Genomic DNA, 64,141 nt, shown 5'->3' on the forward strand with positions numbered 1-64,141 from the left:
CGCCGCACTTCTGCTCCCATTGTCCCTACTTAGCCTAACTCCGTCTAACTTCGCCGTACTTCTGCTCCCATTGTCCCTACTTCGCCTAACTCCGTCTAACTTCGCCGTACTTCTGCTCCCATTGTCCCTACTTAGCCTAACTCCGTCTAACTTCGCCGCACTTCTGCTCCCATTGTCCCTACCTAGCCTAACTCCGTCTAACTTCGCCGTACTTCTGCTCCCATTGTCCCTACCTAGCCTAACTCCGTCTAACTTCGCCGTACTTGGTCTCAGAAGTCCTGAGTTACGTGTAGAGTAAAGAGGTTAAGGCGTGATGGGGGTTTTGATGGCCAAAGGAGGGTCATTGTTGGTGGAATAATCGAGGTGTCACGACGTAGTTCGTGACATTAGCCTAACTCCGTCTAACTTCGCCGTACTTCTGCTCCCATTGTCCCTACTTAGCCTAACTCCGTCTAACTTCGCCGTACTTGGTGTCAGAAGTCCTGAGTTACGTGTAGAGTAAAGAGGTTAAGGCGTGATGGGGTTTTGATGGCCAAAGGAGGGTCATTGTTGGTGGAGTAATCGAGGTGTCGCGACGTAGTTCGTGACAGCTTCTTCATTGGTGATATCCACTTTATCCATTCTTCTGTCCCACTATCTCAACTAGACCTGTTCTTACCTGCATAGGGGTGCTAGAGAGGCTACTGGCACTCATTTAAAAACGTGCTGCATGCTGCATGCTGCTGATGAGGGGTGTACCTATGAAAAATTCACCTCCTAGACTTTGCTAAGTATATTCAACTGGATAGTTCGTGACACAGCCTATCTAACCTCGTCTCAAATCTAGATCAACCGGAGAACTGAGAGAACATTCTAGTAGAAGGAAAGTACTAGAAAATGATAGAAAGTTCCAGAGAAGGGTGGAAGGTACCAGACGGAAGTATGTAGAAGTGACTACAACAAAGAAGGTAAGTTATGAGAAATTTCGATGTTACCGCCGGCCGCCAACCCCCCATTGCCTCACCCCTTTCTTCTTCCCCTGCTATCTCCATCATTTCTTCACCTATAAAGGAGATCTCTTCTGTAGATTAGGCAGGAGACACTCCTCTATCTCATGCAAGTTTTCGATGCATAGATTAAACTGGTCCTGAGCCGCAAGCTTTGAATTTCTCTCTGATTCATGCCAAAACACCACTTGGTGTCAGTTTTTGAACCAGCCATGATAGCTACATGCATGAAACTCGCCTACATGGGTCCAAGGGACGTTTTCTATTGTATCCAGGTGTTTCTAGAGCTCTCAGTGAGCTATGGGGTGCAAGATCAGTGATTTTTGAGAAATGGAGGTTGGGAAAAGGAGTTGCCGGAGGGGAAAATCCGACCTGGGACTTCCTGTACACTGTAAAAGGGAGGGGATTGGTGTGACCTCTGAATCAAACCCTCTTCTCATCTACATTACATTATCCCTCCAAGTCTCCAGTACAACAGGGTATATGACTTGTTTACGTAGCCCGAAACTGTCCATTTTCCTTTCCCTTCGTTTGAGCTGTGATCTTTCTCATGCTGCTTGTCATCTACTCTTCAATTGTGTCTCTAAAGTCATAATGTATTTGTATATCTTTCGACCTTGTTCAGCAAATAAGCAGATGATTCCTCTCACGGCTGGAGTCATTGACTAAAAGGTTTGACAGTGAACATAGGTTTTTATACATTTGACCATTTCGTCAAAAATATCAAGATCATCATGATCAGTCTTCACTCCAGGATTATATTGTCGACAGTTGTTTTATTCTTTCCCAAAGTATGACACCGCGATCGCCATGCTTGTTTGAATGAGAAATCATTTCTTGGTCGTTCATTCTGTCCATGAGTCTTGATGAAGACATTGCTATTCGTCTGTCACGAACTACGTCGTAACATCCCTGACAACCACCATCACCGACCCTCCTTTCACCATCACCAACCTCCACTCGAACCACTGAGACCAACTACGGCGAAGTTACAAGAACCAAGGGGGGATTTGTCACGATAACCCCGCCTAGCGGAGAACTACGGCGAAGTTAGGGGAAGGGAACCGAGGGAGAGCAGAACAGGGGAAATAGGCGAAGTTAGTCAAAGTGAGCGGAGTAGGATATCGGGGATATGGCAAGGTACGGCGAAGTTGAACGAAGAGGACTGAGCGTGGGGCAGTGCAGGAGTTGAGGGACGTTCTATGAGGAGAGAGGAGTAGTATAGATAGTTTACAGATCGCTGAACTTCTTCAGCGATCCTTGATTGTTGTCAGTAGCGAGAGATATATTCAGTAGCTACAACCTTCGAGTTAAGGAGAGCTACCACCGAGCAGTTCAACGTACTACGGCGAAGTTAGCCGCAGTTCATTGACGATCATCTTATCATTCACCACTCGACGTATTACTACGGCGAAGTTAGCCGTAGTTCCTCGACGAGTACCCTGTCTTAGTGAGACATCGACGCCCCACTACGACGTAGTTAGCCGAGGTTTGTCGACCGTCGGTCAGTAGAGAAGAAGAAACGACGATTGTGACATCGTCCAGTCAGGTATGTGCCGTGAAAGGTCGAGAGTAGGAGTGATGAGCTAAATGATAATTTTTAACTTGCATCTCTTGAATCTTAGAGAAGCTAATGAGGTGGGAGGCTACGATACCATAGTCAGCTGTTAGTCAGAAGCATCAATATTCCCGCAGATGGAGGAAACAACTGGGTGAATACGTGATCTTAGTGAACGTAAGGTCAACGACGCTGTTGGGCCAAATTACATCAGGGACGTTCGCCAGCAGTACATACCTTCCATACCGTACCGAGTGGTTCCGTCATTCCACCACATTACTTATGTTCCGGAGCACGACTCTTCAAAATCTTCTTGCCAATCCGCAGTGACTGTCTCCGTTCTGATTTCATGTCGGAAGACGAGATGATAGTCTATTTCATTAGTTTCATTCAAGCTAGAGAAGGACATACGAGTAGCACAATACGGTTCTTTGTTCACCACAGGATTCTTGCAAGCTTCCCAAGAATCGGTCGGGTCGGTGGAACCTTCAGTGGCGACCGCGACAATACAGCCCATTTCAGCTTTCCAATTTGAACAATCGTAGATTGATATACTGAGTTTCAGTTTACTCCACATCAAACACCACATTCTGTATTGTGCATCCGAAGAGAGGAAGGGAGGAAGGAGGAAGGACTCACTATATCTCTTCTACATCCTCGTCCAGACATATACAGCTCAACAATCTGACAAATTTATTGATGAAATGGTTCGAATCGGATCCTAGACATATCTTGCAGTTTTGTATCAATCCCCACAATTTCTCACCCCTAGCTCCTTGTTCTTGTACTTGAGAAGGAATCATATCGTCTCGAGTTCACTCCTTGTTAAATTATCAGTACTTATGAGTGAAGAACACTGAAACACGAGTTGAGCGAACACGTTAAATTGATTGTAAGCAACCTGGTGAAATGGTAAATCGCCCATATGGTATCCGTCGCCTCGTGGCCAAAATCAAATGATTGATGTACTCGTACCTGCCGCCAAGATAGATCGTCATGATCAATGATAAGTACATACACAAATACATGATCCAAAAATGACATTCAACAAATAACCCACCTCATCTTTTCGACAAACGTAATAAATGTATACCTGCCTGTGCTCGAATCCCCGCCCATACTTCAGTCCACCATTCCAACACCCATTTCATCTGTTTGGTATGATTTGATTTCTGCCAATCTGCATAGAACCGAGCTAGACAATCTTCTCTCCTTTGGATATCTCGTTCAGTAGAAGGATCAGATGGTGGAGGAAGGAAAGACAATCGTCTTGCGAGTTGAGCCTGGAATTGTATGTTATTTGCGGCCTGAACCTGTCAGCCTCTCACATATCCACATCTCACATTTCAAGCTCTGAACACTCGGACAGGTGTTTGCCCGATATACGAGTTGATATGGGGCAGATGATGTCACAGAATGGGTAAACTCACCCAAAAACGATGATTCATCATATCGACCCTCTCTCTCCTCATCCTCCACTCTAACTCTTTAGTCTGTAGCTTAGTATCAGACTCTGAGGGAAATTCATCTGCCGAGTAAGGCGAGTTTGACGATTGATGCCATGAAGGACGAGAGGCATAGATGATAGGACGAAGATTAGATTCTGGATCTGGACTATTGGGTTCAGCTTGGTCTCGTTCATCACAGAAGGACAGAAGCTCACGGAGCGACGAGGTCCACACGGTCGGTAGGGATTTCGACCCGTCTTCTACTACGGGGCTTGGGGGAGGACGTTGATGATGATAATTGAGCACCTTGAACAGTATTTAAGAATCTTATTCTTGGTCTGGATAGCCTTTGAACGTTGAGAGTACGCAACATGGTGGTCAAGTACTTAGTGAAACGGATGGGACAGCACCAATTCTTGCTTTCCACACTTGGAGGAAGGACGGAGATGTGATCAATCTCCGACTTCCAGAATTTCACTTGCAACGTTGTGATACTTAGTCGTAAGTGACGGTGCATACATCGACGAATCGAAGGGCATGGACAGCATACAAGACTCCCTCACAGTGGCTTCGGGAAGTAAGAAACGTAAGAGGACGGGAAAAGAACGTGCAGCTAAAAAAGCTTTAGCTATCGAGGTGAGTCTTGCTTGCTCCACTCCCAGGCTGTTCACTCATTTCAGGCGGAGAAAAATACCCAAGCGATTTTAGCCAACCCGTCTTCTTCACCCAACGAGGAAGAAGCAGTCACGCATGGTCCGAAAGAGCTAGAAGTGGTGTCAGCTGAGGCTACCGTCGATCTGGAAAGGGTGGCCACACGTATCGTAAGTATACCTCACAATCTCCGTTCCTATCCCTGTGTATCAGTGGTCGGACGCCAAGGCATGTTGAGGTGTAGATGGAAGAGCTGATGAGTTTAGCCCACGGCATTGAAACATCTTCGTCCGACATTTAAACAAGCTAGAACGTTCGAAGTTCGACGTCTAGTCAAAAAAGTCAAATTTTTGCGGTATGTCTTTCACCAACTCTTTCAGATCAACCATCCATCCTCAATACTAATCATCACCTCCCGCTCACCTGCTTGTCACTCGGCTATAATCCCAACATCATCATTCGCATACTTGTACAGCAGTCCTCTTTCAGCTTTCCTCGTCTTTCATTAGCTGATCAGTAGTACCAAACCTGACACACCCTCCACAAACAAAGATCTAGAAGCTCAACTTGCCCTCCTGACAGTCAGTCATCCTCCCTTCAACCTCTTCACTTCCGTCCGACTGACTTATAGCATCTCACCTTAGATCCCATCATTCAATCACACCTTCTATTGAAACTTCATAAGCATCGTTCACTCCGACACCTAATTCTCCCTACTTCCATCACTGATCTTCTTCACTCCGATCCCAGCGACCTCGGCAGCTCCAGCGATGAATTGAAAACCAAGGTCGAGAATAGGATATGTAGTTCTAAGATCGTTTCGGAGTCTGTTAAATCTACTGTGGAGTGGGTGGTAGGTGATGAGAATGCTCGATTGATTTCAAAATCCAAATCGTCGCAACAGGGACCAGTCGGCCATACGGGTCGAAATGTTTCGTCAGTGCAGGAGAATACGAGTCTAGACCACCCAGTGGGGGAGATGGATGAGGACGAGGAGCAGATGGAGATCAATCCGGAGGTTATCGTTCGAGACGAGGAGGAAACCGAAGAGGAGAATGACATAGAGGAAGATATGATTGATGATGGATGGGAATCAGGTTCAATCTCTGTTGCCTCCGAAGACTACTCTACGTCGAAAATCCCCGACATTCCTTCAATCCCCAAGAATCGCAAAGAAAAAACACCAAAGATTTCATCAGAAATGAACACTACTCAATCTCGTCAAATAAATGAAGGAAAACCCAAACAATCTACTAGTTCCAAGACCAAAGAAACCATAAAATCATCGACTTTCCTCCCTTCTCTAGCTACAGGTTTCATCAGTGGAGATTCCTCAGATCCTGATCTTGATTCTGATATAGATGATTCTGGTTTGGTAGGGAAGAGAGGTAAAGTTGAAAGAAAGAATAGACGTGGACAACGAGCTAGACAAGCGTCAGTATCTCTTCTCTTCTCTTCCTTTCCCCATTTCCCTCCTCTTGTAACACCTGAGTAAACTGTTCCTCTCCATTTCCTTTTCTTTGTGTAACATCGTCCGATGAGATTTGTTCTTCCATTCGAGGGGCAGAGAGGGTGAGTATGGGTGTTCACAGCTTGGGAACACTTCAGTGTTGTACGAGAGAGAGAGATATTGGAGAGCTGATGAGACAGTATCTGGGAGAAAAAATATGGTAAAGGTGCCAAACATGTAGTCCGAGCTAGAGAAGAAGAACAGGCTATTGAAGCTGTCAAAATCGCTCGGAGACAAGAACGTGAGCAACGTCGAAATCCCACTACCACCGGCTGGGGTGGAGCCGTAAGAACTACAACGCATAATACGAGTATCTCAAGAGGTAGAGAAGAGGGGAACGCTAATCTCACTCCTATGGGAGTTGCCGTCAGAGGAGAGAAAGAAAAGAGTTTACATCCTTCTTGGGAAGCTGCAAAGTTACGTAGACAAAAAGAAGTGATGGCTGCTCCTAAAGCCACGAAAATTGTTTTCGATTAGATATCCGGTATAGATAGGTGAGAGGAATGATGATGTTTAACGAAATAATGCATGTTCATCAATGCTAAGAAATCCATGTCCGACATTGATTTGGCAGAGAAACGTTTTCAGACCAAGTTGGAAGGATAGTGGTATTCTGTAGGGTCGATAAAGTTTTCTTTGATCGATCTGGGAGACTATGAATTAACATCATCTTTCACCATGTTCTACCTTCTTCGTAGCTGGTAATGAGTTGCTCGAGGTCTCCAAGACCAATGAAATCTAGGCGATGTATTCAAATGTCATTGTTCGAGGCCGAGGGATAGAGATTGAGTCACTCACAGTAAATCGATAGAAAATGTTGACAGAACCAGACTTATCGTTGGTTCCACTTCCTCTAGCACCCCCAAAAGGTTGTTGACCCACTACTGCTCCTGTACATTTATCATTTATATAAAAGTTTCCAGCTGCGTTTCTCAACTTTCTCGAAGCTAGTGTGAGAGCGGCTCGATCGGTGGAGAAGATAGATCCGGTCAGGGCGTAGTCAGTGGTTTGATCTATCAAATCGCAAGTGGTTTCGAAATCAGAGTCTTCGTAGACGTATACCTGGGATCAGATTCGTCCTCTGCACATCTCCTCCATCTCCGAAGAAATACAGTAGCTGGGCCAGGTCAGAGTGACGGAGGGCGGTGATAACAATGTACGGATCGTGATGTGGAGTTGGTGCAGATAGACAAATTGCGAAGAAAAGCAAGGTCAGAACTGAGGAAGACGACTCACCGTAAGAACAGGTCCGAAAATCTCTTCCGTCATAGTGACAGATTTCGGATCTTTCGTCACTACAACAGTAGGTTTCACAAACCATCCTTTACTATCATCTCCCGTTCCACCAGCCAAAATCTCCCCTCCAGCCTCTTTTGCCTTTTTCAAAACGCCCATAATCCTGTCAAAAGCAGGTTTACCAATGACAGGTCCTGTAAAGTGTCCGAATTCTGTACATGGTCCAACGGTGATTTTCGACGTTTCCGAAGCTAAGAGATCACGGAAACCTCCTTCCCACAAAGAACGAGCTACGTAACATCTTGCTAATGCTGAACATTTTTGCCCTAACTCGTCAGCTTGTCGCTCGCGAAGTATTGGTGGTGAAAGCTGACCTGAATATTCAAATGCCGCGCGGATGGCTTGAATAACACCCGATTGGATGTCGGCAGAAGGATGATAAAGATGGAAGTTCTTTCCCCCTATTCGTCAGCTTCTCCCTGATCATGAAATAGGCTCTTTGGAGATGTGAATGCTCTGCAAGCATGTGAAGAATCAGTAATGGCGAAGACTCACCAGTCTCCCCGACCACTCGTGGATATCCACGGTATCTGTCCAAATTCGCCCCAATCTTCTTCCACAGATCTTTGAAGACGGCGGTGCTTCCTGTGAAATGCAAGCCACCAAAAGCACGATGATCTATACATTGTTGTACCACCTCGGGAGGGGAGCCAGGGACGAATTGAATTACGCTGGGTGGGAGACCAGCTTCCAACAGGATTTTATGGACGAGATAATTGGAGTAGGTGGCCATTGGTGAAGGTTTCCATATGCATACGTTGCCGACGAGTGCTGGGGCGCAGACTAGATTGACTCCGATGGCAGTCTGGGATCAGCTTCCTCGCAGGATTACTGAGGGCAGTGCGGAGTACAACAAGTTCGCGTATGCCTGTAGTAAAGCTGGGTACTGAGGGGACAACTGAGCGCTGATGACTGAGATATACCGGCAGCAAAGCGGGGAGAGGGGGGGGGGGGGGGGGGTTGGTGGAAGAAAGAAAGTGAAAGGCAAAGTGGGTTTCAGCTCACAAAGTTGAAAGGCGTAACAGCCAAAACGAACCCCTCCAGCGGTCTCCATTCCGTTCGGCTACGATATCAGCTCAAATACATCTTCACACAGACCACTCACTTCCACACACCTGCAGCATTACGCGGCGGTTGTTGAGCATACAAGTCTTCCACATACTTGACCCCAAACCTCAAAAAGTCGCAAGCCTCGAGGTCAGAAATCATTCAAGGAGGAGCAAAGAGGAAAGTACCTCAGCAGCCGCATCAATCTCAGCTTGCCATGCGTTCTTCCCTTGACCTAACATGGTCGCGGCCATAACCTCATATCTGTACTTCCCGGCTAAGAGATCTGCCGCTTTGAGGAAGATCGCGGCTCGATCAGCCCACGGTAAGTCTTCCCATTCTGATTTAGCGGAGAGGGCCCCATCGATGGCATCGGAGACGATTTGAGGGGTGGCAGCGTGGTAGGTGCATAGGTTGGTAGCGTGAGCATGGGGCATGGGTTGCGGTTTGAGATCGCCTGATTTGACCTATGAGATCAGCTCTGCCACTTCCCATGTCCGTCGTGAACGCAACTGAAGTAATGTTCTCTAAGTAATTAAAGATAAATGATCTAACAGATACTCCCGGTATACGTGACGGGTCTGCCAGAAGGAAGTTTAACAAGGGAGAAGGACGCTTGGAGAGCGTTCACTCACATGCTTTCCATTGATGACGCAAGGAACCTCGAAAGGTAGTTCCTGCTGCAGCTTCTTCAAGGCAGCTTCCAAAGCTTTTCTCTCCACTGAACCAGGTGCATAACTTCTCTTGTACGTCAGCTCAAATTGTCTCCCACTGCTCCCATTGCCACATCATTACCCATACTCCCATCAAGCCAGTTTTTCTAATCCCTTTCTCTGCCAACTTCCATTTGGAATGAACCCTTCCTTGTTCGACCGCCTTTGATCACTGAAAGATTGACCAGAAAGCATGTTGACACACGAGTCTCTACTACGTCTTGAAGGTGATCTCTTGTCCACATATCAATATCTTGGCAGAGGTCATATCGAGAGGGGTTCTTGGAGGGGTGTAAAGGACGTACCATAGGTTCATTATGCACCTCGGGCACACGATAAGTTGCCAATGTAGCCATGTTCACTTTACTCTCCTGGTGAATCAGTAAGGATATTCGTGTCTTTGATCCCGTGTATGTGATGAGAGGTTGTGGAGAGATGAAAAGAAGTGAAATAGATGGAAGGAATGTGTTCGCTTGAATCGCTTGATGTAGGGGAGGGGAACCGGTTACTCGGCTTTGCCGGTTCGATAAGCTTCAATACCCTCCGCATCATCCGACTGGTACAAAGTAAACCATCGCATGGCCAGTTCGACAACCTCTTCATGCAAGAGGAGCAATGCTTCAGATGACTGATACGAGATATGAAGCGCTGGAAACGTAATCTGCTACCTGCATACCTGCTTTGTATGAACCAACGTATGTCTGCGACCAGAGTAAGTTGATCGATCAATACTCCGATTCCTTCCTCCTCTGTCAATAATCCTGTCATCTTCATGGTCGTGTGGGAGCCAGATCCACGGAGTCAGCCGCCAGAGGCCAGAGGGGATCTCTGCTAGTAGGTGATGCACCCTGGTTGTCGCAAAGCTGATACTCTTCCAAACCCTCTCATGGACAGCCAAGTTACCGTAGTGATGGTTTAGGCCACGACATGATGACGCGGTGTAAAGATGTAGATCATGATATCTCTTCAATACTATACTACTCCAGCCGTAGCTATTAGGTAGTTGTTCAGCGATCTGTGAGTCAAACCTCATGCTTTTTGACATCCCGAAACCATACATCGCCCGCCAACTGCCACATGCCACAGTGATTTGCCACGCGGCTTGATGAGCGCTTGTGCCACATCAGACCTTACCCGCGGCGTTATCTTCTCCAACGAAATTGCGACACCTCAATCCACCTTTTTGCTGTAACTTAGTTGCATCTCGTATCGAAACCCACCCACATCACTCGCCATGTCCGCCAAAAGTAAGTCCTATCTGTCCATATGACGAAGGAGGCCAGACCTTGGAAACTTCTCAAAACCATGGTATCTTTCAACGTCCACGGAAAATTGAAAGATTCGAGGATCACGGAGGCTTCATGGAAAAGTAAGACAGCATCGCTGACAATGTAGCTGCCGCCGCCGGTACCAAATTCCGCATGTCCCTTGGTCTTCCCGTTGGTGCAGTCATGAACTGCGCTGATAACTCTGGGGCCAAGAGTAAGTGTCAACTCGCATTCTCCTCCAACGGCTTCTTCTCCCAGGCCCCTCCCTCTCGCTCTGCTAAATGTCAAGGAAACCCTCAAATGTGTCCAGCGCTAATTGTCAGATCTGTATATCATCTCCGTGGTTGGCTTTGGTGCACGATTGAACAGACTACCCGCTGCTGCTCCTGGTGATATGGTCATGGCGTCCGTGAAGAAAGGAAAGCCTGAATTGAGGAAGAAGGGTTAGTTATGTTTTCGTCATCCAATCATGTCAGCACGAGGGATGATAGCTCTGATCATATGAATCTAGCTAACCGCTAGTCATGCCTGCTGTCATCTGCCGACAACGGAAAATCTGGCGTCGTAAAGATGGTGTCTTCTTATATTTCGAGGATAACGCTGGTGTCATTGTCAACCCCAAGGGAGAGATGAAGGGTAGTGCTATCAACGGACCGTGAGTGTTTCATTCCTTTCATCCACTCCGATGCTCTATTTCAGAACCATGAGCTACGATGCACGATAGCTGGTGCACTGCTTACACTCCAGGGTTGCCAAAGAATGCGCCGACCTGTGGCCACGTATAGCGTCCAATGCTGGGACTGTCGTCTGAGTGTTCGTGGAGGGTGCGTGGACTTGATGATATTAATCATCGACCGCAACGCCTCATGAACCTGTATATGGATGGTATTTCCCCCGCTTGCACGGCGGTCATGTCTGATCGAGTGCGGTTTGCATCTTACCATTGCAAATATTGCCCTATAGGCACCTTCGCCGATACCTCATCCTGCTTCTACACTCCATGAACGTGTCCCAAATCCTTCGAAGGCTTCATTCATGTCCCCATGCGCTGTGACTTCCTTGAGCTCTCGCCGAGATCACCTGATACTGATCGCAGCTAACCCCGCTGCCGACGTCTGCTTCTCGACGAAAAGACTGACGCATCTCACCCTAAGCGCTCATAAGCTGCTGGGGAGTATACATTGCCACCAGTGCAATTCGGCGAGGTGTCGGGCGAGCTTCCAAGGGAATGTGGTGCATGAAGGACGACTCCGATGCGTGAGACAGACAACGAAGTAGCCGTATTTCACAGACAACCCAATGGGCATGATGGCATTCACTCCTCTACGGCTATAGCGCTTGCCAAAGTCAAGTACAAATCGATGGAAGCTAGGTTGTTCAGAGATAGCGAATAGTCCAAGCGAATCCAGCAATGCCGATAAGATATGAGGTCCAAATGGCTCTTGATCAGCGAGATGTTACACAAAGTCAAAGGAGACGCTTACAAAGTTTTCGTTTAGGATGTCGTTCAACGGCAGTGGTAGGTAGGTAGATGCTCATGATGTTGCAGAATATATGTGAAGCCAAAGGGGGCAAGATGGATCCTATATGTATCAGCCTATTTCGTCTCACCAGGATTTGACCAGGGCAAGTGCAGAAAACAAACCGGTGCGGATAAAAGAATAACTAGCGAACCAGCCAAATAATGTCGTGTAACCAATTTGGAACACTGGGGTTAGCTATCCGACCTTCAGTGATAGAAATAAGTTTGTCCGAGGGGAGGTCGAAGGTGAAGGAAAACTTACAACAACCCATTGTAGCTTGTATAGCCGCTCTTCTCGTACTTCCGTTCCGTCTATAACTCTCCCATGCATGATGAGCATGAGCCAATGAGAACCAAAGAGGAGTACCGAAGACCAATGTTGATGAGGACAGACCACCTAGGATAGAGACGGATAAGATACAAGAACGAAAAACTAGTTCTTCAGTCATTGGGCCCTGTATATCAGTCAATCTCATTTTATCTCCACACCAAGTATACTTCTTTCCCGCGCCCGATTTCTCTTCGTGTTGATCAAAAGTCCACAGACTGTCAATCAAAGGGGAAAGTTAAACTCACCACAACATAATTTCGTAAAGCTATAAGATCGAAATCCTCACACGTCTCTTGGACCAGTTGTGAGAAAGATCGTCTGGGTTGAGGTTGATCTTTTGAATCCAACCATTTTGCATATATAGGTCCCACGAATAAGATCGGTGTCAATACGTATGGTATCACATTGGACCAAATAGAACCTCCCCTGTTCAAGATCAAACTTGGATCAAGACCTAAAAGTCGTAATGTTGGAAGTAACTGTCATAGTCAGTGAGTGTTGATATGAGATACTCAGAATGAGAGAGAAAATTCACTGAAGAAGTCCAAGTATATTTCCCATGACTTGTATCTTTTACGATAATCCAAATCGACCCTAAAGATATTAAAGTGGTTATACTAATCGCTTTCATACGTCTTTTGATAGTATCCGGATGATCACGAGATTTGATAGGGGGAACAAGAGGATATCCATCTTTATCCGTTGCTGTCATAGGTGGGATAGAAGAAGTAGGATTATTTTCCGATTGTGATGAAAGTGAAGGAAAGGATGGAAATGTTATATGAGTAGCTAAATAGATACATCCCACGTAAGATGAAGCGAATATGAAACTCAATGTATGTGAGGTTGATGGGGATATACCAAGGATTAGAGGTGTTGGAAGTGTTAATGTCGGATTGAGTGGAATCATGTCAATTTGTCGAGGTATAGTTCGTTCGAGTTAAGAGTTGAAGAAGGTTGAATCATGAGGAATGCAAACTGCTTTATGCTTCACCCCCTGCATGGCCCTGCAGGACCTAAAAGACTCAAGGCTCGAGGGTAAAAGGCAAGCAAGGGACAATAGGCAATTCAATAAACGTTATAGCCGGCGGTAAGTATAAGTAGTGGACCTAAATCCGATAACTACTTGGATGACTCTCCACCTCTCTTTCAACATCTTCCACACGTTTATCAACTTCGACGTCTCTGACATCTTTCACATATCTGTTGGTATGTATCGTGACCTGTTTCGTACCTATGAAGAAGGATGAGCGAGCAAAATCCCTTATACAAGGTAAGTCCTTCCCCCTTCTTTCCTTCCCTTCCTCCTCTTGCTCTTGTTCATGTGGCTGACTTCATTCAGGCTCATATGCTCTCAGCTCAAGCTTCCCTACTTGTCAAACCCCTCAAAGTACCTCTCCAATCTCTCGAACAGGCTCTCAGTCTATACAAACAAGCAGAAGAATTATACTCCTCCTCGTCCGATACTGTCAAAGATGAAGGGGCGAAGAAAACTCTGGTCCTTTTGACGGCGCAACATCGGAATTTCATCAAAGATGTAGAAAGACGTATCTCCAACATTCCGAAATCACCAACCGTCCCTGCTGAAGTACAATACGTTGATAAGGGTGAAAAGAATGGTGTATTGCCACTCGAAAACACACAAATATCAAATGCGAATATACAGAGAACCTTTGATTCGACCATTTCAGGTAAGATTTCGTCATCGACTTCGCAAAAGTGTGATGTTGATAGTAAAGAACGAACGCTATCCCCCACAAGAGGGATACCTCCATTCTCAATTCGTCCCACTTCTTTCACTTCGACAGCCGTACCTGGGCAGGGACAATCCATACGTCGCCCGACAGATATGGCAACGTCAACTTTACAATCTTCCTCTTCTTCTTCCAGTACAGACGAATCTTTTGTCCATTTTGGGATTCCAGATTCTTCGGATCCGTTCTTACGTTTCTGGGGAATGTTAGAGAACGCTTTGACGGAAGTTAGCAAACCTGTGGCTTTCGCTTCTATGCCTTTGGACGTTCCTAGGGTTCCTCGTCCTGCGGGATATAGAGAGAGGAAGAAATCGATCAAGAAGAAGGGCAAGGAGAAGGGGAAAGATAGAGAGACTGCTTCGCCGAATGATAGTTATTATGTTGTTTCAGCACCGGAATCGGAGGACAAATCGTGTGTTTCTATCCGCTATCATGCCATTATCATGTCCCGCCGCTTAATGCGATTCGCTTGGGTTCACTTTGGGTTCTGGATATTTGGTGGTATCCCACAGAAAGTGCAAGCCCCTGGGTTAACATACAGCACGTCACAGGGAAAGACGCCAGAAGAGTTGGAATTGGAGAATGTCTCCTTGCGAGCTTCTCTGGACGCACTCGCTTCTCACGCTCATACGTTGGAACAGACTAACAAGATGTTTCGAGCCCAAGCGGAAGAGAGGGAAAGGAATATGAGGAATGTGATGCTTGGTGTTCGTCGAGAGGTAAGCTAACTTCAATTTCTCGTCATTTCCACGTCTCATAATATCTCGTATAATCAATCCCAGTCAGTGCCACCCTGACCTGTCACAGATCTCTCTTCTATGAGTGCGATTATAAATTCTGACTGATCCCAGGCTGTCAAGGTGAAACAAGACCAAGATCTCATGCGGTCACAATTGTTCGCATCAACTACTCAGCCGCCCCGACAACCCCGTCTTTCAACCCTAGCGGAAACCGACGGATCGGAAAACAGCGCTTCTTCCTGTTCGTCTTCCTTCTTCCTCGTCAATAGATCGGTGCTCATTGATTAGCGCTCCAAAAACGGATACGTGATTTGGAAGAAGAGGTCAAAGGGCTGAGAATAGAGAACGAGAAGCAGGTCAGTTGACTTTTCCTTTCCAAATCAGACTTAACAGCTGACCTGGTAGAAAGGGCAAATTGACAAGTACAAGGAAAGAGTGAGTTTTGTTTTTTTTCCACATTCAAGCAGGAAGTCTGACGGTCAGTTCGAAAAGATCAAGTCGAACGCTCGTGAAAAGCGAGATGCAAAGTTGGCCAAAGAAGGTCGGAGTTGAAGGTTTGTATCGGTACCTATCATTACATCTACAATGCTGTCGAGTGTGTAAGGTTGTTGTATAAGATATAAGAGGTGTACCAATATGGAATATGTAATGTACTATGCAAGCATGTCGTTTCGCTGTACTTTATCGAGGTCGTCAGCAAATTACCTTAGCCAATGATTTCGACTTGGCGTTTGTGCGCTTTCGGATCGCGCACGTCGGCAACCATTTTAACCTTAACCTCCCAGCAAGGTTACCTTTTGCCTTTTGACCGTCATCATGGAACCTCTAACATTGAGCGTGTGAGTCATTCTTCTTCTCAGAAACAGGATTCTTACCCTTCTTGATCACCGCTTGCTTCTTGCAGCTAGCAGCTAGCAGCTTCCCACACATCTGCTCGAACAGTATTGAACTTACTGACATCTCAGTCTACATCTGGCCCCTCTGACCCTCCTATCCTCAACCAACGATGACTCCCCATCTTTTGACCCTGTACCTTCAGCCGACTCACCCTCCATCCCCATCCCTCCTCCTCCAACAACCTTCCCCTTTTCCCAATCCCCTCAACTCGCTCATCCTAACGGTGTCGTCTCTCTCGGTTCTCCACTTTCCCTCGGACTTCAACTGCGCAACTCCCATGTGCAGAAACATGACGTACTCGGAGTCAGAATGATGGTTGAGATTCAATCTCCTTCTATCAAAACTCGACTTGGTGAGGTTATCCATCGAACTTCTTCCCCAGTGGACAAATCGGATTTGGAGAATGTTACAGAGTCGGAGGAAAGTACAGGTTTCTCGGTTTTGAAATATGACGAAGCGGTCAATTTAGATTCAGTATGCGAGATGAAAGAATTAGGGAATCATATGATTATTTGTTCGGTAGCTTGGGAAACTTTAGATGGGAGGAAAACTTTTCAACGGTTTTATAGGTTTACAGTGAGTACAGATTCATAACTTTTACTTCCTTTGTTCTCGAATAGAAAACGCATCTAATCTCCACTCTCAATAATGATTACGAATATCCAACTATTCTGAAGCCCCCCCCCCTCCCTCTCTTCTTTCTTCTTCCTCGCTTCTTTCCCTGTACCCTTATTCATGTTTACTAAAGGGGTAAACGATCAAGTGGTGATGAGCATCGGAACTCTTTCTGATCACAAAACATGACGAAACGGAGTGTATTCGGGTTCATCATGATGCTAAATGAAAGGTCAACCCTCCATTAGCTATGAAAACTCGTGTCAAACCTCCTCAATCATCAAATCTCCTTTTGAACCCTCTTCGACGTGAAGACGTTTATCTGGAAATACTAATGCAAAACGTTTCTAAAGAAGGTATCCTTTTCGATAAAGTTTTACTTGAAGCTGTTCAAGGATTGACTGCTAAATCTATCATCTCTCAAACAACTGGAAATGGTCTTACGTCAGAAACCATGGTTGGAGCTTGTATAAAAGGAGAAGGGGAAACACTTTTTCCTGGTGATACTAGACAATATCTATTTCTTATCACTCCGGATTTTCCTTCTTCTTTCGACATGTCAGATTCTGTGATTTCGAAAACTTCTCAAACGACCATTACCGATCATACAGAACAACAAGTCATTCCAGCAGATCGGCAGAATGAAGATTTCGACCACGAAGTAGAGAAGGAGACGGACGTGGAGAAGAAGACGGAGACGGAGACGGAGGCAGAAGGAGAAGAAGAAGGAGAAGGGATAATTGAGGAAACGATCAAGAAAAAGAAAATCTCAAATTTCCCACCTAATCATCCTAATGGAACTGTCCTTCCTTTAGGTAGATTAGATTTATCTTGGCATTCTGGACCATACAGACACCCAGGAAGATTACAAACATCAACTTTGAATCAACGTTTTACTCTTAATTCATCCCCAACATCTTTTCCTCTACCGACACGTACGACTCCCGCTTCACCTCGACCTGTATCACGAAATTCCATTTCTACCAACCAAACTTCTATACCTCCCATTCAAACGAAAGATGATCAAATGACGGAATGGGAATTTGATCTCATCTCCATCCCCACTTCACCCTCTTCTTCCTCCTCGTCGTCCACACTCAAAGTGAACTCATCATCCTTGGATACGACCACCATACAAAGCGTGGATGTCGAACATATTATAACGACACGTTGGCGAATTAGTTTTCGTCATACCACTCATTCCTCAATATCAGATCCTCCATCTTTACCTCAAATAGCTATCCAACGTCTCTCCATAACCCCTCAAAACGTTCCTTCTCAGGATATAAAATCTACTCAAGGTATGAGTGGTATACCAGATTTATCAATTCAACCACCTAGTAGAACTTCCACACCTATGTCATCTCGGGATTCAAGATCAAGACCTTTTTCTCCTCCTACAACACCTTCTACACCTGGTACACCATCAAGACCTTTCACTCCTTTGAGTGCTCAATTGAGACAAGCTACAAATTCTAAAATATCAACATCACCCTTATCGAGAAATACAAATATGACACCTTCTTCTTCCTCTACCAGTCTTTCCGGTTTGACGGGAGGATCAAGTGGAATGGAAATGCGTAAAGGCACCAGTGTAGGTATTACGTTGGATCAGAATATGAATTTAGAAGTTGAGAAAGAAAGTTTTCCACCTTTTCCCAGTAAACTTTCACCTTTGTCCGATGATGAGGGTCAAGTGGAGAGAGGAGAATTGAAATTTCTAGGACCCAGTTTGATCGTTTTACCCCTTCATAAACTTGAATTAAGGGAAGAACGTTTAGGTCCGACATATGAGGATACCGTACCGATGCAGAAGTGGGAAGGTCAGGTGGAATTTGATCTCAGTTATTTGGGTTGGAAAGAAGGTTTGAGTGAATTGGGAGGATTGAGAGTTTTGTTGATGGATAATCAAGCTGTGGGACGGGAATGGGATAGTCTGGGGAATGTTTGGGTAGAAGGATGATTTTGCGTCTTGTACTATTATGCCAGTACAATCCAGTCTCATTCTCATGCTTGTAAGCTTTCCTCTGCAGCACATTACCGAATAATCCACGGAATTATGCGAAATGTAGCGTGCAGCATGCAGCAACTGTAAATGAGACAAAGACGGGGATGATAGAAAAACAATAACAAGTCAATTGGTAAAAGCTGCATATGACCTCTGATCGTTGCCCAAAGACATAACGCACATCTCTCCCATATCTCCATCCTCTATCACTAGATCCAAAATCGCTCCAGTCATGGGTGATACCGAGAGATACAAGACAATCAATAGATTTATTTGCCTTCGAACATCTTCTTGATAGCTGCGGTAGAGTACGACTTGGGGCGTTCGAGAGGCATCTGAAGGGTTAGTATATTACAACACCACAGACTTCGCTCCGACTGTAGGTCACGGTGTGAATGAGAGTGTTTGAAGGGAAGGAAGACGTCCGACTCACGCCCAGAGCACGATCCCAGATGAGTTGAGCGGCAACACCGAATGCACGCGAGACACCAAAGAGAACAGTGTAGAAATCTTGTTGATGCAATCCGTAACTACCAATTAGCTCACTACCATCGAACCCTCGCGGAGCTTACTATGTGAGCAAGACACCAGAGTGAGCGTCGACATTGGGCCAAGGGTCTATGGGTCAGCGCCATGTTAAATGTCTTCTCGCGGTAGCGTGGTTGAATCCCGAACACGAGTGAGTCAACAGATGAGGATAGACCTCAACAGAAGGAGGAGAACGACTTGGACTCACTCTTCGCTTTACCAGCTTCAAGCAGAATGTTAGGAACGATCTTGTACAATTGACCGACAAGCTTGAAGAGGGGGTCATCGGGAAGATGTTTGAGGGCAAACTCTCGCTGAGCGGTGTAACGTGGATCCTGAGGGTCAGCCCTACTACCAGCGTGAAAGACCTCGAGATAATGTCATTGGCAGAGAGACTTGATCGAGTGATGGAAACCACGATGACTCACAGTCTTCCTCAAGACGGCATGTCCATACCCAGGGACGACTTGCCCGCCTTTGAGCGTAGACCATACATATTCGGCGACTTTCTCGTCCGACGGTGTTTCGCCGATTTGGGAACGCATTTTCTGAACCCAACGGAGCACTTCTTGGTTGGCGAGACTCTTTGTAAGCTTGGACCATGTTGCAGCGAGGAGATCAGCTTACCCGTGAAGAGGACCAGCGAGACCGTTGAGAGCCGCAGCGTAGGACAGGAAAGGGTCAGAGAGGGCAGAACCGACCAAGTGACCAGTGTGAGCCTGCAAATCAGTTCAGTGTTCTCCGCGATGGACCACTAATGGCAGTTTGTCATGACTGTGGCTGATCCTCTGAAATAAATGTGGAGTGAGGGAGTTGACAGTATACTCACAGACACATTACCACCCTCGTGATCCGAGTGAATGGTAATGTACAACCTCATCAGTTCAACGAACTCGGGAATGTCACCAAAGCCAAGCAAAGTGGCCAAGTTTGCACTGTAATCTTTGTTCTGGTCGATAGCGGGAAGTTTACCGTCGCCGTAGACATTACGGAAGATCCTACCGGCGATAGCAGGTAATTTGGCAATGAGATCCATAGAATCGTCGAAGGTCGTCTTCCAGTATTCGCGCTTGTGAACACCGTCTGAGTAAGCCTTGGCAAAGGCTGAGTCGTGGTTGAGCTGATAGTCAGTCCTGGACCATCTGTTCGATAACAGCCAACCCTCCTTGTCTCTCATATCCTCTCCTGTAGAACGGAGGTCATAGTCAAGAAGGTCACACGACCTTGAACTTTATGAATCTGACACCTTCACAATCCAATGAAAAGGAACGACGTGGACGAAAAGGACGGATTGAGATGTCACTGGCCCCAGCTGGAAGGTGATGGCAGAGGTGACCATGACTCACAGCAGTCACAGCCAAAGAAAATTGAGACATTGGGTGCAATGTGTTCGGGCACCGATCAATCAACTCTTCTACGAATTTTGGAATCTCTGCCCTAGCAGCCCATTCTTGACTGAGACCTTTGACTTGTTCAGGAGTCGGCACCTCTCCGGTGAGAAGGAGCCAAAAGAGAGATTCGGGCAATGGTTCTGATCCACCAGGAGCAGCGGGGAGTTTTTCTTGACATTCGGGGATGGTGAGTTCACGGAAACGGATTCCTTCATCGGCATCGAGGACGGAACCTTCCCAGATGAGTCCCTGAAAGTGAGCGAAGTTCACGGAGGAATCAGATCATGGATCATCATTGATGAAGAAAGAAACACGATAAGGGTTGGTCCATATGGTATGATAAGAAACACAATCTAGACGAATGAGAGCTGGTAGACAGCAAGCAACTGTTGTGCATAGTGAACATACTGGAAGGAAACCGACCTATATCGGTCTGAAGACCAAAATCAAAACATGTGTGGAGCGCCCATGGAAGTGAAGACCGGCCTGATGAAAGAGAAAGAGGGAGATGGACGAAGAAGAAGAAATATAAATGTAGATACGGATTTCATGGATAGAAAAATCAGGAAAAACTCACTTTGATCCCTCTCATCCCACCATAAGCTTGATCCACTGTCGTCTCCCCAAAACTCTTGTTACCATAGGCTGCTCGGACAGCTTTGACATTCTCGATTTCTCTAGGAATAAGTTCCGTCATGCGATCCTTGAGAGACTGAGCATGGGCAACGGGAGTAGAAGCGAAAGTTCGTGCGAGAGAAGGGCGGAGCTGCGAGTGTCAATTACATGATCTTTGTACATTCCTCCACCACAATCAAACCCCCACCCCGATTGGATTTCTTTTCAAATTGCAAGATTTATGAGGAGCCAAAAGAGAGTCGTCTAACTCACTTGCGCCTTGAGAGCCGAACGAGCAGAGATGAAGCTCATGTTGTTTTGGAACGAGAGACAGTAGACGAGATAGACGAGATAGAAAAGATGAATAGTAGGCAGGGGGAGAAGAAAGGGTCCGTGTATGGAAATTTGGGTGGTGGGGTGATCGGTTAAAATGTCAGTCTCGGACCGCAAATTTCCGGAATCATCCGTCTCCGTCTTTCACTCATGATGGGGATGTTCTCTTCAATGACTTTCTCATTGTATAAGTACTTAACGATAGCAACAGAAAAAGCATCAAGAGCACTTCATGCATTCCCTTGATCTCCGTCATCATTATTATCACCTTCACCATCTGCATTCTCCTTATCTAATTCTCCCTTCTCCCTAGCCAACCTCTCCTTCTCTTCTCGTTCTTCCTGTTCGACCATCTCGACGTCCAGAGGATACGTCAGGATTGCCGCGATTCCAGTCAACAGGTTGAGCTGTTGACCAGACTCATGCATTGACGAGAAGATGAGGGCTTCACCACCGCGACTTCGGACAGCTTCCACCATGTCGACGTATTTATTTCGCGTGACTGGATCAGATGACCTGCTCGTCAGGATTATCTGGACATGACTGATCAACTACCGAGTTAAAGGGGGAAAACGAGGCATGTACTCACCGGAATAAGTCGTCTGATATCAACAATGTCCCAACAGCACCTCGTTCAACTGCAAGGGCAACATGTTCTGGTCCGTACCAAGCTCGCAGCTCGTCATTTGCTAGCATCTTGTGGAATCTGACCGTCAGCGTGGTATCTTGCTTTTGACTTTCTTGTGCAGAGCTACTGACAATACAGTTCAAAGAATTACGACATCAGGTGGTATGAAGAAGGTGAATACACTTACTTGTCCAACCCAACTCCTTCACGAGCAAATTTGGCCCCTTGTAACATCTTGGCCACCTCCGGAGCACGCATAGCTTCCACAAGACTGTGAACATGTGGCGTATTGCTATGCACCTTGATCCATTTACTTCTCGAAGCCAACAGTGGCTTGTTGGACGTGAGTGTTGCTTGCTGGAAGATGTAGTCGTAGAGCTATATATCAGCCAGGCTTTTACCGCCATTGCATGGGACGATGCTTGTAGATTGGGGATCACGGAGGATACTCTTACAGATTCTCTAGTGAAGCCAGGAGAAGCTATAACAATGGCTTTGAGAGTTTGATAGGGTATCAATCGCAAGACGGCTTGGTAGACTGCGGAGTAGAAATTTTCCATTGCCTAGTGATCAGCCCATCTTTCCTAATGCTTTCATGCTCTCTTTCTGCCCGTGTTGAGGTGTAATCTTGAGCCATGAGGAGTAGCTGGGGTGGTGAAGCACCATCAACCCACCTTGTCATGTCCCGATGTTCCACCTTTTCTCTTCCGAGGAACGGAAACCTCAATGCGTTGACGTATAGTTGTCATATGCTCAGACAACAGACAGATTGCCGCGGTCCCTGTCCATGAGCTATCTGGGAGATGTTACGTCGCACATGAACGGGAGGCAAGGAGTAAACAGTAGGAGAAGTAAGAGAGTGAGGGGAACGTGAACCCTACTTACCTTCTCCACATACGATTGCCCCTATTTCTGCCCCTCTACCCTCCTTGACGGCTTCCTCAACCCGTTCTAACGCCACACTATCCCACCCATGTGCTTTTTCCAGACGAAAATCTCTGTTCGCTACGTGGTCAGCATTTCGGCAAACCACGAGGGATACATATATCGCCGCTCATGCCATACGACTGCAGGTGAAACGTTCATTGAGAGATAACAATGAGAAGCATGTCTTGGCTGCTGTAGTGATTCTGAGCGACTGATGACTGAACGGCGATATTGGGTAAGATGCAATTCAAGTCGGCTCACGTTCGAGGTCCAAAGTATGAAAAGCTCCCAATCGCACGAACTCATTCTCGTTCACCACCCTCCCAGAAATCTGTAAACTCGCAGTAGGTTCTTTCTTCTCTCCCTGAGCTGTGGTTGAGCTGCTTGCGGCAGGGGAGAAAGTAGTCTTTTCGTCAGTTCTCCTCTCGACACAGTAATCTTTTCATGACATCCGCAAATCAACTACTGGAACAACACGGCTAGATAGAGAGTAGATGATATGGTAAATTCATGAATTTGGTTTTCGAGAGAAGTTGAGAAAGGGGTCGATGCAAAACTTACCTTGGTCACAGACAAAGTGAGGTTTACTCTGACTCTATACGAATCCGAACTTCCAGTATTCGAAACTGTCTGTACTCTCCTAACTGCCAAAGCTCGTACCAGATCCCCTTCAGCGATGAGATTGTAAACGTGCCACATATCTTCGTCGTCTTCAGGTCGAAGCGTGACATAGCCCTGTAGTATTAGCCCTGAGACGTTCGAACCATTATGTCTGGTGCTGGCCCTCGGTCATGAGGGGAGGTCGAGATGGCTAGGTAGAAATCATTGAGAGTATTGATATGGTCAAGTGTGAAGAAAGAGAGAGAACAAAGGTCAGACTTACCGAACCGTCTTTCTCAACATGCTTATTGATGAGCTTCATGGCGAGGCGAAACCTGGTCGTGTAAGGAGTGGCAAATTCTTCGATAGATCTGATTGTTGACAAGTTGAAGATACTGTCAGGTTCTGGTCATACGAATGGACGTCGAAGATATATGTATGATTCTAGAAGAGAGAGGTTAAGTAGAAGTACAAAGGTATATCCAATGATGTGTGACATGCAACCAACACCCAAATATTCCAAAATTCTTGTTCCACACACGTCATACCCACCCATACATTTCCCAAAATGTATTTCCGTTTTGCAGTGATAAGACAGCCTCACTCATGCTTTATGAAGCAAGATAGCAGTCCACTTTGGAAAATGTAGTACATGATCAGGTTTTCCGGAACCAGCTACATGCATACATCTCGACAGAGTTAATCCCAGCTGAATTCATCCTCCCCTTGCGGGTGTTTACCGGCGACAGCACTTCCATTCCCTGCTTGCCCATTGCTGCCATTGTGATCTACGTCATGTCCCATCTCGATCTGTCCGTCATGTTCCGTATTGGGATGGGCGATCTGAGTGGCTTTCGCTCTGGCAGTTGAGGGGAGGGTATGATATGTGGAGGAACGGAGATGAGCCGCGTAGGAATAGAGAATTAGGATAAAATAGATCTACAAATCAGTTTCCGTCCTCCTCTATCGACTCGTACCTATGCATAGCAATAACCCATGTTTGCCTATAAGGATATTGACAGCAGAGATCCAGGACCAATTTTGGATCGAAACAGGATCTGAGAATTGCACACATGAGGGCCATGGTGGAGTCAGAGGACCTACCTTCAACAACCAACCAGCTATCAACGTCCAACCCGCAAATACCTTCTCAGTCTGCCATATCTCCCCTGCCAAAGCTGCCCGCAGCTCTTCCGTGGCTGGATCATCCTGCGTTAAAGCGGGATCTTCAATCTCCCCTCTACTCGCGGCGAGATTTATCAGGTCCTGTTGTGCTTGAGAATTTGAGACTCTACGTCCGTCATGAGGTACCGAATACCAGTAATGTTGATAGAAGAGATAATGGAATATAGTGAGGATAGCATGATCGATTGTATATAAATGTGAGATGAGGAGGGTGGGAACAGCTGTTTCCTATTTGTCAATCTTTACTCTCAACTGCTCCTTGGTCGCGCCCCAATACTCCTGATGCAACCTTCTTACACTACACATAGCGTCTCATCACTGCATGCTACATAGCTGCATATAGAGCTGAGAGAATGAGAGAAAAAACGATGACTCACGGATTTGACAATCCTCAGAGCCCATAAAAAAGCAAAGAGGGTGGCGGTAGAATAGGCATAAAAGAGTAATTGTAGAAAACTACCTCCTACGAAAATAGTGATGAGTCCGTAAAGTCCCGCGACTTTATTGATGAGCTAGATGTCAGCTTAGTTGAAAACCCAGGATGTCCAGCTCACGCCGAATAGAAGGATGATCTCAGATCCTACAGGTCAGTCGGCCATACATTCGGGAGGTATCGAACACCCACCTAATTTTATATCCAACAGACCGAGGAACGAACTGAAGACTGCCTCCGGGCGGAGAGGTCTGAAACCTATTCTCATGCTCCGTCGTTACCAGCTTTGGCTGTCTTGTTTTTGAGGCTATACGCTCCTAGTTGTTTGGCTATGCAGACGTACAGACATGTCCTACGTCGATGTGAGTGGAAAACTGGAAAGTAAAGGCTGGATCAGAAGATGCCACATTCAAAACGCCGAGGAGAGAAAAGTACGCCGATGAATTCACGAAACTCGATCCTACTCTTTCCTCTCTATCATCCCTTCTCCCGCCCCTATCAGCTATATCGAACACTCGCTGTATAACTCGACAACGGTAGATACATAAACATCATGGCTTCCAGCGCTCAGATCTCCAAAAAGAGGAAATTCATCGCCGATGGTGTCTTTCAAGCTGAGCTTGGAGAGTTTTTGTGAGAGATTCCCTTAATCTTGACTATATAAGCTGACATCGTCTCTTCGTTCTCTCCATTGTATCATACCCAATCTACGCAAATCGTCTACCCACACGTACAAAACTGTTGCCCTTCATGTGGTCTCCGATGCAGCACTCACGAACTCGCCGATGAAGGTTATTCCGGATGTGAAGTGCGCGTTACACACGCTAGGACCGAAATCATCATTCGCGCCACTCACACTCAAGAGGTTCTCGGTGCCAACGGTCGTAGAATCCGTGAACTCAGGAGTTTGGTCATGAAAAGATTCAAGTTCCCCGAGAACAGTCTCGAGTTATACGCCGAGAGGGTCCAGTACAGAGGTTTGAGCGCCGTGGCTCAGGCGGAGAGTTTGAGGTACAAGTTACTCGGTGGACTCGCTATGCGTCGGTGAGTAATTACCTTTCTTATCAATCTGCACTCTCTGTTGAAACAACTTGTATCCAATGCAGTCGTAATCGAAAGACAAGCGCTGACTCTCAGTGCATGCTACGGTGTCCTCCGTTTCGTCATGGAGTCCGGTGCCAAAGGTTGCGAAGTCGTCGTATCTGGAAAACTTCGTGCCGCTCGTGCTAAAAGCATGAAATTCGTCGATGGACTCATGATTCACTCCGGTCAGCCCGCAAAGGACTATGTAGACTACGCCGTTCGTCACGTCCTTCTCCGTCAGGGTGTCCTGGGTATCAAGGTCAAAATGTGAGCTCATCCCTCCTACCTATTGTCTTTGATCAGCAACGTTTTCCGAGCACGTCAAGCTTCACAATCTCACCTGCTCCCTGTCGTGACGATGTCGGTGGAAGACAAGAGACTCATTTTGTTCACTTTTGAAAGAGCAACTGTGACTAACATATAGCATGAGGCCTTTCGACCCCGAGGGCCGTATGGGACCCGCAAAGAACCTTCCCGATGCTGTTACCATGGTCGAGTGAGTGGACATCTCTTATCTCTCCCTCTTTACCTCCTTGCTCAGTGACACCTTCTACGAAGATGACCCATACGTTTGAGGGGTCCATCTGAAGAGGAGCGCGCTGATCCCACAGTCCCAAGCCAGAAGGCATCATCGAGATCAGATCGGAGCACAAGGAGCCCCAAGGTATCCCTCCTCCTCAACCGCAACCCGAGATTCCCGCTGGCGCAGAGGCGTACTAGGTTCAGGGCACTGTACGATAGCGTTACTGAGCATGAATTGAGGTTTCTCCCACTGATGGATGTGGCATTATTTTCACATTAATTATTCCCTGACTTGCATTCTCAAGCATGAAAGATTACTTGATTTTCCCCTTCATCCCGCCCTTCGCCTTCCTGCTTCTCTGTCACTGTATCGATATTCGATTGTTGCGATGTTGACTCAATACTATCACAGTCAGCTTGATCACGATCACCATAGATGAACCCACGATATAAGGGACGATTCGATACGGAACCAATTCACAATACTTTCGGTCAGCTTAGAAACTCACGATGCAGCCGAGACAAAAGGTCAGGACTCACTTTATCCCAATCTGATCCATATTTCTTCTTACAAGCCTCATCATCCCTCATCTGACGATGGATCAGGAGGATGGCAAAGAAAACGACGTAGAAGTATGGTAATGGAGAACCGAAACCAGCGGGGAGACACCAAGCGCAGCTATTCATCAGTACTCATACTTTCATTCCTTCCGCCTCCACGTCCGCCAGTCTGACCGTGATATATAAACACACACACACACACACAGAGAAAGAGAGAGAGAGCGGATCTCAAGAGAAGAGGCAGGGAAACTCACGCCATGATCCAATCTCCGAAATAATTTGGATGTCTGGACCGACCCCACCAACCGGAAGTGAGGAGTCGAGTGCCTCGTTGTGTTTCCAAGAATGTGAGGTCTGTGGTGAGCTAAGCCCTGGTCCCCTTCGTAGATGTAGAGCAGCCAAATGATCTATAGGTCCGTGAAATGGTGTTCAGGCCGGATACGGCCATTTTCACACATTGCCCCGCGTCTCAAGGAGGGAGAGACGCTGAGTAGGTCGGAGAGGCTTCAGAGAATGGGAGGACGACGGGAATAGGTAGGGTGGAACAGATGGTGAGGATAGAAAATAGTGAGAATAGGAGTGACCGAGACTCACTCTTGGGATTTTTGCCTTTCCTAAATTGATCCTTCTCATTATTCGCAACTCTGAATATATACTGTCCGATCACTTCCAAAGCGATTATACCAGCGGAACGGGCCCAACCAAGATGTACAGGGGTGAAAGCTAGATATCGAGCTTGAAGTCCGTATGTGAATGGAACCCAAGTAAGATCACCAAAAGCCAGCATGAAACCGAATCCGTCGGTTGTGATGTCCATCTGACCCAAGATGGATGCCTGAGGGTTAGCGGAGAAACCCAGAACGTGTCTTGGGACAAACTCGGACAGACGCTGCTGGCAGCATCGGAGAAGAGATGATAACGTGAGGGCTGATGGGAACACTGGAGTTGGGTGAGTCGATGAGGGCAACTGTGAGCTGGGCAAGGGGAGATGGGGTACATGTCGACGTACCTCTGAAATCAAACAATCGGCAGCGTACCATCCTTCGAAAACCAAGACCAGCCACATGGAATCTGACACACTACCATTCCGTACGTACTGCTCGCAGGCACAAGAAACGTTGAGTAAAACCCAAAGGATGATCCCAGGTCGGACTTCGTTGAATGTTTTGATGTCGAACGAGGGGAACCCGGGAAATGTGGGATTTAGGGGACGGCCGAGGAAGAACTGGGACATCAGGTGATGCTCGATGGATTTGCAAGCCCAGTTCGTGGTAAAATTTTCATCTTCTGTGAGGAGGACAAGTATCATCCGAGAGTCAGGATGAGCAGACCGATGTGAGTTCGGTCGACATGAGGGGCTATGGGAATGGACATGAGAGTGGGATGGAGAGGAGACGGATGATAGGAGATTTGCTCACATCATAGATGAACACTCCGGAATTACCGCCTATAGCCAACAGCTCTTTAGAGTAAAAAGACCAAACATACACCCATATAGCTTGAGCGAGCGCCATGACCAAAGAAGCCGAGACCAGCGGTACCCAATGATCGTACAGCCAAGCGAAACGTTCCGGACCACCGGGTTGAAGGATGATACCCACTGTAATTCCTAGAGTAAGAAGAAGTGTTGATGTTCCTGTCTCGTAAGCTGGCTCATCGTGTAGATGCTGGCGATGGAATGATCATGATTCGAGGGACAGATAAGACAAACCCACCGTTCATCTTGTATACTTTCCTCTTACCATCTCTCAATAAACCACCTTCCACTGTCTGACCAGGAAGCACAGCCCAGCAAGCCACACAATAAATGTACCATCCCAGATACACCCACATGGCATTCCAATCCCACAGGTTGCCAGCTAAACTGGGCCAATCACCGATCAACTCCCATGTCGCTCTCCACGCCGCAGATGAGGATGGTGGACATCCTGTCACTTCATTGCAAGCGAAGAAGAGCCCATAAGCGGTGATCGGAGTGAGAAAAGTAACTATGAGACATCCTAGAGGACCGAAGAATTCGTGCGCTGATGAACGAGGGTTGAGCTCTTCATAGGACATCGGAGTTGGGTGAGCGGGGAGGGTGAGATGAGCTGTTGCTGTGATTGTGGTGGTGATTTGCCCATCGACTGGGTCTGACTGTGACATATTGAGACTGATGGGGGAGAGAAGTTCAAGTGTATGATTGTTTGGTAGAAGAGAGAAAGAGACGAGGTAAGTGAGTAGTAGTGATCGATGACGCCGATGGATGTAAGGATTATTCTGTGGCTCGTCCTCAGTGGCAGTAACTTAGCAGTCAGCGGTCACTCCACCGATCTCTGGGATATTCTCCGTTCTATATTCATCGTGAGAGGCCGTCTTGGATTGAGTACCTCAGGAGGATAAAGACATTTTGAGATTATATGTAGATCGATGCATTCGTCAAGTTCGTCATCTATCGGACACCACGGGGGAAATTATAGTCCAAGTGCGGTGATGTACGTTCAGACAGAAGAATAGGTTGATGCATAAATGATCCTCTGCGATCTATATTGATCGTACCCCGAAGGGCGAGGGTACTACGTTAGAAAACGCTATGAAGCTACAGGAAATCATAATTCTCCCCGTATCCGCTTGACCCCACTCCAAACACCGTCCACACCATCCCATACCCAATCTCTTAACAAGAACCGCACATCGACATTCTCATCGTCAAATACATAGTAAGAGAAACGTCGGTGAAGATAACCGAGATGTCGAGGAGTGTAATTGAAGACGGATATCCAGAAAACGGCAGTGATGATGAGCATGAGCATGTCTGATGGTCAATAATCGCCTTCAACATGTCAGAAACTCGGTTAGTCAGGAGAGAAACGTCGTTCCTTTTCATATGGTCAGAGGAGATTATATCGCAGAGGAGAGAAAGAGAGGGAAGACATATACGTACAGATCATGCCTTTTTCCCATGCTTCCAACATGGAGAAACCGAATGTGACTTCGAATTTTGTTCTGAATATCAGCATTCCATTCACGTCTTGAACGATTCCAGATGTAGTGGATTCTGTTGTCCATTTTGTAATTTGAGCCAGAAAGTCCGGGTTGAGATCCGAGGACGACGAGAGTGTTGAAGAGGGATGGGAGAGCGGAAGGGTGAGCCGAGTAATTACCTGTACGACCAAAATGTTCTACGTATACCGGGGGGAGGTCTTGGTGGGTATTGAGGCATATTCGATGATACGTGTTTTGTCTATATAATTGTCGTTGCTAAAGTAATAGGATCGGGTGGGGACGAGAGGAGGTGAACGGAGATGGAGAGAATGTCCGCACGGCATCAGACCGGCCCGGTTTCTCCTCCACGGCTAAGTATACGGATGACCCTAACGACTGTTCAAATTTGCTTCTTCACAATTACTCGTATTCATATCATCTTGCTTTGCTTCTGCTATGGTGAGTCTCTCGTGTAATCAGCTCTTATGGTCCATACTGCTTGTTTCAGGTAGTTGAGCCTGTCATTCTTGTCAGAGCTGGGAGTTTGGAGTGTCCGGAAGAACAGCAACCGAGCCATCAGAAACTCAACGAGAAACCCAACTGAGACTCAGCTGTGCCGTGTCCATGTCCGTGTCCGTCCCTTGGCCCTCAAACATCTTTCCCCTCTCCTCACCGTATCATCTAGAGGATATGCAACCCCTTCCAGGATCAAGGTAAAAAACCCAGTCGTCGAAATTGACGGCGATGAAATGACCCGTATCATCTGGAAGAAGATCAGAGAAGAACTCATCTTACCTTATGTCGACGTAGAGCTCAAATACTACGATTTGGGTATCGAAAACCGTGATGCCACCGATGATCAAGTGACTGTCGACTCTGCAGAGGCCATCAAGAAGTATAGCGTCGGTGTGAAATGCGCTACTATCACACCGGACGAAGCGAGAGTCAAGGAATTCAAGTTGAAAGAAATGTGGAGGAGTCCAAATGGGACCATCAGGAATATCCTAGGGGGTACGGTTTTTAGAGAACCTATCATACTGAAGAGTATCCCTAAACCAGTGCCAGGTTGGACGAAGCCTATTTGTATTGGGCGTCATGCTTTTGGTGATCAAGTGAGGCATTTTTCATCCCCCTTTGACTTTCACAAATTTATGGTTTCTACTCACAGTTTACGCAGTCTCATCCCTCTTGAAAATGGAACATGACACTGAGCATGGGGTTGATGTTGAAATATCAGAGAGGGGCGAACATACAAGAGGAGAGAAATGGACGCTGATACGCAGTACCGCTCCACTGACTTTGTCGCTCCAGGACCAGGTAAACTGACCCTCACTTTCTCCCCCGCAGACAGTAGCAAACCCACCGAAATGCAAGTGTACGATTTCAAAGGTCCTGGTGTCGCGTTGAGCATGTATAACACTGAGGAGAGTATCAAAGGGTTTGCACATGCTAGTTTCAAGATGGCTATCAGTAAGGAAATGCCTCTGTTCATGTCGACTAAGAAGTGAGTGTGCCCTCATTCCATACTAGATCACTCCACATCGTCAAACTACTTTACCACTTTTCTTCCAATCCCCAAAGACATAAGTAAGGTTGATCAATGAGACAATAACCGAACTCGATCAGAAATCCTGGATATGTAAAGCTCATAGATTCCCCCTGTATTGTGAAAGAGATCTGTGTACTCACCCACAGCACTATCCTCAAAAAATACGACGGCAAATTCAAAGACGTGTTTCAAGAGATATACGAGTCGACATACAAAAAGGAATTCGAACGTCTTGGTATCTACTACGAGCACCGCCTCATAGACGACATGGTGGCCCAAGCTATCAAATCATCTGGAGGTTTTGTGTGGGCGTGCAAGAATTACGATGGAGATGTCATGAGTGATATCCTGGCTCAAGGCTTTGGTTCTCTGGGAATGATGACCTCGGAGTTGATCACCCCAGATGGGTCCACTATGGAGTCCGAGGCGGCTCATGGGACTGTGAGCTCTTTCCCTCTTTGTCATTCTCACCTCTCGTCGCGTTTTCTGATCTCTTCCACTGTGCTGATCACTGACTAATCATGACACTCATCCTGTCATCTCGACAAAACGAGGTAAAGCGGGAAGGTCATAAATGCATGTGGTGATCTTCATCATGGAAGGTGTGGTAAAAGCATAGAAGAGTTGATGACTAATGCCACAGGTCACGCGACACTACCGTCAATGGCAAAAGGGCGAAGAGACATCTACCAACCCCGTAGCTTCCATTTTCGCCTGGACCCGCGGTCTCGCTTTCCGCGCCAAGCTTGACAACACACCAGAGCTCGCCTCGTTCGCCCAAGACCTCGAGGCTGCATGTGTGGAGATTATAGATCAGGATGGAGTGATGACTAAAGATCTGGCTTTGGCGATGAAAGGCAAGCAGATGACCAGAGATGACTGGGTCACCACGGATGTTTATATGAAGAAAGTCGAGGAGAGACTGGTGGAGAAGATCTCGAAGAGGGCCTGATTGAAGCTGTCACTTGTCAAGCTCTGTTATAATCATGTGAACCCTTGTTGGACTCGACGACGCAGGATAAGGGGGTTGACAGATTAAGGTAGAAAGATGATGAATGAGTGAAGTTGAATAAGGCCTGACTCGTTCCGCCATGATTTGACTGAGTCTTTTAGAAGATACAAGTCTCTACAGGCCCACGATTATCGTGAAGGGCGGCCTTGAAAATGAATAGCAGCTCATCTTTTCCCCGCCGGCGCCGGGTGGACATTGACTTGGAGGGGAGCTCTTCTTGGACAGGGGCTGCGCAGTGGTAGCGCGTCTTGCGCTTTCTTCCTTTGAGATGGCTGTGCTGTCAGTCTGTAGCTCCTCGGGAGTGCTTTTAGCATCAAGCTTGCCATGTAACATCAGGCTAGAGCAGCAGAAAAAGATGATTTCTTAGATTGCAGGGTTGACGAGGGATCACGGACCAGATGGAGGATGGGTTGAAAGTGCCACATTCAATCGGATGCCACAACGCTCGTCGTTTTTTACCGCAGCCATCCTCATACATCTCGTATTCGACACCATCCAAGGTGTTTGCATATATATACTCTTCAGTCAATCATCTACTCCATACCCAATCTGAAAGATGAACACTCTACCTCTTCCTCCAGATACCAGAGAGAGGGCACCAAGAGTCAAGAACAGGGCCCCTGCTCCTATCCAAGTGAGTTTTGAGCTTCTGCAAACTTGTATCATGATTGAACAATTAGATCACCTCTGAACAACTGCTTCGTGAGGCTCAAGAGAGACAAGAACGTTCTTTTACTGCTCCTAAACAACGAATTCAAGATCTTGAAGAACTCTCCGAGTTTCAGGGGAGGAAGAGGAATGAATTTGAGGGAAGGATTAGATATTCTCGCGATGATTTTAGAGGTAAGTTTTGATTCATTCGACCCATCTTGTTGTATCACACACAATTCACATATCTTGCTCTTCTACCAATTTTCTTGGGACTTTATCAACAATTCATCCGTCAGCTTATCGGGTCATGTGATCATGTCAAAGGGTGTGGACTTATTCGGGACACCAATGAAGACCAAGTGTCATATTGCAATCGGTCATCAAATGTACTCAGAGCTGACAAATAGCATGGATCAAATATGCTCAATGGGAAGCTAGCCAGAATGAGTTTGAACGTGCTAGATCCGTTTTTGAAAGGGCTATGGACATAGATCCTCGAAATGTAGACATTTGGATCAAGTATACGGATATGGAGTTGAAAGCGAGAAATATCAATCATGCTAGGAATTTGTATGATAGGGCTATCACTTTACTACCTCGTGTGGATGCGGTATGTTGTTTCCCTCCTACTCGTTTGAAATGCACTGTTCCTCTTTCTATCCCCCTCTCATTCAATATTCACATATCGACACATCAAGTGCAGTCTATCAATAACAGTGACTTACTCTCAGTTGTGGTACAAATACGTTTACCTCGAAGAACTCCTTCTCAATATAGCTGGAGCTAGACAAATTTTTGAAAGATGGATGCAATGGGAACCAAATGACAAGGCGTGGCAAAGTTACATCAAGCTCGAAGAACGGTACAACGAGCTTGATCGTGCTTCAGCAATATACGAGAGATGGATCGGAGTCCGACCCATCCCTAAAAACTGGGTGACATGGGCTAAATTCGAAGAAGACAGAGGGAAGCCAGATAAAGCTCGCGAGGTTTTTCAAACTGCTCTTGAGTTCTTTGGAGATGAGGAGGAACAGGTCGAGAAGGCTCAGGCTGTCTTTGCTGCCTTTGCCAGGATGGAGACTAGATTGAAAGAGTTTGATCGAGCCAGGGTGATCTACAAAGTACGTTTCTTTTGTAGCTTCCTCATAGGCTTGGTCAGCTGACGACGTCAGTTCGCATTAGCCAGATTACCACGGTCCAAGTCTGCCACTCGTGAGTGAGCCTTCCGTCAATTATAGGATGTGCTGACGCGCAGTCTACACCGCATACACCAAATTCGAGAAACAGCGTGAGTTACAAAGTGTTCACATTGATCACCCCAGACTGACGCGCAGACGGTGATCGCTCAGGAGTGGAACTGACCGTGCTCGGTAAGAGAAGAATACAATACGAAGAAGAATTGGCCTACGACGGAACAAACTATGACGCTTGGTTCTCCCTCGCTCGACTGGAAGAGGATGCCTACCGAGCCGAGAAGGAAGATGGGGAGAATGCCGATCCTTCCCGAGTGAGAGAAGTGTATGAGCGAGCAGTAGCAAATGTTCCACCTGCGACTGAGAAGAGGTACGTTCAATGGTTTTCACTTCTTATTGATGCTACTGACATGACAGATATTGGCGGAGATACATCTTCCTATGGCTTCAATACGCCGCTTTTGAAGAAATAGACATCAAAGACTATGATCGAGCTAGAGATGTATACAAAGCCGCTATCAAACTTGTCCCACATCGAACTTTCACCTTCGCCAAGGTACTTTTCTCTTCGATTGATGCCATAGATCATGCTAATCACTTAGTTATGGTTACAATACGCTTATTTCGAAATTCGTCAACATGATGTCAACGCCGCACGTAAAGTCCTCGGTGCGGGTATCGGTATGTGTCCCAAACCTAAACTTTTCTCAGGTTATATCGAACTCGAAATGCGGTTGCGCGAATTTGATCGTGTTCGTACATTATACGAAAAGTTCTTGACTTACGACCCATCTTTGAGTTCAGCATGGATCCAATGGACACAAGTGGAATCTGCCGTGGAAGACTTTGAACGTGTTCGAGCTATATTTGAACTTGCTGTGAATCAAGCTTTAGATATGCCCGAAATAGTTTGGAAAGCTTATATCGATTTCGAAGCTGGAGAAGGAGAAAGAGAGAGGGCCAGACATCTATATGAGAGATTGTTGGAGAGGACGTCACATGTTAAGGTGTATATATCTTATGCGCTCATGGAAGTTTCAGCTTTGGGTGGTGGGGAGGATGAAGATGGGAATGAGATTGAAGGAGAGGTCGGGGATGCGGATATGGCTAGGGCTGTGTTTGAGAGAGGGTATAAGGATCTTCGTTCCAGGGGAGAAAAGGAAGATGTGAGTTGGGTATTGTCCTTTCTGTCATTCTTCTTGATCATTGCCACCACTCTCTATCCCCACAATCAAGTTAGGATTGTCCATCCACTTGCATCTCCGAACGAGGACTCAAATCACTACAATATATCCGCATTGTGGTTTCGGTTGTTGCTTCAAGGTCCCTTTGGTGACCTGGTGTACGAGCCAGAATGATATATCAAATACCAGCTACGAGGACAGGTGTAAGCTGACACTCAGCGCGCTCTATTATTGGAAGCTTGGAAAGCGTTCGAGGAGCGACATGGTTCAGACGAAGAAAGGGCAAAAGTGGAGGAAATGTTGCCTGTCACTCGGAAACGATGGCGCAGGGCGGAAGATGCAAGTGGGAATTTGGAAGAATGTACGTTCAACTTCAACCACTTTTTTGCTTCACAGGACTCTTTTCCTCGTGCTCTTCAGTCCAATTCCCTACATTACCGTGCTTTCAACTTCTCCTGCCTTTTCTTCACTGGGTCATTCACTCGACGCTTTTGGTCGCAACTGCCTCCGGTTTCAGAGTGTCTAAGTGTCTAGTGTACAGAACAGCTACTGATCATTCCAGATTGGGATCTCGTCTTCCCAGACGACGAGAAGGATGCTAATCCTGCCACTCATAAATTCTTCCAAGCTGCTCAAGCTTGGGCAGCCCAACGGAATGGAGTCGCCAGTGGCGGATTATCGTACGACTTACCTGATTCCGATGAAGAGGACGAGGACGAGGATGAGCAGGAAAAGGAAGAAGATGCCGATGGAAGTGAGGGACAGGCTGGAGAGAAAGTATCAGCTGCTGATGATGCTCATTCGGACAAGATGGATCAAGATGAGTGAAGGTGTCATCTTTTTGAGAGGTAGACATCTTTATGCATGGTACAGGTATTCTCAATCGAGATACATGCGACGAGCGTGTGACCTTCACATGTCAGACTTATGACAAAGAATGATATGACCGAGAGATACGATGAGTTCTTCACAGCTTTACCACAGGTTATTTCTCAGCGCTCACTGAATGCAAGTAATATGCCCATTGCAAGATGTGTGAAAGAATATTATAACTATCCCAATACTTCTCATCTTATTCATACACATACTAATCATTTACCCAATGATGAACCTACGTCTTTGTACTTTCAATATTAATTTATATTCCCAATATCACTCATCCATCTCCATCTCTTCATTTTTCCATCCTTTCCCTACCATACAACCTAAAACACAACCCCAAGCATGACCCATTTGTAACCAAGTTTCTTTTTGTCCAATTCCTAAAACACATAAATTCTTCCAAACCCGATGTATCTTACTTAATTTACTATACAAATCTTCCAAACTCAACTCACGAAGTTGTTTCATTATCCCTTCTCGGGATTTACAATCCTCCGCTGAAAGATCAAGTAAAGAAGGTAATAACGAAATTGTAGGTCTGTGAAGATGATCGAATATTAAAGAGAAAGTATTAGGATCAGGTAAGAATATAGGGATGACAGGAAGTATTAAAGTATGTTCTGTTTCTGCTGTATTATCTGGATTTGAAGGTGGTGGTGTAGGTGGAAGGGAAACGCTTCTTTGACGAATGGTTTGAGGTATGGATTCTGTATCGGTATGGGATGAATGAGGTGAGATATAGTTTTGTAAAGCTGAATTTAATGGGGATCCTGTGTAGTGAAGATAAGGAACGGGTGTTGTAGATTCCCATGAGGTGAGTTCGGACCAATGAGAACATTGAGAGGCTAAAACTAATTTACTGAAAGTTAGCGAGAACTCGTTATGATTAGACTAAACGTAAACGTAAACGTACCTAGCAACAACGATTTTGGGCGATTCATAATCACCATTGTCATCTCGTTTATGAATAGCCAACACTACGTCCGGTTTACATCCTAAGGTTTCCATGAATCGATCTAAAGTAGGATCTGTCTGATACACTGGAGCTGGAGCTACAGCCAGTTCAGGAGCAGTGAACCGAGTACTGGTCTTCCCGTCGACGGTGGTTTTGATTGGACGAGGAAATGGAGTTAGATGAGGAACAGGTCGGTAGATATGTGAACAAGCTAAGAATCGACGAAGGAGAGGGTTGAGTGTGTCTCGGATGTATTCCACCGGCTATTCGTTAGCATCACGTTGATATAATGGGTATCATTGATGAAGAGATATTGGTAGTGGATAGAGGCTGTACACAGCGGATAGAGACCGTACTCGGCGGATGGAAATTGCACACAGCGGATAGAAATCACACTCACCACACCTTGTAAATCGGGAAATTCATTCTGATCAATTTCCACCTCCGGAAATCGAGGCATCGGTAATCTCAAAGGTAACTTTATCCTTTCACCTTCTCTTCTCTCATTCCTCATTCTCTCTTTACTTCTCTCTTCTATCATCTCCAAAACATCTTTACCCAACACAGGTTTATTAGCTTTCGCTTTAGCCCTTTGAACAGAAGGTATACGAGGATAAGGTTTGAATCTTCCACCTTGTTTTGATCCAGGTGCTTTGCCGATCCCTCCAATCCTTGGTTTGATAGATGAGGAAGAAGTGATTTCCGAGATGGTCGATAAAGGGATCTTTGTGATTCCCAATGGAGATGATATCATTGATGAAGAAGAATTATTCTCTTTATTAGAGACGATCCTAAGTTGACTAGGGTTAAAGTCAAGGGCGGAATTTGAAGTGTTCATGATGCGTGCGTTGATCGTTGAAAGAAGCAAAGTCTGTGACATTGATGAGCAAAGTTTGTTAAACGAAGTATGTACAAGTATATATCTTCTAAAAGTTAAGGTCAAGTGTGGTGTTGAACGAATTGGTGATTGGATGTTGAAGTGAATATGTAAAAGTGATTGGTTAATGACAGGTAAAAGGAGGAAAAGAGAAAGAACTAACAAAGGTTGATTTCTTTTCTTCTACGTTTGACGATTATCTACCACGCGCTGTAAGGCTGAGGATTTGGGTGAAATGTGCCACCTGCCACGTATGTACCGGAGGGAATATGATCAGGGGTTGAAGTTGACAAGTTGGTCTTTTTGTGTATACGTGAGAAGCAAAAGAAGATAGTTGCGGGAGAAGCTTCGTTTGGTTTTTATGAAAGATGAGATGAGGAAGGATGTTCAGATCAATTGTGATTATTATAACATATCAAAGAGGGCGTGAGGGTAGTATGGGGTTGTTGAAGGGGAAACAAATATTCCAAAGTGACGAGCAGGTGAAGTTTTGATGGATTGATCTTCAAAGGATGTTGTTATTGATGGCATGATGGCATGATGTTAAAGCGACGAGAGAGTGAAGTCTTTTTTCCATCCGTTTCCGGTAAAAGAGGAGAGTAACGCCCAGAGCCCATAACAATGCAATGATCTGTCCTCTGAGCAATATGGAAAATCTGTCATCTGTCAATCACTACTCTTCAACCTTGAGCTTTCGGTAGTTTACGAATCATGTTGAGATGAGTTGTTGATGGCATCAGTCAATACGGAATTATGAGTATTTCGTGAAGTTACTCGTGGTGTGATTCTGTTGACGGTCCAAGTCAAATTCGATCCTGTTTAGCCTATCACTGGTGGACATTGTTCAAGATACGACAAGTGTGATTCACACAATGTCAGATGGTATCAGTATGTTATTGATCAAATAACCGGAAACGAGGAGAAGAGATCGGGAGCTCATGTACCCCACAAATAATGAAGTGTGGATCTTTCCTCACTGTTGAGTCAAACTTTCTTTCCGATTCCCTCCATTACCCCATCCACAAGGCCACAGATTACCTATCTGAAACTCTAGATCGGATTCTATACGGATCGTGCCTGTGATAAAGAAGGAGAGAAGAGAAGAGAAGGCGCATGGTGACTTTTGACGTAAGTACTTAACTTATAACTTAGGAAACGAGCGAAACAAATCGATTCAAAAATCAGACCGCCGCCCGCCGCGAGTGTTTTTAGAGGTCTTTCTTTCTCTCTATTCGTACTCCTCTATATGACAAGTCACACTCCTCTTCCGCTTATCATTCTCACTCCTACCATCGTGTCACCCCACGACGACCTGACCTGTGTTGATACAGATCAACGCAATCATGTTTTACTTAGGATTCGGTAGAACTGACGGAATGACCCACATGACATGCGCCGGATGTGCATTGCGCAACGTTTGATCACCCATCGGCCTGAAGATGTTCTCCTTCATACGGTAGCCCTCTTAACCAGAAGATAAAAAGCCATGAGATCAAAGGCAGAAATGCTCTGCAAGAAATATGCATGGATATACCCAATGATTAAGACATGCAGATAGATAGGTAATCACACTCAAGCGTGAAACAAATCAAGTTCACTCCGGTCGGATAGGTTTGATATTGGGATATAACTTTCCAGGGTTCATGATATCCAAAGGGTCCACTGACATGTTAATAAAGAATCACATAAATGTTCGAAAAAAGAAGAAGAAACTCACTTGTCCGCTTGACAGTCTCCATAAGACTAACAGTTCCAACTCCTAATTCCGTCTCGAGATATTCTATCTTTCCCGTCCCAACACCATGTTCTCCTGTACATGTCCCACCTAATCGGATGGCACGTTCTACCATTTCGTGTACCCCTTCACGGATACGAGAAAGTTCGTCTTCGTTTGTGAATAGAGCGAGGGAATGACAGTTTCCGTCGCCGACGTGGCTGTTTATCAGATTGTTACTAAGCGGCGGGGGAGAAAATAAGGACTAACCCAAAATGACAAGCTGTGATACCTCTCTTTTCGAAATCTTCGCTCGTCTCTCTGATCAAAGCTGGTAATTTGGAGATGGGTACACTACCGTCAGTACATTTCCAATTGTTTTTCCATCTCACTCAAGAGACTCTGAAGGGTGTCTCCTGACCCTCGTGACGACGAGAGTACAGAGAGATAGAGGAAGTCGCAGGACATGTCAGACTCACCAAACATCCGTAGTCCATACTTTCGACCCTTCAATCAAAGCTAAAACACTCCATAAAGCCGCTTTCCTCCCTTGCCATAAATCCTCGGCTTCCTTGTCCGTCTTGGAAAATTCAAAATTCTTTCCACCGTGTTTTTGACATACGGCCTTGGTTCCTTTAGCGACTTCAGACATGGCAGCATCGGATCTGATCTCAGCGATCCGGCTTGAAGCACCATGATTGTAAGGTATTGGCGTAATCTTGGAGAAAACCGGCATGATGCGTATGAGGGACTCACCCCTGGAATTTGAACAACAACGAATCTGCTTCCTTGTATTCTCTACTGACCGCACCACCTCTATTGATAGCTTTCATAGTTCTCGCATCAAGGAACTCGACGCATTCTGACATCAGGCCAGCCTCTGAGTCTAAGGAGATGGGAACACTCACGGACCGGATAACCAGCTGTAACACTCATTGTTAGTTGATTCTCATTGCATTATTGGCCTGCCTCTGGGACTATGAGATACTTGTTGAGAGAGATATGTACGAGCAATGCAGAATACCAGTTGGAGACAAAGTATGAGGTGGGCGGCTCCAATAAATCGGTTGGTGGAAAAGAGTCACGAGAAGGTGTGGAGATCTCAGCGAGAAGTACGTAACTCACATCTCCGTAGCAGCATTCACAGCGTCTTCCACTCCGTCAAATGTCACTACAGCGCATTTCGTCGGTAACAACGGAGCTAATCTCAAAGTCGCCTCGGTGACTATACCCAAAGTTCCTTCGGCACCAATGAAAAGTTTAGTGGTATCGAATCCCGCCGCGGATTTTCTGGCATGTTGACGGGTTTTGATGACTTCTCCAGTGGATAGTACAACGGTCTGAGATTAGTCGTCCATCTGCAAAGGGGAGTTTGAGAGGTGTTCAAAAGACAATGACTCTTGACGATAACAATCAACGGAATCAAAGTATGGGTCTGGTCAAAGGTAGAAAGAATAGGGAAACTCGTGCTGAGGATCGAGCGAAGATACGTGACAGTGACAAGGAGTTACGCTGCAGACAGATCGGAGTGAAAGCGGCTGAAGACATCCTGGGGGAGGGGAGGGAGGGGGGAGGGGGGAGGGGTAAGAAAAGGTCAGAGTCAGTGAATCCTTGTATACACTTACCAAATTCAAAAACCACTCTGCCTTAGCAGTCCCATACCTGACAGCGTTCGTGCCACTACACCCAGTAGCCACCATACCACCTATCGTAGCTCCGGGTCCAGGATCTAAAGGGAAAAACAATGGGGCTCCTTTTTCTTTCAACCAAGCGTTGACATCTTCCCATTTGACACCGGATTGAACGGTCATCTCCCCGTCTGGAGCGGAGAACTGTAGAATTTTATTCATATTTGATAAATCGAGGGATATCCCGCCATAGGGCTGAAAGTGAGATCATGACCATTCAATCAGGTGATTGGACGACTCAATTGAGGTCTCACAGATGACAGAATGTCTCCTCATGCTTTTGATGAGTGATCGCGTGAAGCGAGAAAAAAGAGGAGCGAAAGGACAACAAGGAGCAGGGAAGAGAGAAGGGGTGAGAGAAAGAAGGGAGATAATTAACTTACACTACTGAAATGTCCCTCTAAACTCGTTCCTCCTGAATAAGGAGTAATAGGTACTTTCCACTTTCGAGCCACTTGAACAACTTTGACAACATCATCCGTACTTTCTGCCCAAACCACCACAGTAGGTCGTTTAGCAGCATGATAACTCCAATCACTTACACCATGAACTTCAAGATCAGATGGATCTGTACTGATTCTTTCTCCTGCTTGATCACCAAAATATTTCGTAAGATCTTCTATGGCTTGTTGATAATCTGCTCTCGTACCATATGTGGGTGGATGAGAGAGCCAATATTGTTTAGCTTGTGATGATTCTACTAATTCACTTGATGGATTCCCTTCTTTGTTATTTGATGATGCTGAAAGGTTCGAGATGATGTTGGAAGATGAAGATAGATTCAAAAATGAAGAAAGAGAAGAAGGAAGTTTAGATAATTTAGAAAGGAATGAATCTTCAGGTGGAGGAGGGAGATAAGATAAGGAATAACCGAGTGCTGTCGTTCCTAAGAAAGATAGGAGGAGATAGAATGACGTTCTCGGTGAATTTGAGGTATCGGAAAAGATCCTTGCTGTATTTGCGAGAGGGGAGTAGGACGCTTGAGAAGGTCGAGGAGGAGGTGGAATGCGACGGTCGCCGGTGGTGACGGACCTGGATGAAGGACGAGGAGAGTGACGAGGAGGACGAAGATGGGTGAGGGATCTTGAGGTGTACATCGTATATTGATCCAATGTTCACAGTTTATCACACAGACTACCTTACAAAGGCTCACAGGGGCTAAATCAAGGTGAGAGGAAAAGACATCAAGACATGAGTAGGTGAAGAGAAGAGACACGAAATACAGTGAGCTGAAAAAAACAAGTCGGAGAGGACCGAAGATATGGCGTCAGAAAACATCATGCAAGTCGGGTACAATTCGATGCATGTCATCCATCTCCCCCCTTGCTACTCAGCAGGAACGTCAATCTCCCCGGCATCAATAGCCTCAATGATATCATGAGGAGGTCTACCGTCCACTGTGCATCCAACTGATTGAGCAGTACCCAAGATCTCCTTCACTCCACCGGCCAGGTTCTTGGCGAATGATTTGTGCGCCATCTTGCGAGCAACCTGAAAATGAGCACTCCGAGCATAATCAATGTAGTACAGTAGCCCGAAAAAAGGGAGAGCAACAGCTAGAGAGGCACGACCCGCAGCATGCGGGAATGAAAGTTGCAGCAGCTTCGCGAAGGAGGGACTATCCAGCTTGTACGGATATACGGCCAACGCCACGCCAGCAAATGTAGAAAGTGCAGGCAGGCGAGCGAGCGAAAGAGTGAGGAAGAATGTGTGCACTCACGTTGTAGATCTCGTCCAGAGAGACGTTGCCAGTATGTTTGATATTCTTCTCCTTCTTCCTATCACGTGGGGGTTCTATGGCATCAGTCAAATCGGTACCAGAGCTCAATCTTGAGTCAGACTCACCTTTCAGAGCCTTTATGACCAAAGAGCTAGCTGATGGGACGACGGACACCGCCGCTTGACGGTTTTGAATGGTGAGCTGGACGGTGACTCGGAGACCTTTCCAGTCACCGGTTGCTTTGGCGATATCTTCTCCGACCTTTTTGGGTGACTGAGGATTAGCGTGAGGCCATAACATACATTAGGACTCCCAGAGTCTCTTAAAAGAACGGAGCACTGGCTATAGATTCGATTCGATTTGAATCTCGATTGAAGGGACGGGCGTTGGCCTGTAGCTGACTCAATGTACAGCGCCTCCACCGTCTCACAGATCCGCAAGCAAGCAATGAGGCAGTACACGCCCTTCTAGTAGAAGCTTTACCACTGTAAGAGCGAGGAAAGATAGTCCACGTTGGTTCAACGGCCACGAGAGGCCACAAAATGAGGCGTAAGACGGAGAGACTTGTCATTCTTGCTAGGCGAGGTCGAAGGAGGGAGAACATCAACTCACCAAACCCAGAGGCCCAATTTTCGGCGCCAACGCAGAAGAAGCACCGACCTCTCCTCCCGTCGCTCGGAGGTAGATTATCTGTCCGGGTAAAGCGCCGTGAGAGTATTGGAGCGACGACGAGATTGATAGGTGAGGTGGGCGATTCGGCATTCATGGTCGATCGGAGGGGGAAAACCAGGCCAGACCAGATATATTGGATTTCATATTGACAGCATAGCAGACCGGGGTGCCAATAGCGTGGGAGATCGTGGAAATCATCGATCATTCAAGAGAGGATGAAGGGTCGCAACATCCAGATGAGGCGAATGGAGGAGGTTGAACGGTCAGCGGGCAGGGAAACGAGGATAAGAGGAAACACAGGATCAGCTGCACGGCTATACGACAAGACAGTACTGACCTTGACTTCGTTGGGGTCGATTTTGGGGGCCATTTTGGAGATATGAAAGATGCTAGAGGCTGTCGATTCGCGGACGCATAGAGGATGATGTCGGGAATACTCCAATTTCCGGGTGGTGAACCAAGTGGCGCTCTGGGCAGAGAAGACGTCGGCGTTATGAGACTCTCTGTTTTATCTCCGAAGGGCCCTCTAACGGGCGGAGGACGACCTGAAAATTAACGTTCCGCCGGAATTCGGGTATACGGCATGTACCCAGTTGTGTGGTATCGGAGATGAGCGCCGACGAGACTGGAATTGTGCGCCAAACGGAGGTTCCCCTTGCTTGCTCGGATGCTATGTGCTGACTGGCATGACGGGTGACTTGACGACCAAGCCAACATCAATCAATAATCTAAAGCCATTTCTCTTTCACTGACTGTTCCTGTGTTCAATTCCAAGCCACGCCGTGAACCCGAGTCATTAGTTTCCATTCCCCGTTCCCTCAAACACTGAGTCCCATCGATCCCACTGATCCCACTGATCGACCCACTGAATCACCACATTCCTTTCATTGTGCCCTCCTATCGTACGCCCCGATTCGAACCCTTCCACCGACCATCGGCTGTCGTGCTTCTCTTAGCCCGCCCCGTCTTCCTTTGTACACGACGGTTCCGGGCGGGTCAAACCCCTCAAAGGAACGCCCAACTCAAACGCCTCGAGATCGAGAACGAGTACTAGCGACATCCTCTCATCTCCTATAAATGCTACATGCTACATCTCCATCGTTTATCGCACAACCTTCTTCTTCTTCTTCATTTTTTTTTCCGGAGCCACTGGCAGTTGTTACTTAGTAGAGCACAGAAGATATGGATGCGGTCTTGTTGCCTGTGATGGGCGACAGACCGGTTTCGAGGCAAGAGTTGGGTTATAGATCTTTGATTGGAGGCGACACAAGAAAAAGAGAGATGAAAAATAAGAAGAATTCTGCGTGAGTCGACATCTTTTCTATCAAACCTCACCCTGCAGCTGCCGTCCCGTTAATGAGCTGATGGAAAGTGGATATGTAATGCGTATCTGGCAACAACCCGAAAGAGCACGATTGTGTTCATACAAAGAGGTCAATGAAACAAGTGGGTCCTGCTATTTGCCTCATGATCCCCTACGCTGATCATCTCTCATCGTTTGACGTCTCTCGATGGCTCGCACCGAACATGTCATGATCGATGAGCGGTTTATCACGATGCTCACCCTCAGTCGATCGTCGTCCTGTCGATCCACCTCCAGTAGTGATACTGGAGGGCTATCCGGAGTCGGGCAACCAGTAAGTCTCACACAGATCAGTTCTCCGACGCCACTTGCCTGTTGTTCCTTCCCCATACGTCACAGGCTCGTCGCCATCCAGCTGCGGTCGGCAGTCCGCGTGGTTGACTCATGTGAATCTGCTTGGCGATCGTTGGCGAAGAAGCAAATCCGGTGTCCTGGACAGCTCTGACCTGATGGTAGGCTGACCAATGATCAGAAACGACATATACGACTCCACGTCTCTTTTCATAAGGGCTTCTATTGTTCAGGCCACGCCCATCGCAGATGAACGTGACCCCTCCATCCCCTTCTTCCCTCCCGTCAAAACTCCCACAGGGGCAGATGCCACCGCCGGTGAGAGTATCCAGAACCCTCAAAAAGTCAAGGGGTTGGATGGACGACCGGCCGCTGTGTGCATCTTCGCCAAACTCTCCGTCAGAGTTCCAGGGGTCTTCCGACTGAAGTTCACTCTGTTCGAAACGAGCGAGTTAGTATCTCCTACTGATTCCAAAACTGGTCCTCGACCCTCACCATATATGTACAATAATAGTGCCCTTGCACCTCTGGAAGTCTTGTCCCATGTCAATATTGACCAACCTGGTCAAATGTGGCTTGACACTTTCCCTCGCCTTCACTCTCACCGTCTATACTGAGGAATACAGGGAACCGAGCTGACAGGCAGGCAAGGTATCAGTCAAGTCGCATGCTGTGTCAGCGATACCTTCGAGGTTTTCTCCCCGAAACTCTTCAAAGGGATGCGGGAATCCACCCCGCTGACTCGTCATCTGGCAGCACAAGGGCTGAAGGTGAAGTTGCGAACGGATACCACCGTGGGAAGGCGGTAAGTTTTCCCGGCCTACGATCTCGATTCCCTGCAGGTTCATATGTTCGGAGTCTCGTCGTAGTCCTGCACATGCACCTGACCACAGCGTTATAATACAATGCAGAGCAAAGCTAATGGCAGATCTGAAAGTCGTCGCCAGGGGAAATCTCAAGCTCAAGTCCCTATCAGCTCACGTGCACTTTCCGAGGAACGGAGCCCCTCTCAATCGTCGTCAAACCACCCTCATTCTCCAGTCTCGCAACAGGCTCATCAACCTGCTCTGCCTCCACCACCAGCTGTGGGGGTGCGACATTCCAGGTCCTTAGTATGGCGACCGTCCCTCAATCTGGGACAGGAAGAAGGTTTGAGATTGTCAAGCTTTGCAACAAGGTCTCCGTCGTCTTCACCTCTCGATGTCGGAAGGAAAGTGAGACGAACAGGAGATGACGGAACCATTTCTTCTAGTCGGATCGGTCTGAGCTGTGAGTCGACCCTTCTTTCCTATTCTGTCTTCCTTCATCACTGTTTCCAGTTGTTAAAGTCACAGCACCATCCCTCGATCTTTCCGAATTCTCCCTCTCCACGCCGACCGATCGTCGACCTCCACCTGTCCCACTCGCTCAGTCGGCCTCTTATATACATTCTCCCTCTCTTGAAGCTTCCTCCTCATATTCTTCCTGGTATTCCACCTCTCGAACATCCTCAAGTTTCTCGGATCGTTCAATCTCTCACTCGACCTTACCTAGGATGAGGCGCGAGTCCATCTACGGTCACGACGGTATACCTAGGTTACCTCTCCCGAGTGAAAACTTCATTCCTTCTGGTGTATCGGCGCTCTTGGGGTCACATCGAATGACAGAGCGACCCGTGGCCCGTGGGACTGGCTCGGGCTCGGGCTCCGGGTCTGGATCTGGCTATGGAGTGGAGATCGGGGGTGGAGCTGGAGGACAGATAGGAGGGCAAGCTCCTGCCTCAGCACCAAGTTCAAGTACTGCGTTCGGTTTTGACCGGACCAGTCCGCCTATCATGTTAGCTCCAATCAGGAGGAAACCATCTAGCGAGGGTTGATATAACGATTTGTTTTGCGTCACTACTACGAACGCTGTCTAGTGCGAACACACGATCTTGAGATACGAAGAGATATATAATCATGCATCTTGACATATGGTAGTTACAAAGTTCAAGTCGATATCAAGGTGCATTGAGATGAGTGGCTCTGGTGTGACGCCCGCTGACGGTTGTAGTATGCGCATACATGTTTTGTATCATCCCAGTCAAGTGACAAGTGAGTACTGGTATTCATAGTGCATGTAGCATGTAGCATGTAGCATGTTGCATGTACTGTACATTAGCATGTTCAAGTAACTTACGGGGTCAAACTATGTACATAACCTACTAGGCAGACTTGATCGCACATACTCAGTTTGTCGAGGGAAATGTTGACTTTCACTCTGCTTTCAATTTTCAACCAAGTTTAGCTTATCCTTCGACTTGAACGGGCAAGTACAACGTACAACGGGTCAATGTCAACGATGCAAGTGCATTCCCTATCATACGTGGATATACAAGTAAGTAACTTACGTTTCTTTTCCTTCTCTCTTCTTGCATCTAAATTCCTTCCACATTAATATCCCGCGTCTCTCATTCCCTAAAAAATCTCTTCGTCTCACGCTCACCCTTAACTTGAGACCTGGGATTTGAGGCTCGATCTTATTGAGAGATGTGTCTTCGTGATCAGCTCGGATAGTGACGGGAGCAGACACTTTGACCAAGGCTTGTATGATGGGCAATAAATAGACGAGACTTAACTTACAGCACAACACACTTACTGTGATCGATGATGTAGAACAGGGAGTGGTGGTGGATGAAGATATATGGGTATCATGTGTGAGTTGCTTTCTTGCTTCACTCATCAAGTTCTTGTAAGTTACACCCCTTTTCACCTATTACTACCCCCTCCTAAGGTGTCCTCTTGATGGTACGCTCTCGAACTAAGCTTTGAATACTCTTCACATTCGGAACAGTCTCAATGTAAAATGCCCGGGTCATGTACTATGATGTACGGACTTTATAGCTGATGATAAGTACCAAGCAGGTTCAAGTTCCGTACATGGTAAAGTGAAGGTATACCAATCAAATGGCCAACTGAAATTACTCCCTCGAGACGGTGTAGAAATTGAGAGATTGACCAATGTAAGTACTAACTTTCTACAGACTTCATCCCTCGCACCTCTCCTTCATCCACTACATGTTTCTTAACCGATTCTTGACGCATTCTCTATCACTTTGATCTACCGAAGAGAAAGATGATGTCAACAAGCTGATCAAAGACCTCTTTCAAAGTTTCTTTCCACGCTTTAGGAGTACACGATCGATTGGTGAGATTCCCAAAACATGTCGTATCTCCTCCCAAAAACCAAAACCCTCAATATGTGAGTTGCTCATCGTCAACTCTCCAAACGACTCAGCATCACTTGACCTTATCCTCACTATCAAGAAAGACGGGTGTAGTATTCTTGACGCCAAAACTCCCTGAACTGTAGACTGATTTCCAGAGTTCACTACACATAAACTCTGTGGACGAACATTCTGGCAATGTTGTCGTCGGTGGATCAGATGGATATGCCGCTATAATCCCACATGAAGGCGAGCCGGTATTGCTGGAAGGACATGTTGGGGATGTGTTGGTCGTCAAATGGTTTCCTTCTGGTAAAGTAGGCCTTCATCCTTCGTCTACCACTCCTCATATGCTGTCTTTTACCCACTTCCCTAAACACGTGTATCGTCCTCCTGAAGACTCGGTGGTTGTTCTTCACTCTTGCTGTACTGTTCTGATCTCTTCTATCGACTGACTTTCTCAGGTAATCCTCACTGCATCTTCCGATCTCTCCTTGCGAATCTATAGCGATACCGGTCTCAATCCTCGAATTCTACGTGGTCATACACGCGCCATCACATCCCTCCACATTCTCAGTGTAGGCAGGGAGGTATTGTCCGCTTCGAAAGATGGCACCATCCGTTTATGGCACGTAGGAGAATCACAACAAGTGAGGAGATGGGATACTCAACCTCGAACAGCTATTGAAGGAATTGTTGTCATTGATGCTCCTTTCATTAGACACCTTGGGGTGGAAGGAGATCAAGCTATCATCACTGGACTACAAGATGGTGAACTGGAAATTTTCCCTTGGTCGGGGGAGGGAAGACGGATAAAGGCTATGGAAGGTGTTGGAAAGTTGAATTGTATATCCTACGATGGGAGAGAAACGGTGGTGACGGGTCATACGGATGGGACAGTGATCTTGAGGAGGTTGTCTGATCTTCAAAATGGGTGGTGTATGAGGAGAAATCAAAGTCCGATATATAGTTTAGCGGTTCGACAACAACAAACACCTCGCTCGACCCCTCCCACTTCTTCTCCACTTCTAGAGGTGGTGGGAAAAACAGTTAATGAGACTGTGGAGGATGTAGAGATATTGAATCTGTACATCGGGACGGCAGCTGGACTTCCAGCACGACTACGATTCGAATGGAAGGAGGGATGGACGGTGAAGGAGACAGACGAGTTGGCAGGTTGGGAAGCTGAATCAGTGGAGAGTATAGTGATAGCATCGAGTGGGGAGGTATGGTGTGCGGGGGGACAAGGATGTATCAGACGATATTAGCTGTGCATGCCCATATATCTTAAGTAGACTACCCCTCAATATCATCGGACCAGGATGTTTTTGCGCCATGCGCCAACTTTGGCCTCGTCGCGTGCGCGCCACAAATCGCTCACCAACTACTGTTACAACGCTAACTACTCAGCAGCTAAGTAACTGTCTCCTCGTACCACTCACTCACTCACTAGCTAGTAGAACCATCCAAGCTGACTTAGGGTCCTCCAAGCTACGAACCTAATATAGCTCTGTGCCATGTACGCATTCCCATACACGCTAATTTGCCAGCATCAAGACAGGTTGGACCTCATCTCATTACCCGGTTCGCGGTTCGGAATCTTGGTCGTACCCTCTCTCCCTCGTACATCTCTTCGTCATCCATCCTCTCATCACCGCCCCGCTTAGTCCCTATGATGTACTGTACTCGTCCATCGCACTACCCGTATGGTGCGTCACGGTGGTACTTGCCCATTTCGTCTTCTCACCTCGTTACCCTTCCCCCAAGTCTCCCACTCTCTCACCGGTATATATACCACTCTTCTCAGGATTACTGACCCTTCCTCCATCCTCACTCGTTCTTCTCAGATCTTAACAACTCTACAAGTAAACAGATCATCCCCCTTTTACTCACTCCGACCTACAAGACTTACAGGGATTATCCTCCCAAACGCCCGTTTCCCTACGATGGGCGACTTCCAATCCAATGATCTGCTCAATATGACCCCCAAAGCCAGGATGTACGAACCCGCTTCTCCTCCTGAAAGTCCAAAAGTCGATCAAGATGTCGAATACAGACAGAGTAGTGGACTTGTTCAGCACCCAGCAGGTTTGGAAAATGCAGGGATTATCCCACCACCGATCTGGAATCCTTTCCATTTGCCTGGCTTGGAGAATTGGACGAGGGAGAGTTGGGGACGGAGGAAGATTGCGTTGATCACTGGAATCACTGGACAGGGTGAGTACTCTTTCTGTTTTGTTTTCCTCGCTCCATGTATATCCACCTGAATGACGAACTTTGTAAGATACTTCGAAAGCTGATACAATAGATGGCTCTTACCTTACCGAACGTATGTAACATTTCATCTTCAACTTCATCTTTCGTGTCACTCTGTCTCGCCACGCCTCCCCCTAACGGCCGTGCACCATCAACCACCACAACCGTTCAACCGTGGAGATTCATGTCCAATCTCAGACTGTACAATAAATCAAGAGATATCGCTCACATATAGTCCTCCTGAGCAAAGGCTACACAGTTCACGGGATCATCCGTCGATCTTCCTCCTTCAACACCTCTCGACTTCACCACTTATATACCGACGCCCATCTCAACCCATCACCACGTATGATCCTTCACTATGGTGATTTGACCGATAGCACCAATCTCGTCCATGTCGTCGCTCAAGTAGCTCCTAGTGAGATTTACAACCTCGGCGCTCAGTCACATGTCAAAGTGAGCTTCGAAATGGCTCAATACACCGGTGATGTGGATGGTCTCGGTACTCTCAGATTGCTGGATGCTGTGAGGACATGTGGGCTTGCGAATTTGGTCAGGTTTTATCAGGCGAGTACGAGTGAGTTGTATGGCGATACGAAGGAAAGACCGCAGAATGAGAAAACGGCGTTTCATCCCAGGAGTCCTTATGGGGTAGCAAAGCTGTACGGGTTTTTCATCACGGTCAATTATCGGTAAGTGTTCCTTTTGCTAAGCCCTGGCTGAAATTCCCTCAATTTACACTCTCGGATCGAAGACAGGCTAATGACCAGGGAAGCCTACGGTATGTTCGCATCAAATGGCATTCTGTTCAATCATGAATCGCCCAGGAGAGGAAGAACATTCGTCACACGTAAAATCACCAGAGCGGTGGCTGAAATATCATTGGGAAAGCAAGAATGTATGTACATGGGAAATTTGGATGCTAAGAGGGATTGGGGACATGGTGAGTCATCCGCTGTCATGCCCTTCACTTTTGCGTGTGTGATATCGTCCCTCTCCGTTGAGCCATGAACTCACGGCAATTCAATCTCTTTCGAACCTCCTGCTTACCTACTTTCCAAAAGAGCTCTGGAGATGGTAAAGCTCACTTCTGAATAAGTTCTCGTGATGGATAAGCGTAATTTTCTCCCGGCTGACTAAACTCAGCCCGCGATTATGTCGAAGGCATGTGGCGGATCCTCCAACATTCAAATCCGGACGACTTCGTCCTAGCTTCCGACGAAACACATTCTGTGCGAGAGTTCATCGAGAGGAGTTTTGCCGTCGTAAGTATGCGTATAACCTGGAGAGGGTGTGGTGTGGATGAGATAGGTGTGGAAGATGGAGGTAGGGTTGTGGTGAGGGTGGATCCGCAGTATTTCCGGTGAGTCTTCGACGAATGATTTCCCGTCCCTGCAGTCTTATTCACCCTCGAGACTCCCCACCGGCTGCTTGCCGGACGAAGCAGCTGACAGCAGTCCGGCCGAGGTAGACCATCTACTTGGTGATAGCACCAAAGCCAGAGTTCAACTAGGTTGGAAACGGACCGTATCATTTGATGAATTAGTGAGGGAGATGGTGAGTAATCTTCCGATTTTTCCATTTGCAGCATCAACAATACACCAAATTTTCAGTTTCCCCCCGTTCCCCTCTGTGATTTGATACTAATGTACAGGTCTTAGCAGATGTCGCTAGCGCCAAGTTTCTTGTAGAAGATCAAAACTAATTCACTTATTCACATCACATTCTCTGGCAACGATGAGAACCCATGTCAGTGCAGTCTTTGTGATCACAAAGGACTTTTGTCATATTCACTCATTCACCTGTCATGCATTCTATCATACTCCACTGTGGTTATTTACACGTTAACCCCTTACATGAACTGATAAACATACTAAGGGTGGAAAGTATCGTAACAATCTCTCTCCCGTACTCTATCGAGTGAAAGTCAAGATATCCCAGATATACCATATACATATTCCCTTGAGATATTGTTTTTTGACACACATACTACATTTATACACACACACACACACACACACACATACTGACACGAAGAAAATCTTCATCCATGAAACATACGGGACACGGGGACACAACGATACGAAATGGTCTAACCAGTCAGGGTCGTCCCCGCACGCAAGAAATTATCATGGATCATGGTATATCGTCACACCCGGAAAAGAAGAACGAGCCAGATTTTCTAAAACGCCGCCGCGCGCAATTCATCGGCTTTGTTTTGATCCCAATCTACAGTATCATCAGCTTTCATATCTCTGTGAAAGGTTCACGTACCTCCTATTATATCTAGATGATGGAGGAGGGTGTCATGAAGTTTACACTTGATTTTGTTGGAAGTGATGGAAGGGATTTGTCGGCAGAGGTCTAAAAGACATTCGTGGATCTGATGATCAGTGAATACCCTTCACTATACAAATCTAACAAATCATCTCAAACGCATGTAAAAGGTCAAGACGCTCCGAACGACCAACGAGACCTCCTAACACACCACCAGGGGAAGAAGTCTTGGGATAAATTAGAGAAAGACGACAATGAAATGACATACAGTTCGATTGGTCTCTTTTACCTTATCCCTATATCTCTTCTGGGCTTTCTGATTTTGCATTTGTCTAGCAGGTCCTCCTCTCTTCGGCCACATTCGTTTCCCACTTGTCATACCTTTCCTACTTCCGTTAGGAGCTCCATGTGTGGATCCAGGAGAACTTGGATCGTATTCGCTCTCGTCATCTTCCTCACTGGAGGAAGGACTAGGTGCTTCCTCGATGGCTAGGATGGGGGTAGGAGGGTCATCAGGTATTACGGAGGGAGAGGGTGGCGTTGGTGCTGGTGCAGGTACAGGGGTTGGGCTGAGTGACGAGGACGGTGCCGCACGAGGAGGAGCGGCGGTTTTCTGCGCTTGAGAGATTTTGCAAGATGGTAATCGAGGGGCTCGCCGAGGTTTCGGCTTAGATTTGGCCTTGATCGCAAGGACAGGGTTTGGGATGATAATGGTCTTGCGCGCGCTTGCACTTACGACTCTCTTGGATGACATTGATCTCGATTTCTGGTATCAGCACACATCTCGGCGAAGATACGATATTCAGATCACGAAGAGACAATGTTCAGACCAGTATCAAAGAGGATACCAATAGTGATAACGTGAGGTACTGTAAGAGGGAATGACAAACTTTTTGAACGATAGATTTGGTCTTTTTATTTGACGTAATTGTCCCTTTCTTCTTCCCTTTCCCCACAATTCTATTCTTATCCTTCTTCCCTTTTTCAAATTGAACATCTGTCTTCTTCCGCCCGAGTTCCATCTCCTCTTCCTCTTTCAGCACTGCAGAGGAGATCACTCCTTCCTGTGCAGCCGAGGGCTTGATTTCGATTTGAACAGACGATGTACCCATGACAACACAAGAAGTAGTCGTCGGTTCTTGAAAAGGGGTCTCTGACCGACGCCAGAAACCGGAGACATACGATTCTGTGTCTTCGTCAGACTCTCCCGACTCAACATCTGTTTCCGCATTTTCAATTTCGTCTCCGTAGTCTCTATCTTCTGGCTCTACCTGGACATCTAGACCGGAAGTCCTCAGACTTCCAAGATTTGACCCGAACACTCCTAAAGTTCGAGAAGCAGAAGTGGGAGTGAGATCGCCGATAACGACTGAAGTGCGTGCGATCCTAGTGGGACTGGGAGTCACGGATCCGAAGATCTCCGCCGGGGACACGACGGGGTTGTCGGAATGAGGGGGGAAGTGAAGTGTTGGAGCGGCTTGAAGAAATATGGGAGATAAGAGAGTTTGATCTGACAGTAAGTCAATATCACCTCTTGAGGGATAAGTCGGTTTGGTACCATGATAACGTATGATGTGATGCGATGTGAAGGGATGTGACGGATTTGGAAGGGACTGATGTGATGGAAAGGTACTGACTTGTCGGTTGAATAGCATCTTGCTGCCAGAATCTCCGAAGGGGCTCATATTGAAAGATGGGTTGCGCAAAAGAGCTCAGAGCTGAATGTCAGCGATGATGCTTTGGTCCTAGCTCAGCTGGTCTGAATATCTCAAATGAGACTAGATCGGGGAGAAGATGAGACAGCGATAATTAGGTACGAGATACGATTGGAGGCAAAGAAAGGAATGTACTCGAAAAGAAGACACATCCGGGAGAAGTGAAGAGGGAAGGATGATGCGAAAGAAGACAAGATGAAGAGCGAGTGGGGACGATAGAGATATGGGAGAGAAGAGACGAGAACAACGAAGCGCGAAGAGAAGATAATCAAAGAAGAAAGTATGCTGACTGGAAAGATGAGTTCAACGTAACACATGAATGACAAGTTTGTTCAAGATGGATGAGGGGTTGATCTAGATATCAAAATCAACTCACCTTCTTCTTCCCCGACTCCCCCATAATTCCCCATACCAGAGAGAAACATTTCGAAATCGTCCGACATTCTATACATCAGCACGTCAGCTTTGTCAAATAGATCGACGGATTTCTTTTGTCTCAGCCACCTCGTGGGGGTTGAACGACGATGATCTGTATGACATACGAAAACTAAGAATGACTCACTGACTCACTCGATCTCTTCCTTCTTTTCACGATAAAATTAAGCGTAGAATGTATGTCAAGTGTGTTGAAAAGAGAGATGATAAGGTATCCACGGAGAAAAGAAGAGAAGAGAAGAGATTGAGGGAATTGTGAAAGACTCAAGGGGGAAGATAAGCATTCTCTCCCTTGGTCTTCCCTACGACCTACGACCCACGAAGAGAAGAAGACTAGGAGTCTAAACGTTTCAGAAATCAGAATTTAGAATTTCAGATCCTCCTTTGATCCGCCCTCGTGAACTCCACACATGTCCCGGTTTCTGATGAAGCGAATTTGATCAGGCGAAAAAGCAGAAGAGAAGGTGGAAAAAGAGGACGTAAGTAGTTAGACACACCCTCACTTTGGTACGTTAGACATCCGGTCAGACAGTCAGGAGAAAGAAAAAAACGCCCGGAAAGGATAAACATCCGTGAGTCACGAAGAAAGATAGGTCGAAATTATTCAGGAGTTCAGGAGTATGGGGGTAGTCAGCTGGAAGCCGATCATGATTGATCCGTAAATGAATAAAAGAGGGATTCACTGGAGAGGAGTGATTGTCCTTTCCTGTTCGAAGGTATGTACTGTGCATGTGCTATCCAGGGTTTTCAATGATCGTGGGAGCGAGATTGAACAGTGGAGAATAATCGTCCAGTGTGAGATTGGAGGACGAAGGGAGAAAAGTGTGTTGATTTAGATACAAAGATTATAAAAGAGCAGGGGAACAGGGCGTCAACGGACGTCGCACGCAATCACAACTCCATGGCCACTCACCGGTCGACTGCGGTGATGACACGGGTCAACAAGGTATGAAACGATTCCGACCGGCTTGGATCCCTGGGCCCTGGAGTAGGAAAAGGCACCGCAATGACGAAGATACGAGTGAAAGGTGATCATACGCCCTCGGTGACAACGGACTGGAGGTCGGGGGTAAATCGGGAGGAGATATTGACAGGTGAAAAGAAATAGTATTCATGCCCGTGGTATATATGTTTTCTGTGTGATGTTTTGTAAAGCTCCAGTCGGAGTGAGAGGGTGAGTCAGTTATAGTAAGTCGAGAAGAAGAGGAATTGTCGAATCACCACTGAAGAACGGAAAGGAAGGTGACAAGGAGAAACACAGTGATCAGAGGGCGTACGGAGTAATCGGTTCGAGTGCCGGAACTGGCAACAGCGGTATTTTGACTAACCTAAGGGATATCAGCTGACTGTCTATGATCGAGTTCGGATACGAAATTGGATTGTCATCCATCCCTGACTCCGACGGGTGTATCGGATCATACTGATTTTATTGCGTCAAGATGTAGAAGATATGGGAGGCTTTTAAGAGAGGAGTTTTCAAGGAAGAAGCGACACTTTGACCCACTTGTAAAGCATCTGGTATTTGTTGATCCTCCACATCTGACCAATTAGGAGGTCCAGATCCACAGTCATTCTTCAAGTGATCACCCAATTTCTGAGTTGATGTGTTCCCCCGGATGGCGGGGATTGTATAGACCCTGAGAATTAGTTTCTTTACCCTACTCATCATGTGAGAAGTACGGCAGTGTACACATACACGGCCGAGGTGAGAGAGTAAGGGATGGAAAGTGAGACAGGAATAGTCAAGACAGTGAGTAATTCGTTGTAGAGGGATTTTGTCGAATGGTCCTTTTCGTCCGCTGTTTGATAAGGTATTTGGGGAGGGGGGAAGGGAACAGGTACTGATCAGGAGACCCAGAGGAAGATAACTTACGCAGCTTTATACAATTCATACATGCACCCGGTACATTGAGCTTGACCAAAGATGCTATCGTCATATTGTCCAAGATTATTCCCACTCAGTAAATCATTGAAGAAAGTGTTGGTATCTGCCGTTGTAGAAGTGTTGAGCGTTGCCGGTAAACATAGAGCTGCGGTACCGTTGCTATATATCAGTACGAGTTTAGAAACCTCTTTCTCGATACAACCGTGGAGAAGAGTTGTGTCACGAGTTGTCGTGATATGGAGGAAAGTTTAGGCTCATTTGCGACGTCTGTGGGAACAAAAATTTGTATCAGGTATATAACCAACGATCGGTGAATGTAGACATCACCGGTTGATAGACCTTTTAGTCCTGTGGGAATGGAAGGTATTTTGTACGACCGAGGCGGTAGCTGGTTGCTGGTTACGGTTCGTGACAAGTTGGAGATGGTTGAATAAGAAAAACTCACAAATGTACCGAACAAGCTAAAGTTTTATAACTACTTTGATAATTCCCTAAAACTGCTTTCAAAACACTTATCAAACTAGTACCTCCTTGATCCCCACATCCCGAGTCTAATTGTCCTTGGGCATCGGCGATATCTGCATCGCTACATCCTCCAGCAGCGCACATGGTGTTGAGATACGAAGATAATTGATCCGAGAAGGCCGCGTTTGGTGATGGATCAGCTATCAAACCTGCTAGGGTGGTGAGACCGAGACATGAACCGATAGGTTGAGTAGTCATATTGACGAGAGTTATGAGACATGACATGGAGGTTATTTGAGCCGCTTGAATGGTTTGGAGAAATGCAACTTCCGAGTTGGAAGATGAAGTAGTAGAGGAAGAAGAAGAAGAGGCGGCGGCGGTTGTGGTAGTGGAAGAATCGAAGATACCTGCATTTACAGACAAGGAGAGGAGGATGGGGATGAGGAGATGAAAGAGTGGTAGCATCGTTAGTTACCGGACGAAAAGTGACTTGAATGGTGAAAAAAGATTTGTTGTGACTTGCTTCTGAGCTATTTTGACTCGCAGAGTCGTAGATGGTTATTGAAACCAGTACTCTACAGGTGGAGAGTGGAGCAAGAAAACCGGTGACGAAAGGTCAGACATTCCGTAGGTCTGTAAACTTGGTCAGTAGAATGGTAGTAGAAAGACGTTTCTTCAAATAAACCGATGAAAGGACGGTACGGTTACTCCTTTTCTCTTTACCCCAGTCAAGGGGTTCGTGGGACATTGACCCAAATGGCAGAGTTTTCCTTTCATGATCCGTATCGTGGTGAGCTTTTTGAGCCGGGTACGGAGAGAGTGGAACGAAAGAAAGTATAGCGGTCGTAGTGAGTTATGTAGTTTGAGAGAGAGAGAAATTACCAGTAAGTTAAGTGAACAAAGTGGATCTCACCGGCGATCGGCCGAGCGGAACTAAGTACCAAGTCACACCGTACACCGCATTACTTCATACACACTGCACATCCATTCCTTCCTTTCTATTTCATGTATATAGAGTACTCAAAGTGGCCACTCAGCTATAGAACATGTACGGATACCCCAACTCGAACCAACCTAATTACCCTCCCCCTCAGGGATACGGTGGTTACGGTCCTCCTCAAGGCGCAACATACGATCAATCATACGGATCTACCGGACCTTACGGCGTTCCTCCATCTCAACCTCCATACGGTGTTGCTCCACCTTCAAACACTTATGGACTTCCAGGTGTCCCTTTTCAATCCGGACAATACATTCCTCCACCACCTCATAATGGTCCATCGCCACAACCATATGGTGCTCCTCCCTCACAGCCTTGGGCTGCCCCATCACCCTACCCTCCTTCCCCTATCCCGCATCCCAGTGCGGCCGGAACGACAGGAGCGAATCCTCGATTTTTAGGAGTGAACATACCTTCTCCTCCACCTGCCGTACCTTTGTCAAACTTACAAGGGTATAATGCTCAATTTGATGCTGAACGTATAAGGAAAGCTACCAAAGTGCGTTTATCTTCACATTACTTAAAGTCGAGCTGATGAATAGGGATTCGGGACAGACGAAAAGTCATTGATAGATGTTCTAGCACCTCTTGATGCGTTTCAGATGGACGTACTTTCCCGTACGTACGAACAAATGGTAGGAAAGTCACTTCGAAAAACGTTGGAAAAGGAGCTTTCTGGATGGTAAGGCTCTCACTTCCTTTCTCTCCAGCCTTACATACTATCTATCCTTTCCCTTCCCTCACAGCTTCACCACACCATGTATCCTCGATCCTTCCATGTGTTTGTCATGGAGTTAAGTGAAAACGCTGAGAATATAGGGTTGAATACACTCTGGTTCTCTTATCTCTCGGACCTTTACATGGGGATCTTCATCTTTTAGAAAGAGCTTGTAAAGGTGCAGGAACACATGAAGATCTTTTAACTGAAATCTTATTGGGAAGAACGAATGAAGAAATGTTTTTCCTGAAAGAAGGTTTCAGAAGATTATATGGAAAAGATTTGATATCTACCGTCAAAGGAGAATTATCAATGCAAACGGAACGGTCAGTCATTCTTCATCATACATACATCATCTCGGAATAACTGATGGTGAAGGATGTTCAATATGGCTTTAAGTGGAACCAAGGATGAATCACCTTATATCAATCAACAAGTAATTCAACAAGATGTGGAAACGCTTTACAGAGCTGGTCCAGGACGGATTGGAACGGTATGTTTCTTGAGAAGATGAGATTTGATTGATACTGATAATGATTAGGATGAGATTTCTGTTTGTGGAATACTTTTATCTCGTTCGGATGCACATTTACAAGCTATCGCACAACAGTTTCCTCAAAGACATCGGGTATCACTTTCACAAATGTGAGTCACCCATCTCAACATTTCACCATCTTCTATAGGATGCCTCGTGACATGTTCAAATGACTGAATGTTTCATACTCGTCATTGGGTAAGAAATCTTGCTAATGAATAGGATACACTCGGAGTTCTCAGGCCACATGAGAGATTCATTATTGTATATTGCTCATGGTGCCGAGGCAGATGGACATGGAGTCAACAGAGATGCCAATATGCTAGAAGCTGCCATGGCTGGTGTAGGAACTAAGGATGAGAGAATGTCAGTTCACGACATTCCCCTTTCCTGCCGATTTTACAAAAACTCACTACTTGGGACAAGATCAGTACTTGGCACTCTTTACATGAGACTTTGTATTGTCCCCTTACAGGTGACGTGGTGGGAAGAGTGGGAAGGAGAACACGAAGAGACGGTCATGCTGACCATCAGGATCTATCGTATAATCCGTGCACACTGGAATCGTCCTCGATTCGGAGCCATTAAAAATCAATATCAAGTCTTACATGGTCGAACTCTTAGACACAGGGTGGAAAGTGAGACCACGGGGAAGTACGAAAAGGCTTTGGTCGCGATAATCGACATGAACTGATTGGACGGCCTTCTTATTTTCGGGGGCTCGGTGGAAGATCTTACTTGTCGGGAATAGGTGTTGTCTTTGTCGCCGCCGTTGTCGTTATTCTTGTTGGTGTGAAAGTTAAAGTTGTCTTTGTACGAATATACCACAATTATTTTGCTTAAAGGATGTAAAATGAATATCTTGTTCTCCTACAACTTGTGTTGAACCTCTGAACCTTTCTCCATCAATAATTTAGTAGATAATCCCCACTGATACCTGCATCCATTCCTCACATGGGGAGGAAACGACTAGATGTTGAAATGACGAAACAACGAGTTCAGAAGTGGGTTAGTTGAAAATACGATCTTAGAAGGGGAAATGGTCTGATGACTTTACAGTAGTGAATGTGAATGGATAGAAGAGTGATGATGCATTATTTTACAGCGATATGGCAAAAACTTGATGGACACTTCTGATTGTTAGTCGGTTGGCAAGAGAAGAATGAAGAACTCACTTTTAAAACATAGGTACGAGAACTGATCCTAGATTAGAACGAACGAGTACTATACCAAGAGCGAACAAGCCTATTGCTCTTGCGATTCTACGTATTAGCAGCTTTCATCTTGGTTCCGAAAATCCACACGAAATCGTTTGGATCTCCATTTAATCCCCTCGGAAAAGATCTTATTACTATTCGTCCATATTTCAACCTTTACTTTCAATTTCATATATCATATATCACATCGAAAAACACAAACTCGTTCTTCACTTTCATCATCCACCTTTCTCTATCTCAATCTTTCATTCAACATGAAAGATCGACCCAATCTTCCAATCTAATCGTTCCCGATTCCCATCCCGTTTTTCTGACTTTTACCCTTACCCAGGAAGTTAAACTCAATCCTCGTTGAAATGTAACGAGAATTAGGGAAGATTTAACAAGATTGGATGGAGGGTTAAAATTGGATTGAGAGTGAAGAGATGAGAAGAAGGACTTACTTGAGACTATCATCGTAATATTGAGGAGCGACAATTTGATCTTTCCAAAAACTTTTCAAACCTTTTGTGAAACTTTCAGATTCGTCGTTTGGTCCGAAATAAGTTGGTTGTATTCTTTTAGGTTCTGACATGATTATCAATTGTTTCTTTGTTCTTCTCCTTGTACACTTGTACACTTTGTAGTCTTCACTGTATCGATTCAATGTGAAAAGTTCAACCTACTTTCTCTTCCCACCAGATTCAGAACATGACGGTTGGGATGGTTTCCGACGGAGATTCGGTATTTCGGATATTTGATACGATAGGTAAATGTGGCATCTCCCTCCACCTCTTTCGTCCACTTTCCAACTCTTCCATCCTCCCTTATTAGAGCAACGGACCATCACCCCGTTGGCCGTTGGATCATTCAAGTACATCTGAGGAAAAGAGGGGACAGGGAAATGGATTGCGCAAATGAACATCATGGGAATGGGAATGGAGGTAATCATCATCAACATGGCAATGGAAATGGGGGACATGACCATGAAGGGCATTCACATGATGTTCCTTTAGAAGCTGGTCCGCAGGATAGTTTATATGGTCAGATTGACGTTCTTCATGTGGTTGGATTGAATGCTAGGGATGGGGCGGAAGTAGGGGAGAAGGTAATCAAGTGAGTTGAAATTTTCACTTCTCACTTATTCTTCCTTCATGTCTCTTACCTTTCTCCGACTTTTCCCTACACATAAAAGTATACTTTTGACCCCTGTGAATCGAAACATCTTCCATTCCATCTCTGTTAATTCTTCTGAAGATTCGACTTTGACTCTCTCCTCTCTCCGGTCCATGAACCCACATGGCCGGAGCCGGTGAGATTTGTTGTTGGGCTGTCAGCTACGACATACATGGACGTACGGATGAACCAGGACGTGAGAAAATGAAGAAAGCTGATACCAGACCATGGTCAGAGAGGGAAGATGAAAGTAAAGTGAGCTTTTGGGGTGAGATGTCACATGAAGCAAAGCTGAAGCGAAGTATTGCGAATCAGAAGCAGACGATACTCTTATCCTCAAAAGTCAGTTAGATCAGGTATTTTCAATATAAGAAGCTGAGACTTGAGTCCCATTCCTATCAAGCGTATCGATAAGATCTATCAGTATAAAAGCTGGACCATTAGGTTTCACACCGGCCTCTGTTCAAATTGTCAGTTCATCGAATTAATCTATCGCCACATCCTCCTCATTCACCTACCCATTCATTCCGATCTTGAATATCCCTGCTATAGTCTCAGCGGATCATTTCATTCGATTTGGTCGATCCCTCATGTAGACCCCGGAGATCGGAGAGATGATAAGAGGCGAACAATTGTAACACAACTTTAGATCGGTTAAATTAGATAAAAGAGGAACTCCCAGAAATCGAAAGATGATTTGCAGGATGGTGTATCAAAATATCTGATGAACAGTTTAGAGACAGACCCGAAATGGACTTTTCGGATTGTGAAGGTGCCACCCCCACTCAAATTTTCGATATCGTTCCTAATCGTCAAGTTGTAGAGTATCAAGTAAAGTGAGTGTTCACTCTGAATGATCGTCTATTCTTGGCACTTGTTATTCTTTTCCTGTCGACTCCTTTTTCGGACCGTTTCAACCTTATCAGATCTTCCAAGACATATATGAATGTCTCGGCGATTGACGATACATCCTCTGATCCGTCTCAAGCCGCCTTCGATGTGAAACGAGAGAGTGTGACTTATGTCATCAGAGCAGCGAAATTTACAGGTGTCACTTCCCTCACTCTCTTCTTCCCCGGTAATATCTCAGATCCGAATGAAGACACTACTCGAATCTTCTATGTCGGTCTCAGAGGGACTCATCAAGCCGTAAGTTGATCACGGTCACCCACTATGATTCAGCTAAAGATGGTCAGATCCCTCCTCGTCCGGGAGTGATATTGTACGAATCTGCCGCCAGACCTCAAGATCACAAGGTAACGACAAAGAGCGATGCGGCGAGATATCAACATGGTTTTTGAGATAGTCGTTGAGACGATGACTCGGAAGAAGTGAGACACGACATGTGATACGTTTGTACGATCCAAGTATATTTCAAAATACCACACAAGGAACCATGTGTTCATACGACCACTTATGCATTTCATGTCTGTA

The 64,141-nt window shown here is 46.2% G+C and overlaps 24 protein-coding genes across 24 annotated transcripts in view; 11 read left to right on the top strand and 13 right to left on the bottom strand.

The window, feature by feature from the left end:
• Positions 1–2,824: 2,824 nt before the first annotated feature.
• Positions 2,825–3,347, bottom strand: TREMEDRAFT_66101 (uncharacterized protein; the record flags this gene model as incomplete). The annotated part of the gene is made up of 3 exons (XM_007008235.1): positions 2,825–2,916; positions 2,956–3,098; positions 3,184–3,347. The coding sequence occupies 3 exons, from the start codon at positions 3,345–3,347 to the stop codon at positions 2,825–2,827; spliced, it is 399 nt and encodes a 132-aa protein (XP_007008297.1).
• Positions 3,348–3,605: 258 nt separating this feature from the next.
• TREMEDRAFT_19413 (uncharacterized protein) lies at positions 3,606–4,287 on the bottom strand (the record flags this gene model as incomplete). The annotated part of the gene is made up of 3 exons (XM_007008165.2): positions 3,606–3,851; positions 3,975–4,158; positions 4,208–4,287. Coding segments are annotated over 3 exons (510 nt in total), but the record flags the coding sequence as incomplete, so codon positions are not given.
• Positions 4,288–4,529: 242 nt separating this feature from the next.
• Positions 4,530–6,630, top strand: TREMEDRAFT_66102 (uncharacterized protein; the record flags this gene model as incomplete). The annotated part of the gene is made up of 6 exons (XM_007008236.1): positions 4,530–4,628; positions 4,655–4,813; positions 4,910–4,998; positions 5,164–5,224; positions 5,275–6,077; positions 6,294–6,630. The coding sequence occupies 6 exons, from the start codon at positions 4,530–4,532 to the stop codon at positions 6,628–6,630; spliced, it is 1,548 nt and encodes a 515-aa protein (XP_007008298.1).
• Positions 6,631–6,660: 30 nt separating this feature from the next.
• Positions 6,661–9,642, bottom strand: TREMEDRAFT_72509 (uncharacterized protein). The gene is made up of 10 exons (XM_007008237.1): positions 9,515–9,642; positions 9,132–9,239; positions 8,685–8,963; positions 8,555–8,640; positions 8,455–8,512; positions 7,945–8,254; positions 7,764–7,850; positions 7,390–7,715; positions 6,952–7,215; positions 6,661–6,806 (listed from the first exon to the last, which is right to left on the bottom strand). The coding sequence occupies exons 1-10, from the start codon at positions 9,563–9,565 to the stop codon at positions 6,738–6,740; spliced, it is 1,638 nt and encodes a 545-aa protein (XP_007008299.1). The 5' UTR covers positions 9,566–9,642; the 3' UTR covers positions 6,661–6,737.
• Positions 9,643–10,428: 786 nt separating this feature from the next.
• TREMEDRAFT_74898 (uncharacterized protein) lies at positions 10,429–11,392 on the top strand. The gene is made up of 5 exons (XM_007008238.1): positions 10,429–10,456; positions 10,605–10,691; positions 10,801–10,920; positions 11,000–11,132; positions 11,225–11,392. Exons 1-5 carry the CDS (start codon positions 10,444–10,446, stop codon positions 11,286–11,288), a joined length of 417 nt encoding a protein of 138 aa, XP_007008300.1. The 5' UTR covers positions 10,429–10,443; the 3' UTR covers positions 11,289–11,392.
• A 462-nt stretch (positions 11,393–11,854) lies between these two features.
• On the bottom strand, positions 11,855–13,231 carry TREMEDRAFT_15682 (uncharacterized protein; the record flags this gene model as incomplete). The annotated part of the gene is made up of 6 exons (XM_007008162.2): positions 11,855–11,916; positions 11,962–12,060; positions 12,123–12,185; positions 12,262–12,454; positions 12,576–12,809; positions 12,866–13,231. Coding segments are annotated over 6 exons (1,017 nt in total), but the record flags the coding sequence as incomplete, so codon positions are not given.
• A 345-nt stretch (positions 13,232–13,576) lies between these two features.
• TREMEDRAFT_66106 (uncharacterized protein) lies at positions 13,577–15,376 on the top strand (the record flags this gene model as incomplete). The annotated part of the gene is made up of 6 exons (XM_007008239.1): positions 13,577–13,603; positions 13,673–14,803; positions 14,936–15,065; positions 15,113–15,180; positions 15,230–15,259; positions 15,308–15,376. 6 exons carry the CDS (start codon positions 13,577–13,579, stop codon positions 15,374–15,376), a joined length of 1,455 nt encoding a protein of 484 aa, XP_007008301.1.
• A 261-nt stretch (positions 15,377–15,637) lies between these two features.
• Positions 15,638–18,382, top strand: TREMEDRAFT_74899 (uncharacterized protein; the record flags this gene model as incomplete). Its single annotated transcript, XM_007008240.1, has 3 exons — positions 15,638–15,663; positions 15,790–16,297; positions 16,569–18,382. 3 exons carry the CDS (start codon positions 15,641–15,643, stop codon positions 18,297–18,299), a joined length of 2,262 nt encoding a protein of 753 aa, XP_007008302.1. The 3' UTR covers positions 18,300–18,382.
• Positions 18,383–18,471: 89 nt separating this feature from the next.
• Positions 18,472–21,245, bottom strand: TREMEDRAFT_57897 (uncharacterized protein). Its single transcript, XM_007008228.1, has 10 exons — positions 21,152–21,245; positions 20,841–21,029; positions 20,219–20,512; positions 19,702–19,992; positions 19,500–19,591; positions 19,301–19,454; positions 19,081–19,207; positions 18,917–18,962; positions 18,778–18,874; positions 18,472–18,679 (listed from the first exon to the last, which is right to left on the bottom strand). The coding sequence occupies exons 1-10, from the start codon at positions 21,188–21,190 to the stop codon at positions 18,614–18,616; spliced, it is 1,395 nt and encodes a 464-aa protein (XP_007008290.1). The 5' UTR covers positions 21,191–21,245; the 3' UTR covers positions 18,472–18,613.
• Positions 21,246–21,441: 196 nt separating this feature from the next.
• TREMEDRAFT_70401 (uncharacterized protein) lies at positions 21,442–23,688 on the bottom strand (the record flags this gene model as incomplete). The annotated part of the gene is made up of 9 exons (XM_007008241.1): positions 21,442–21,727; positions 21,801–21,917; positions 22,027–22,217; positions 22,295–22,402; positions 22,514–22,620; positions 22,725–22,844; positions 23,028–23,172; positions 23,328–23,501; positions 23,650–23,688. 9 exons carry the CDS (start codon positions 23,686–23,688, stop codon positions 21,442–21,444), a joined length of 1,287 nt encoding a protein of 428 aa, XP_007008303.1.
• A 377-nt stretch (positions 23,689–24,065) lies between these two features.
• TREMEDRAFT_70402 (uncharacterized protein) lies at positions 24,066–25,252 on the bottom strand (the record flags this gene model as incomplete). Its single annotated transcript, XM_007008242.1, has 5 exons — positions 24,066–24,305; positions 24,471–24,779; positions 24,929–25,063; positions 25,106–25,131; positions 25,177–25,252. 5 exons carry the CDS (start codon positions 25,250–25,252, stop codon positions 24,066–24,068), a joined length of 786 nt encoding a protein of 261 aa, XP_007008304.1.
• Positions 25,253–25,465: 213 nt separating this feature from the next.
• TREMEDRAFT_41205 (uncharacterized protein) lies at positions 25,466–26,839 on the top strand. The gene is made up of 5 exons (XM_007008198.1): positions 25,466–25,617; positions 25,753–26,028; positions 26,122–26,334; positions 26,492–26,563; positions 26,679–26,839. The coding sequence occupies exons 1-5, from the start codon at positions 25,538–25,540 to the stop codon at positions 26,785–26,787; spliced, it is 750 nt and encodes a 249-aa protein (XP_007008260.1). The 5' UTR covers positions 25,466–25,537; the 3' UTR covers positions 26,788–26,839.
• A 24-nt stretch (positions 26,840–26,863) lies between these two features.
• TREMEDRAFT_41207 (uncharacterized protein) lies at positions 26,864–29,350 on the bottom strand. The gene is made up of 8 exons (XM_007008199.1): positions 28,866–29,350; positions 28,569–28,786; positions 28,160–28,375; positions 27,745–27,985; positions 27,405–27,504; positions 27,130–27,268; positions 27,036–27,074; positions 26,864–26,992 (listed from the first exon to the last, which is right to left on the bottom strand). Exons 1-8 carry the CDS (start codon positions 29,293–29,295, stop codon positions 26,987–26,989), a joined length of 1,389 nt encoding a protein of 462 aa, XP_007008261.1. The 5' UTR covers positions 29,296–29,350; the 3' UTR covers positions 26,864–26,986.
• Positions 29,351–29,738: 388 nt separating this feature from the next.
• On the bottom strand, positions 29,739–30,355 carry TREMEDRAFT_35792 (uncharacterized protein; the record flags this gene model as incomplete). The annotated part of the gene is made up of 3 exons (XM_007008171.1): positions 29,739–29,944; positions 30,074–30,135; positions 30,294–30,355. Coding segments are annotated over 3 exons (330 nt in total), but the record flags the coding sequence as incomplete, so codon positions are not given.
• Positions 30,356–30,863: 508 nt separating this feature from the next.
• TREMEDRAFT_72515 (uncharacterized protein) lies at positions 30,864–32,615 on the top strand (the record flags this gene model as incomplete). Its single annotated transcript, XM_007008243.1, has 4 exons — positions 30,864–31,226; positions 31,398–31,618; positions 31,810–32,104; positions 32,307–32,615. The coding sequence occupies 4 exons, from the start codon at positions 30,864–30,866 to the stop codon at positions 32,613–32,615; spliced, it is 1,188 nt and encodes a 395-aa protein (XP_007008305.1).
• A 616-nt stretch (positions 32,616–33,231) lies between these two features.
• TREMEDRAFT_72516 (uncharacterized protein) lies at positions 33,232–36,582 on the top strand (the record flags this gene model as incomplete). Its single annotated transcript, XM_007008244.1, has 11 exons — positions 33,232–33,309; positions 33,356–33,518; positions 33,734–33,936; positions 34,058–34,447; positions 34,499–34,538; positions 34,582–34,614; positions 34,661–34,889; positions 34,937–35,075; positions 35,122–35,685; positions 35,923–36,064; positions 36,266–36,582. 11 exons carry the CDS (start codon positions 33,232–33,234, stop codon positions 36,529–36,531), a joined length of 2,247 nt encoding a protein of 748 aa, XP_007008306.1. The 3' UTR covers positions 36,532–36,582.
• Positions 36,583–36,855: 273 nt separating this feature from the next.
• On the bottom strand, positions 36,856–38,378 carry TREMEDRAFT_66115 (uncharacterized protein; the record flags this gene model as incomplete). The annotated part of the gene is made up of 3 exons (XM_007008245.1): positions 36,856–37,444; positions 37,499–37,803; positions 37,941–38,378. The coding sequence occupies 3 exons, from the start codon at positions 38,376–38,378 to the stop codon at positions 36,856–36,858; spliced, it is 1,332 nt and encodes a 443-aa protein (XP_007008307.1).
• A 1,546-nt stretch (positions 38,379–39,924) lies between these two features.
• TREMEDRAFT_41215 (uncharacterized protein) lies at positions 39,925–42,943 on the bottom strand. The gene is made up of 9 exons (XM_007008200.1): positions 42,203–42,943; positions 41,757–42,014; positions 41,257–41,471; positions 41,040–41,062; positions 40,888–40,993; positions 40,611–40,796; positions 40,402–40,485; positions 40,135–40,352; positions 39,925–40,079 (listed from the first exon to the last, which is right to left on the bottom strand). The coding sequence occupies exons 1-9, from the start codon at positions 42,914–42,916 to the stop codon at positions 40,012–40,014; spliced, it is 1,872 nt and encodes a 623-aa protein (XP_007008262.1). The 5' UTR covers positions 42,917–42,943; the 3' UTR covers positions 39,925–40,011.
• A 163-nt stretch (positions 42,944–43,106) lies between these two features.
• TREMEDRAFT_41218 (uncharacterized protein) lies at positions 43,107–44,590 on the bottom strand. Its single transcript, XM_007008201.1, has 5 exons — positions 44,549–44,590; positions 44,152–44,229; positions 43,665–43,812; positions 43,540–43,613; positions 43,107–43,310 (listed from the first exon to the last, which is right to left on the bottom strand). Exons 1-5 carry the CDS (start codon positions 44,579–44,581, stop codon positions 43,146–43,148), a joined length of 498 nt encoding a protein of 165 aa, XP_007008263.1. The 5' UTR covers positions 44,582–44,590; the 3' UTR covers positions 43,107–43,145.
• A 3,594-nt stretch (positions 44,591–48,184) lies between these two features.
• Positions 48,185–50,317, top strand: TREMEDRAFT_70409 (uncharacterized protein; the record flags this gene model as incomplete). The annotated part of the gene is made up of 6 exons (XM_007008246.1): positions 48,185–48,220; positions 48,450–48,539; positions 48,738–48,845; positions 48,983–49,084; positions 49,208–49,366; positions 49,514–50,317. The coding sequence occupies 6 exons, from the start codon at positions 48,185–48,187 to the stop codon at positions 50,315–50,317; spliced, it is 1,299 nt and encodes a 432-aa protein (XP_007008308.1).
• A 1,039-nt stretch (positions 50,318–51,356) lies between these two features.
• TREMEDRAFT_35861 (uncharacterized protein) lies at positions 51,357–53,010 on the top strand (the record flags this gene model as incomplete). Its single annotated transcript, XM_007008179.1, has 6 exons — positions 51,357–51,378; positions 51,541–51,997; positions 52,076–52,248; positions 52,452–52,668; positions 52,763–52,862; positions 52,960–53,010. Coding segments are annotated over 6 exons (1,020 nt in total), but the record flags the coding sequence as incomplete, so codon positions are not given.
• Positions 53,011–57,601: 4,591 nt separating this feature from the next.
• TREMEDRAFT_36003 (uncharacterized protein) lies at positions 57,602–58,547 on the bottom strand (the record flags this gene model as incomplete). The annotated part of the gene is made up of 2 exons (XM_007008192.1): positions 57,602–57,776; positions 58,063–58,547. The coding sequence occupies 2 exons, from the start codon at positions 58,545–58,547 to the stop codon at positions 57,602–57,604; spliced, it is 660 nt and encodes a 219-aa protein (XP_007008254.1).
• Positions 58,548–59,128: 581 nt separating this feature from the next.
• Positions 59,129–61,029, top strand: TREMEDRAFT_70412 (uncharacterized protein; the record flags this gene model as incomplete). The annotated part of the gene is made up of 7 exons (XM_007008247.1): positions 59,129–59,581; positions 59,625–59,764; positions 59,902–60,126; positions 60,179–60,293; positions 60,342–60,445; positions 60,558–60,701; positions 60,870–61,029. 7 exons carry the CDS (start codon positions 59,129–59,131, stop codon positions 61,027–61,029), a joined length of 1,341 nt encoding a protein of 446 aa, XP_007008309.1.
• A 1,346-nt stretch (positions 61,030–62,375) lies between these two features.
• TREMEDRAFT_41222 (uncharacterized protein) overlaps positions 62,376–64,141 on the top strand; it is a 1,770-nt gene continuing 4 nt past the window's right edge. Inside the window, exons 1-7 of the mRNA XM_007008202.1 lie at positions 62,376–62,647; positions 62,932–62,962; positions 63,010–63,049; positions 63,095–63,177; positions 63,440–63,543; positions 63,739–63,856; positions 63,904–64,141. The exon at positions 63,904–64,141 is cut by the window's right edge and continues 4 nt beyond it. Of these exons, the coding sequence (XP_007008264.1) occupies positions 62,436–62,647; positions 62,932–62,962; positions 63,010–63,049; positions 63,095–63,177; positions 63,440–63,543; positions 63,739–63,856; positions 63,904–64,008 (693 nt within the window). The 5' untranslated portion in view covers positions 62,376–62,435 and the 3' untranslated portion in view covers positions 64,009–64,141. The remainder of the gene's footprint in view (positions 62,648–62,931; positions 62,963–63,009; positions 63,050–63,094; positions 63,178–63,439; positions 63,544–63,738; positions 63,857–63,903) is intronic.

The sequence above is a fragment of the Tremella mesenterica genome (genome assembly GCF_000271645.1).
Source record: "Tremella mesenterica DSM 1558 unplaced genomic scaffold TREMEscaffold_19, whole genome shotgun sequence".
NCBI classification, from domain to species: domain Eukaryota; kingdom Fungi; phylum Basidiomycota; class Tremellomycetes; order Tremellales; family Tremellaceae; genus Tremella; species Tremella mesenterica.

Bases quoted from the DNA above. Each gene is read 5' to 3' on its own strand.
- TREMEDRAFT_41215 (XM_007008200.1), bottom strand. From the start codon at position 42,916: ATGTACACCTCAAGATCCCTCACCCATCTTCGTCCTCCTCGTCACTCT. The intron at 42,015-42,202 runs GTAAGTTAATTA...TCTCACTTTCAG, and splicing joins TAGAGGGACATTTCAGTAGT to CCCTATGGCGGGATATCCCT. The intron at 40,486-40,610 runs GTGAGTCTGACA...TACTGACGGTAG, and splicing joins GTATGGACTACGGATGTTTG to TGTACCCATCTCCAAATTAC.
- TREMEDRAFT_74898 (XM_007008238.1), top strand. The intron at 10,692-10,800 runs GTAAGTGTCAAC...GCTAATTGTCAG, and splicing joins TGATAACTCTGGGGCCAAGA to ATCTGTATATCATCTCCGTG. The intron at 11,133-11,224 runs GTGAGTGTTTCA...CTTACACTCCAG, and splicing joins GGTAGTGCTATCAACGGACC to GGTTGCCAAAGAATGCGCCG.
- TREMEDRAFT_41207 (XM_007008199.1), bottom strand. From the start codon at position 29,295: ATGTCACAGTCAGACCCAGTCGATGGGCAAATCACCACCACAATCACA. The intron at 28,787-28,865 runs GTGGGTTTGTCT...CTTACGAGACAG, and splicing joins GAAAGTATACAAGATGAACG to GAACATCAACACTTCTTCTT. The intron at 27,075-27,129 runs GTGAGTCCTGAC...GCTGACCGAAAG, and splicing joins ATGGATCAGATTGGGATAAA to TATTGTGAATTGGTTCCGTA.
- TREMEDRAFT_72509 (XM_007008237.1), bottom strand. From the start codon at position 9,565: ATGGCTACATTGGCAACTTATCGTGTGCCCGAGGTGCATAATGAACCT. The intron at 8,964-9,131 runs GTGAGTGAACGC...CTGATCTCATAG, and splicing joins GCGTCATCAATGGAAAGCAT to GTCAAATCAGGCGATCTCAA. The intron at 8,513-8,554 runs GTGAGTGGTCTG...CTGATATCGTAG, and splicing joins AATGCTGCAGGTGTGTGGAA to CCGAACGGAATGGAGACCGC.
- TREMEDRAFT_41205 (XM_007008198.1), top strand. From the start codon at position 25,538: ATGGCTTCCAGCGCTCAGATCTCCAAAAAGAGGAAATTCATCGCCGAT. The intron at 25,618-25,752 runs GTGAGAGATTCC...TCTCCGATGCAG, and splicing joins GCTGAGCTTGGAGAGTTTTT to CACTCACGAACTCGCCGATG. The intron at 26,335-26,491 runs GTGAGCTCATCC...ACTAACATATAG, and splicing joins CTGGGTATCAAGGTCAAAAT to CATGAGGCCTTTCGACCCCG.
- TREMEDRAFT_41218 (XM_007008201.1), bottom strand. From the start codon at position 44,581: ATGGCCCCCAAAATCGACCCCAACGAAGTCAAG. The intron at 43,813-44,151 runs GTGAGTTGATGT...GCTAATCCTCAG, and splicing joins AAATTGGGCCTCTGGGTTTG to TCACCCAAAAAGGTCGGAGA. The intron at 43,311-43,539 runs GTGAGTGCACAC...GCTCATTTTCAG, and splicing joins CTCTGGACGAGATCTACAAC to GTTGCTCGCAAGATGGCGCA.
- TREMEDRAFT_57897 (XM_007008228.1), bottom strand. From the start codon at position 21,190: ATGAGCTTCATCTCTGCTCGTTCGGCTCTCAAGGCGCAA. The intron at 19,592-19,701 runs GTGAGTATACTG...ACTGATTTGCAG, and splicing joins ACGAGGGTGGTAATGTGTCT to GCTCACACTGGTCACTTGGT. The intron at 19,208-19,300 runs GTGAGTCATCGT...GCTGACCCTCAG, and splicing joins ATGCCGTCTTGAGGAAGACT to GATCCACGTTACACCGCTCA.